This window comes from Ahaetulla prasina, chromosome 10, assembly GCF_028640845.1.
Source record: "Ahaetulla prasina isolate Xishuangbanna chromosome 10, ASM2864084v1, whole genome shotgun sequence".
NCBI classification, from domain to species: domain Eukaryota; kingdom Metazoa; phylum Chordata; class Lepidosauria; order Squamata; family Colubridae; genus Ahaetulla; species Ahaetulla prasina.
This window is the reverse complement of record NC_080548.1, coordinates 5,019,324-5,091,412: the sequence shown is the minus strand read 5'-3', so window position 1 is coordinate 5,091,412 and position 72,089 is coordinate 5,019,324. Positions and strand designations below refer to the sequence as shown.

The 72,089-nt window shown below is 42.1% G+C and overlaps 1 long non-coding RNA gene across 1 annotated transcript; it reads left to right on the top strand.

Moving 5' to 3' along the window:
* Nucleotides 1-40,140: 40,140 nt before the first annotated feature.
* Nucleotides 40,141-66,284, top strand: LOC131204823 (uncharacterized). The gene is made up of 3 exons (XR_009156646.1): nucleotides 40,141-40,386; nucleotides 59,180-59,263; nucleotides 62,360-66,284. It is a non-coding gene; the product is annotated as an uncharacterized LOC131204823 (long non-coding RNA).
* Nucleotides 66,285-72,089: the final 5,805 nt, after the last annotated feature.

Below are 72,089 nucleotides of genomic sequence, written 5' to 3'. Positions count from 1 at the left end.
TATTCGTTGCCACCTGGTCTGCCATTAACATATTAAATTGACTCTGTAATATTTTTATAGCCTCTTTAAGTTTATGATCTTGTGGGTTTTGAATTAATAACTGTTGCTTCCTTTGAATTTCTTCTTCCAAATATCTACGCTGCCTTTGTTTATTATTCCTTTGCCTGTTGTCCAAGTAAATCAATATCCCTCTAATAAACGCTTTGCTCGCTTCCCACACAGTTCCTATAGGTGTATTAAAATCAAAAAATTCTTTTAACTGTTTCTTACAATAAGTTACATTATCCTCATATCTAAACAGATTTTCATTCAACCTCCATGTTCTACCACCTTTTTTCCCTTGTAATAATTCCATCCATACTGGGCTATGGTCAGTTAAACACCTCGGAAATATCTTCGTTTTCTTCACCCTAGAAAGCAAGTCATTAGAAATTAAAATAAAATCAATGCGTGAAAAAGATTGATGCCTATCAGAAAAAAAAGTAAAATCTCTCTCATCTGGATTCCGTAACCTCCATATATCTCTAAACTCAAAGTCTTCCATCATTTCAAAAAAGGATTTTGGTAATTTTGCATGTATAGGTATCTTCTTGGAGGAGGTTCTCTTATCCCTTCTTGTATCAATTACTCCATTCCAGTCTCCTAATAAAATAAACGAACTATAATCCCAGAGGGTCAACCTCTCATGTAACATTTTGTAAAACTTTTCTTGTTGCTGATTAGGTGCAAAAAAGTCTTTTTTGCATCTATCACCAGTTCAATAGCAATAAATCTTCCTTGAATATCTGCCTCAATTAACTTAGCTGGTATATCCTTCCTGATATATACAACAATTCCATGCTTCTTTTCCAAAGCTGATGCAACAAAATGGTTACCCAATTTTGAATTAATTAAATATTTTTGGTCTGATAATTTTATATGTGTCTCTTGCAAACAAATCACATCATTTTTAAATTGTTTCAAGTAGTGAAATATTTTCCTTCTTTTCTGAGCTGAATTCAAGCCATTAACATTCCATGACAAGATTCTATTTGCCATTACTGGCCTCCTGAAGCTTTGAAGCAGACAACGAAGCTCCTCCTCCGGTATCTTCCGTCTAGCTCCTCCCACAGCTTCCATAATGGGATCCTGACTTTTACTTTGAGACTGTTGCTCTTACGCTTAAGGGCTCCTCTTGTCACCCTTTGCTCTTGTGGTTCCTCTAATACTGGCAGCAATAAAGGCTCTTGGATCACCACGCCTTCTTGAGTCTCTTGAAGTTTTTCTATCACTTCTATTTCGACTTTCAAAACTGTAGAAAGAAAATCCTTTGCCTTTAAAACAGTGTCAATTCTATATCTCCTTCCTTGATAGAATAGTGTCAGTCCAACTGGCACCTCCCATCTGAATTGAATCTGATGTTTTTTAAGTTCTTGTGTAAAAAAAGCAAATTCCTTCCTGTCTCTTAACATCTTTGAAGGAATCTCTTTCAACACCTTCAACTCCTGTTCTCCAATTTTTAAAGTTGTCTGATATGAAACTTGCAGAATTTGATTTCTCATAGTCCTTTTCACAAAATAAACCACAATGTCCGAGGAAGCTTTCTCTGTCTTGCAATCCAAGAATTAACTCTATATATTTTATCAATTTGGTAAGCTACCTCTTGGGGTCCACTTCAATAAATTCAGCCAATGCTTCTGATATAATTTTTCTTAAGTCTTCCACGCTCTTCTTGCATACCACAATTCTAAGAGCTCCTTCCATAAGTTTATATTGTAATATCACAACCTGATCTTCATTTTGATCCACTTTTTCTGAACACCTTTCATTTTGTCTTCTAAATGCTTATTTGACTGAGAGATCTGTTGCATTTCCACTTCCAATCCTTCAATTTTTACTCAGTCCTTGAACTGCCATAAGAATATCTTCTCTTATTTTTGCATTAAAATTCTCCATCATCTCTTTTTGCCTATCTTCAGAAAGTTTTAATTGTTCTTTCAATATTTCCTCAAGACTTGGTTCAGATCCCCTTCTTCCAGAAGGCTTTAAAGGTTTAGCTGCCATTCTGTCTTCAAAAGAATCAGGAATTCAAACTTAATAACTCTCCTTCCCTCCTTTCAGTATAAAAAAAACTCCGTTTGTAACAATCCACAAGTAACGCTGCTTCATCGTACTAAAAAATTTTTACTTTCACTTTTAGACGCCATTTTAAAAGTCAATTAATCAAAGACAAAGAAAGGTTTCAAGTTTCAAAAAGGGAGTCGGTACTTGCCGTGCTGATTCTGCATCAAAGTTCGAACGCCAGAAATTCTCCTTGGAATATCAATCAATTTAATAAGTCCTCTAGAGCAGAAGCGACATTCCTCTCCTTTTTCCTGATAAAAACAGGAGCGTGCTGAAGTTGGAGGGAGTGGAATTCGGTGGGGTCATAAATCCAGGAAAATTCGCTCTTGAGAGCAAACCCCCTGTCAGACCTGCCACTCTTCCACAACTCTGATAACCTCTTTCACCCAGAGATTATGCTAAGCTCAGTGAACAGTGATTTATTTTCTGTTTCACTGACTTTTACAATCTTCGAACACGGAGTGCTCTGTTAGAGCACCCAGCAGGAGGGTGACGTCACTGGAGCCTCTCACTTCAGAGGATAATTAGAACTGCAGAAAAAATAATTGCTACCAACTTGCCTTCCATTGAGGACCTGTATACTGCACGAATCAAGAAGAGGGCCATGAAAATATTTGCAGATCCCTCGCATCCTGGACATAAACTGTTTCAACTCCTACTCTCAAAACAACGCTATAGAGCACTGCACACCAGAACAACTAGACACAAGAACAGTTTTTTCCCGAAGGCCATCACTCTGCTAAACAAATAATTCCCTCAACACTGTCAAACTATTTTATTAAATCTGCACTACTATTAATCTTCTCATAGTTCCCATCACCAATCTCTTTCCACTTATGACTGTATGACTATAACTTGTTGCTGGCAATCCTTATGATTTATATTGATATATTGACCATCAATTGTGTTGTAAATGTTGTACCTTGATGAACGTATCTTTTATTTTATGTACACTGAGAGCATATGCACCAAGACAAATTCCTTGTGTGTCCAATCACACTTGGCCAATAAAATTCTATTCTATTCTATTCTATTGATATAAGGGTGGGATTATATTGGTACATATCATCTCATGTTCTTATCACGTTTGCTTGATCCACCCCTGGTGTCCTTTTTCTCTCTACCTTTCACCTGACACCCATATATGCTCATTACCATTCCCTTCACTGGGGTAGACCATCTACTCCAGGTGGAGCTATATTCTTGGCCTAGCATATTCCCTATATGGATACATGTTGCAATAGTGGTTGAGCTGGGCAGCCTTATAAATCAAACAAATTAATAAGCTCTTCTCCTGCACACACACACACACAGAGAGAGAGAGAGCTTGGAAGAAAAATCCAGTCCAGTTCCAAGCTGGGAGAGAGACGCTGGAAATAAAATGGAGGGTGACCGCAAGGAAAGAAAGTCTCTGTTTATTTGGATGCCAGAAATTTTAGTGACAGCAGCATGTTTCTGGGGTGGCTAATAAAATGGGGTTGGGATAGGTGAACTTTTATACGTTCTTTGAGGCTTTTTGATTGAGATGTCTGTTCCTGTGTAAAAATGTATCCTTTAATATTTTAATGGCTATTGCCAGATTCCTATTGGGTCATGTAGGGGTCATGCCTGGCTTTTCAGGGAAAAGGGAAAATGTAAAGCCTACAAAGTTTGTCTGATCTAATCTTCTCAGCTTTGGCTTGTCTAATTGTATTGCTTATTTGGAGACTCTTTGCTTATGAATAGATTGGCCCAGTCTTTCTGAATGGATGCAAAATCTCCATTCCAAAAGACCAGCCTCTTCAAGCGTCTGCTTGAGCCTGTTTTCCTATGGCAGGAAGACTGGGGAAAAGATTTTTTTTCTCCTCTTCTCCTTTAGGGGAAATATATTATTCTGCCTCTTTTAACATTCCCCAAAATATTTCATTCTCTATGAGGGTGGCAGGCTTCCCACACTTGGAAAGCTGCTCCAGACTTCCTTTTCTGGTGTTTCTTTGACCTGTTTTTTGAAACCAGGTGCCTGCTTGCATTCTCTGTATAAGCAGCTTATTCTATCAGAATAAGTTCTCCAAGAAAAGGAGAGAGGGGATCATCTGGAAAAAAGGAAATCTCTGGGGCCAGTCCTATCCAAAGCACCCACTGCAAGTGAATGTTCCCACTAAGAGCAAATCCCAGGCAGAAGATCAAGTTCTACATGACCTTCCTTGGACATTCCAAGCTCTTCTTCTAGGACCATTGAGTCAGGTATTTACATTATTTCCCTGCCAACCAATTGCAAGACTTAAGATCCTGCCAATTCTCCCTTAAGATGTGGCTTTAATCCTATTAATCCAGGCTCTGGGGATGTCACATTAAAGTTGCCTTGCTTTTTTTTTTTAATTTGCATTTATATCCCGCCCTTCTCCGAAGACTCAGGGCGGCTTACACTATGTTAGCAATAGTCTTCATCCTATTTATATATTTATATACAAAGTCAACTTATTGCCCCCAACAATCTGGGTCCTCATTTTATCTACCTTATAAAGGATGGAAGGCTGAGTCAACCTTGGGCCTAGTGGGACTAGAACCTGCAGTAATTGCAGGCAGCTGTGTTAATAACAGACTGTCTTACCAGTCTGAGCCACAGAGGCCCCTGTGTTTCTGTGTTTCTTAACCTCAGCAACTTTAAGATGTGTGGACTTCAGAATTGGGTGGCTGGGAATTCTGGGGGTTGAAATCCACACATCTTAAAGTTCCTGAGGTTGAGAAATACCAGATTATATTAATTAATTATGCAAAGTGCTAAATAGTTGGAGCTAGATATTTCTGTTTGCAAAACTGAACAATAAGTATTTTTATTACACATTTGTTTTCTCTGCCCAAAAGTCAACTCCCATGTGGCTGAAATAAATCTCAAGTGCAGTTAGAATAGAATAGAATAGAATTTTTATTGGCCAAGTGTGATTGGACACACAAGGAATTTGTCTTGGTGCATATGCTCTCAGTGTACATAAAAGAAAAGATATCTTCATCAAGATTTCATTAATATATGTATATATGTAGTTGTTTCTAACCAAAAAGGAATGATATATTTAAATAAAGAATCGCCTTCTAATCACTGCAATTTTTGGGGATGCTATGTTTACACAGAAAAAAATTGACAGAACCAAATTCAGCCATTACAATACCTAACAAAATCCTTTTGTGTTCAGTGTAAAGATTTTAGCCATGCAACTGCATAAACTCTGTGTATGTAAGAATACTCTCCAAGTATCCTAAAAAATTGATGTAGGTTATTGAATCAGACTGCCTGACTCCTTCCCCTTCTGTACATTCATTGTAGGCGCATAAAACCTCAGGAAAGAGCAATCACAGTGAGCAATCACAGTTGGAAAATGAGACTAAAAACAGATGCCTCTTTTATGGAGTGTCAGAAGGAAATCCAGTTCTTTCTGAGCCAGAACAAGAAAAAGAATGCAGAAATAGGCCGTTGCTTTAAGAGGTGAAGTTTATTTCCAAGATCACAATACATGCAGAATATCAGGTCAGCTATCAGAAGTAATCACCCTGAACCTTCTATCACCAAAAGTCCCTTAGATCCGGTCTACTGCCAGAAACCAGGCCGTGCAAACAAGCAAAGCCTCATCTGCAGGTCCACAGAAAAAACTACTCTCCACAGAACCAGACCCTAGTGCCCAAAAGGTTGGGGGCTGTTGCCTTAGATAGGAATATCTTGCCTTTGTTCTCTGAAATTGGCAGAAAGAGCCTCTCCTTAAACATCCTTAGAAAGTGTAATTGACTGCTTCTCCAAAAGGGGGCACTTGAGTCAGGTTGTTTGTTTGTTTGTCATAAGGCAATGTTACATTAACTGGGAGACTACAATGCTAATACAAAGTAGTAGTTTGGCTACGCAGACTGATAGCCCATTCAGTTCACACACACACACACACTCCAAAATCCACCAGAGGAGGTGAGCTAGATTCGAACTGAAAGAAAGACAAACAGTGTCCTGCAGAGTCATCTGGGGCCTTCTCCCTCTATTAAGTTGCTTCACAAACAAGAGTCACATTCGGGAAGGTCCAATGCTGGCAGGGTTCCAATCATCTGCACGAAGCACGGTTCATTTTCCCACTGAAGTGGTAACTGGCTATCTACTTGTATATAACAAGCTTTTGAACTGCTAGGCAGGCAGATGCTAATTCAGGTACCCCATCAATTTTCAGTTGCAGTTTTTCCACTTATTAATAATAATAATAATAACAACAACAACAACAGCAACAACAACAACAGAGTTGGAAGGGACCTTGGAGGCCTTCTAGTCCAACCCCCTGCCCAGGCAGGAAACCCTACATCATCTCAGACAGATGGTTATCCAACATTTTCTTTAAAATTTCCAATGTTGGAGCATTCACAACTTCTGCAGGCAAGTCGTTCCACTTATTAATTGTTCTAACTGTCAGGAAATTTCTCCTTAGTTCTAAGTTGCTTCTTTCCTTGATCAGTTTCCACCCATTGCTTCTTGTTCTACCCTCAGGTACTTTGGAGAACAGCCCAACTCCCACTTCTCTGTGGCAGCCCCTGAGATATTGGAACACTGCTATCATGTCTCCCCTAGTCCTTCTTTTCATTAAACTAGACATACCCAGTTCCTGCAATCGTTCTTCATATGTTTTAGCCTCCAGTCCCCTAATCATCTTTGTTGCTCTTCTCTGCACTCTTTCTAGAGTCTCAGCATCCTTTTTACATCGTGGCGACCAAAACTGAATGCAGTATTCCAAGTGTGGCCTTACCAAAGTGGTATTAACACTTCACGTGATCTTGATTCTATCCCTCTGTTTATGCAGCCCAGAACTGTGTTGGCTTTTTTAACAGCTGCTGCACACTGCTGGCTCATATCTAAATGGTTGTCCACTAGGACTCCAAGATCCCTCTCACAGTTACTATTATTGAGCAAGGTACCACATATACGGTACCTGTGCATTTTTGTTTTTTTGCCTAAATGTAGAACCTTACTTTTTTCACTGTTGAATTTCATTTTGTTAGATAGCGCCCAATGTTCAAGTCTGTCAAGATGTTTCTGTAATTTGAGCCTATCTTCTGGAGTGTTGGCTATTCCTGCCAGCTTGGTGTCATCTGCAAATTTGATGAGTTCCCCATCTATCCCCTCGTCCAAGTCATTGATGAAGATGTTGAAGAGTACTGGGCCTAAAACAGAGCCTTGGGGTACTCCGCTGCATACTTCCCTCCATGTGGATGTAGTTCCGTTGAGGACTACACGTTGAGTGCGGTTGGTCAGCCAGTTACGAATCCATTTGGTGGTGGTGCTGTCTAACCCACATTTTTCTACTTTATCTAGTAGTAGGTTATGATCTACTTTATCAAATGCTTTACTGAAGTCCAAGTAAATTATATTGACAGCATTCCTCTGGTCTACTAATTTTGTCACTTTGTCAAAGAATGCAATAAGATTAGTCTGGCATGATCTGTTTTTGACAAACCCATGTTGGCTTTTGGTCATTACTTTATTTCCTGCTCAATTAACATGATAATTGTAAGTAGCAGTCTCATAGAGGAAAGGATCTTTTGTTTATTGTGGGGTCCTTCAGAGGTGGGTTTCAGCAGGTTCTGACCAGTTCTGGAGAACCGTTAGTGGTATCAGCCTCCGCATGCTACTTTAATTGTTTTATTACTTAGTTAATTGTTTTACTGCTTAGTTAATTGTTATATTGTTTTCTTTGGTGTTAAGTATTGGGAATGGAGTAATGTGCCTTTAAAGCTGCTTTGGCTGCCACAATGGGGGAGAGGAGTTTTATTCAAAGTCCAAGAGCGGGCTTATGCCAACGAACTCTGCATACCAGACAAGCGGAAGCCACCGGAAAAAGAATGCCACATGAAGGCTAGACTAGACTGTTTAACCTTTGGAGGGAGGAGGGATGTATGAGGGATATGTATGTGTAAGTCACTCCTACTATTCAGATCTTGCTTTTCTTTCATTGCACTCAGTTCATACTCAGTAAAAGTATCTTTCTCTATAAACATGGAGTTGGGCGTTTTCTTTCTGGGAAATTTTGGGTAGTTCAGAGAACCAGCAAATACCACCTCTGACTGGCCCCGCCCCCATCTATTCTCTGTCTCCCAAGTCCCAGATGATTGGGAGGAAATGGGATTTTGCAGTATCCTTCCCCTGGAGTGGGAAGGGAATGGAGATTTTACAATATCCTTCCCCTGCCACGCCCACCAAGCCATGCCACGCCCACCAAGCCACACCCACAGAACCTGTAGTAAAAAATTTTGAAACCCACCACTGGTCCTTGGTGCTATCTGAGTTTGGTTGTTTTCTTGCAGATGCTTCATTACCCAACTACGAAATGTCATCAGTGCTACGTTTTGTTTATTAATGAGTCGAATCTCTAGTATTCAGAGAGTAATGTTTACCTGAATGGGTTGCCGCCTTTAGCTAATTTTAACTTCTTTGCCAAGTTTGTACTTTTTCATCCTTTGCCCTGGGAATGGCTGTGAAGTTTGGATGTGAGGAACAAGGGAAGATTGAATGGCATAGAAGGTTTGACTTCCTTTCCACAGGAGGAACAAAACTTAAGAGAACCCACAAAGCAGATTTCAGGAATTCATATTTGCCTCCTATTATTTCCTTGCCATTCCCATTTCATCATTTCTAAGGCTCCCTGTGCTCCTGGTTTCTCCATAAAATGCCTCAGAAATTATTCTTTCTCTGCACTTCTTCTCCTTTTCAAAACAGTCCCAGTTACAGTCTAATACAAGAGATAATAATAATGCACGCTGCATGTGGCAGCCGTGACTTTTGTTCTAGGAAAAAGAGTCAAGGGACATATAGAGATACCACTTTAACAAATTCATTAGCAAATAGGGTGAGAGCTTTGCCGGTTCCCTTTATTTCTTTCCATAACCTGACTAAAGAAATTCCTCATGTCTCTCGCTTCCCTTATCAATTGCTGTTCTTGGGGCTCGGCACCATTACTATGCCAGAAGGGCACACTGTAATTAAATATACTAACAAACACAAAAATTACAAACAAACAAACACAAAACAAACAAACAAACAAACAAAAAAATTACAAAACAAGGTGTACATGTTGTAGAAAGTTAGCATCCACCCCGCTCCCAGAAGAATGAAATGTTTTCGAGGAATAAAAGAGAGAAATAAAAATCCGAAGGAAGACAGAAACTCAGAGGTCCAAGCAGATACTGAGCTGGAGGAGCTTTTAGAAATGCAGATATGGTAATCCATTACTCCTGCAGGCAGATTAGCCCTCACCCAAGAGCCAACATAGGGCAAAGCCATAATAGGAATTATTGCATTACCCTCCAAACTTCAACTGAACTTAGCTCAGACAAACACCTCGTTTCGTACTTTGCCTATAGAACCAGCTATGACTCCTACATAACCATTATATGGCCCCATGGGAGTCTGACAACAGCCAATAGAATACATGTTCTTGCACAGGAACAGGAAGCTCAAGTGTAAAACCCAAGAGAAGGTATAAAAACCCCTTACTCTCAACTCCATGTGGTCAGCTGCCCAGAATCACACGCACTTGGTAGTTCTGTTCATCAATAAATGGACCCTCTTTCCAATTAGCCTCCATTTTGTCTCCAGTGCCTTTCTCCCGGCTTGGAACTCAACCAGATGGATATTTCTTCCAACAGCATTGATGATAATGGTGTCATCCTATTCCTTGGCTATTTCCCAGTTCCAGGCCCTCTCTAGTGAAATCCAGAAGTTTGTACTTATTTAATTTATGTATTTATTTGCTAAATATCTGCCCCATCTTTCATTCAGGAGTTCCTTCCACCAATTTTCTCCAGAAAAACAATGTGTGTGGCAAGTTAGGGCTGAGAGTTGCAGGTCGAATCAACAGCTGTGTTTGAGACAGTCAAATATTCCTGCATCCCCCTTAGGGCTATAAAAATTAAACTGCAAGGGTTTTTTTTTCTCACCCTCCATTACTCTTTTTTTTACTGCATTTTCTTTCTTTTCTTTTCTTTTCTTTTCTTTTTAAATCTGAAGATAAGGTAAAGGTAAAGGTTCCCCTCGCACACACATGCTAGTTGTTGCCGACTCTAGGGGGCGGTGCTCATCTCTGTTTCAAAGCTGAAGCGCCAACGCTGTCTGAAGACGTCTCCGTGGTCATGTGGCTGGCATTACTCAATGCCAAAGGCGCACGGAACGCTGTTACCTTCCCACCAAAGGTGGTCCCTATTTGTTCTACTTGCATTTTTATGTGCTTTCGAAACTGCTAGGTTGGCAGAAGCTGGGACAAGTAATGGGAGGTCACCCTGTTACATGGCAGCACTAGGGGTTACACGCGGCTGGCTTCAGGGAATCATTAATGCTTCTTTGATGGAGGGTGTCTTCCCTGCCGCCCTGAAATAGGCAGTGGTGAGGCCCCTCCTCAAGAAGCCTTCCCTGGATTCAGCCATTTTGGCAAATTATCGTCCTGTCTCCAACCTTCGTTTCATGGCGAAGGTTGTTGAGAGTGTGGTCGCACAACAGTTCCCCCAGTACCTGGATGAAACTGTCTATCTAGAACCGTTCCAGTCCGGTTACAGCACGGAGACGGCCTTGGTCACGTTGATGATCTCTGGAGGGCTCGGGACAGAGGTTGTTCCTCTGTCCTAGTCCTATTAGATCTCTCAGCAGGTTTCGATACCATCGACCATGGTATCTTGCTGCGGCGGCTCGGGGGGCTGGGAGTGGGGGGCAAAGTTTATCAGTGGTTCTCCTCCTATCTCTCCGACTGGTCACAGACGGTGTTGGTAGGGGGCAGAGGTCGACTCCGAGGTGCCTCTTATGTGGGGTGCCACAGGGGTTGGTCCTTTCACCTCTTCTGTTCAACATCTATATGAAGCCGCTGGGTGAGATCATCCGTGGTTTTGGGGTGCGATGTCATCTGTACACTGATGACACCCAGCTGTACATTTCCACCCCAGACCACCCCAACGAGGCCATCGAAGTGATGTCCCGGTGTCTGGAAGCCGTATAGGTCTGGATGGGGAGAAACAGGCTTCGTCTCAACCCCTCCAAGACCGAGTGGCTGTGGATGCCGGCTTCCTGGTACAGCCAGCTTACTCCATTGCTGACTGTTGGGGGCGAGTTGTTGGCCCCCACGGAGAGGGCTTGCAATCTGGGCGTCCTCCTGGATGCACGGCTGTCTCTAGAAGACCATTTGACGGCCATCGCCAGGGGGACTTTTCATCAGGTTCACCTGATTCGCCAGTTGCGTCCCTTTCTAGACCGGGTTTCCCTTTGCACAGTCACTCATGCCCTCGTTACATCCCGCCTAGACTACTGCAATGCTCTCTACATGGGGCTCCCCTTGAAGAGCACCCGGAAGCTCCAACTGGTCCAGAATGCAGCCGCGCGGGTGATAGAGGGAGCACCTCGTGGCTCCCGTGTAACACGTCTCCTGCGCGGACTGCACTGGCTTCCGATGGTCTTTCGGGTGCAATTCAAGGTGTTGGTTACCACCTTTAAAGCGCTCCATGGCTTAGGATCAGGCTATTTACAGGACCACCTACTGCCACCAACAGCCTCCCATCGACCTGTGCGCTCTCACAGGGAGGGCCTCCTCGGGGTACCATCAGTTAAACAATGTCGACTGGCGGCCCCCTAACCCTAACCCTAACCCTGCCCTCTGGAATGAGTTGCCTCCAGGGGTTCACCAACTCCCCGACCTTTGGACCTTCCGCCGTAAGCTGAAGATTCCACCGAGCAGGGCTAGCCTAAAAATGTAGTTTTTAATGGGGTTTTAGTTTTATTATTATTATTGTTAGCTTTTTAATATTTTGGCCACAAATTATATTAATTTTATTGTGTTTTTAATTTGTATTTATTGTGTTTTTTAAACTGGCTGTTAACCGCCCTGAGTCCTTCGGGAGAAGGGCGGTATACAAATTCAATTATAAATAAATTTTATATATATATATAAATATATATATATATATATATATATATATATATATATATATATATATATATATATATATAGGTCTTTGGTTGTTCGGGTTTTCTCTCGTGTAAAATTGGAAGTGTCTTGGCGACGTTTCGACGAAGTCTCATTCGTCATCTTCAGGCTTCAGCTTCGTGCTTCTGGGAGCAATGTGTGATCGCAGCTATTTCTTCCTTTTAACTGCTAGTGGGGGTTTGAACTGATTGGGTGGGAGCTTGGCTGTGCTCTGGTTGGCTGGGGGTTTTTCTGTGCTCTGATTGGCTGGGGGTGTGTCCTGTGTTGGTGGGGGCTTGGTTGTGCTCAGTCTAATCTGAGGCGGTGCATGGGATTTCATATACTCCTTGATTTTCTAACTCAATTTTGTCTTTGGGGTTTCTTAGGATGGTGGATATTTTTTGGTTTGTGCAGAATGCTGTCTTGATGTTATGTTTGTGGAGGATCTTGCTGATTCTGTCTGTGGTGCCTTTTATATATGGGAGGAGGGCTGTGCCATTTTCTTGCTCTCTGTCTTGGGTTTTAGTGGGGGGTTCTTTTTGGATTAGTTTGGTAATTTTATTTCTCTGGAAGCCTGCCCCACCACATACATTGGACAAACCAACAGAAGAATAAGTGCACGCATTGAAGAACACAAGAACTCATTCAAAAAAGAGGAACCAACTTCTTCCCTGGTCCAACACTTTAAAGTCACAGGACACGATATTGACTTTAAAAAGACCAGAACTATCGCCAAAACTGAACACTTTAACAACAGAATAATCAGAGAAGCCATCGAGATAGAAAAACGCCCACACAGCATGAACAAACGAGATGATACCTCCCGCCTAGCAGCCATTTGGAAACCTGCCCTTATTGACAAACGTGTCCCTAACACGAGGAATGACACCAGACCCACACTCACGAGGTCCACACAGGATGTCACCACCACACATCCACCCAGAAAGCAGACCCAAACCCACACTGATCAGGAAGCACGACCAAGGACCAGAAGCCAGACCGCAGCTGCAACATTAGCCATTTCAAACCCCTCCAATCCATACATGCAGCAGACTGACACCCACTATGAAGATGTAGCACGACCACGAACACGAAGCCAAACAGCAGCAGTGCAGCTCACCAGCTCAAATCCCCCTGCAGCACAGACTAGACTGAGCACAACCAAGCCCCCACCAACACAGGACACACCCCAGCCAATCAGAGCACAGAAAAACCCCCAGCCAACCAGAGCACAGCCAAGCTCCCACCCAATCAGTTCAAACCCCCACTAGCAGTTAAAAGGAAGAAATAGCTGCGATCACACATTGCTCCCAGAAGCACGAAGCTGAAGCCTGAAGATGACGAATGAGACTTCGTCGAAACGTCGCCAAGACACTTCCAATTTTACACGGGAGAAAACCCGAACAACCAAAGACCTATATACAAACACCCGTGAAAACCTCAGAAAACAAATATATATATAAGAAAGTCCTTCTCTTGCTGCAATTTGTTGGCCACACATCCAGCAGCCCAGAGTGGGATGGAGGAAGAGTTTGCATTTATTTAATGCATCCTTAATGCATAACATCCGAAGGGTTTATTTTCCTTATTCTAAATCACTTTCCCCTAATTGAAAGAGTACCAGGAAAAATAGGGACGGATGCCAACCTCTTTCAAATGCCAACTTTTAAGGGAGCTGCAATTAAATATATCCTTCACGCAGGGGTGAAATTCAGCAGGTTCTGACAGGTTCCGGAGAACCAGTAGTGGAAATTTTGAGTAGTTTGGAGAACTGGCAAATATCACCTCTGGCTGGCCCCAGAGTGGGAGTGGGCAGGAAATGGAGTTTTTGCAGTATCCTTCCCCGGAGTGGGGTGGGAATGGAGATTTTGCTGTATCCTTCCCCTGGAGTGGGGTGGGAATGGAGATTTTGCAATATCCTTCTCCTGCCACACCCACCAAGACATGCCCATCAAGACACACCACACCCACCAAGACACGCCCACAGAACCAGTCGTAAAAAAAAATGAATTCCACCACTCCCTTCAAGGCTTCTGATTCAGAAAACGATTTATATCTTATTTATTTATTTATTTCGATTTTTATACCACCCTTCTCCCGAAGGATTCAGGACGGTGTACAGCCAAGTAAAAAATTCACTATATACACGTTAAAAGAGATTAAAAAGGAACATATTATAATGTGGCCGAAAATTTAAAACAATTTAAAACCTTAAAATAAAATAACCCCATTAAAATTTTAATCCAGTCCCGCTTGAATAAATAGGTGCGTTTTCAGCTCACGGCGAAAAGTCCGAAGATCAGGCACTTGACGTAAACCAGGGGGAAGTTCATTCCAAAGCGTAGGAGCTCCAACAGAGAAGGCCCTTCCCCTGGGGGCCACCAGCCGACATTGCTTGGCGGACGGCACCCTGAGAAGGCCCTCTCTGTGTGAGCGTACGGGTCGGTGGGAGGCAAAAGGTAACAGCAGGCGGTCCCGTAAGTTCCCGGGTCTTAAGCCATGGAGCGCTTTAAAGGTGGTAACCAGGATCTTGAAGCGCACCCGAAAGACCACAGGAAGCCAGTGCAAACTGCGCAGGATTGGTGTTACATGAGAGCAACGAGTTGCTCCCACTATTACCCGCGCAGCTGCATTCTGGACTAGCTGCAGCCTCCGGGTGCACTTCAAGGGCAGCCCCATGTAGAGAGCATTGCAATAGTCCAAGCGGGAAGTGACAAGGGCATGAGTGACCGTGCATAAGGCATCCCAGTCAAGGATCTTCCCAGTCCTATAAACCTGCAGAATGAAGGCTTGCATATTCAACCTCTTTTAATATTAGCTAATAAAGGACCCACATCCCTCTTGGCATTGCTGCCATTCGCTTCCATCGCTTCTTCATTTAAATTGTTCTGAAGCCATTATCTCTTCATTGAGACACTTGAACTGCCAATCAGCTTGGCAGTTCAAGACAAGGCCAATTCCTACTACATTGGTTTCACCAGAATTTTGGGGTTAGATCAAGCCCAGTCAATTAGTTGTGCTCCTTTGCAAGTTGGAGAAGTTTCGCCAAAGGTACCGTAGTTAGCACTGTCAAAATTAGTACCTCAAAGGCAAAAGCCAAGTGCCAAGGAACAAAATGCATTAGTAGCATGGTTTGAAGGGCTGTAGAAATCCCTGCACTTAATGTCAAATTTGTATTCATTCCATTGGGGACAGGGTAGCTACTTCTGTTCTTTTTTTAAAAAAGCAAATCAAATTGGATCTTAGCATGGCTCTTATTAGTGCCATCTGATTATGGTCCTTCGGCATAAGAGTCCAGGCTCTCTTGCAAATTCTTTTTTTTTTATTAAATATACAATTTAAAAACATTAGACATGGTGCAACTTTTCTGATACATACTTTTCTAACACTTTTTCTTTTGTGTAGATTACAATATAACGTCATGCATATTCCATATATACTTCTTGTACATTCAATCACACTCCAGTTACATACATATTCCCTCTCTTGCAAATTCTTGAGCTTTGTTTGCCAACCGCTTCTGCTGTCCTCAGAGCTCTCCAGCAGAGACTCACAATGATAATTCCTGCATGGGAAAATATATACTGTGTATGTATAAACACACACACACACACACTAGCTGGATACCTGTGCTCTGCTATGAAACTATGTGATCGGGCTTAATAAATTGACCTTTACAGCTTGAAAATTAAAGAGTAGTTATGATTGGCCTCTCCTCTCCCCTTCTCTCCTTCAGGTTTGCCCCACAGAAGCCTCTCTGGGAGAGAAGAGGAAAAGATAGGACAGGCCTCTGTGTGGCAAGCCTAAGGGAGAGAAGGGGATAGGAGAGGATCAATGGGGCCAGCCTGAGGGGATAGGAGAGGAGAGGCTTCTGTGGGGCAAGCCTGAGGGAGAGAAGGGGAGAGGAGAGGCCAATCATAACTACTCATTAATTTTCAAGCTGTAAATGTTGATTTATCAAGCCCCAATCACCTAGTTTCCTACTGGAGCACGGGTATCCAGCTAGTAATAATATAAGAAATACTAATGATCTGATGGTCATTTCGAAAAATCCTTTCTTAGTGAGCATTTAGAAACCAAGAGAAACATACATGCCAAATTTCAGGTTTGTAGGCTTTACGGTTCTGGAGATTTCGTGATGATGTGTGGTATTTTGCATATATATATATAGGTCTTTGGTTGTTCGGGTTTTCTCCCGTGTAAAATTGGAAGTGTCTTGGCGACGTTTCGACGAAGTCTCATTCGTCATCTTCAGGCTTCAGCTTCGTGCTTCTGGGAGCAATGTGTGATCGCAGCTGTTTCTTCCTTTTAACTGCTAGTGGGGGTTTGAACTGATTGGGTGGGAGCTTGGCTGTGCTCTGATTGGATGGGGGTTTTTCTGTGCTCTGATTGGCTGGGGGTGTGTCCTTTGAAACCCAAGCTCTAGAAAAATCTGATCACAAACCCAAACTCTGGCTCAGATATGTAGACGACACCTTCATAATCTGGCCACACGGGAAAGAAAAACTTGACAACTTCCTCACACACCTCAATAGCCTACACCCCAAAATACAGTTCACCATGGAAACAGAAGTTAATAACCAACTTCCCTTCCTGGATGTCTTAGTCTACAGAAAACCCAATGGCTCCCTAGGACACACCATCTACCAGAAGAAAACACACACAAACCGCTATCTGCACGCACTCTCACACCACCACCCAGCACAGATCAACTCCGTAGCCAAGACACTCATCTCCAGAACAAAATGCTTAGCTGATGAACAACACCTAAAACCCGAACTGGACACTCTCACTAACGAACTAACATCCAATGGATTCCAAACAAATAAGATTACCAAGCTAATCCAAAAAGAACCCCCCACTAAAATCCAAGACAGAGAACAAGAAAACGGCACAGCCCTCCTCCCATATATAAAAGGCACCACAGACAGAATCAGCAAGATCCTCCACAAACACAACATCAAGACAGCATTCTGCACAAACAGAAAAATATCCACCATCCTAAGAAACCCCAAAGACAAAATTGAGTTAGAAAATCAAGGAGTATATGAAATCCCATGCACCGCCTGCCCCACCACATACATTGGACAAACCAACAGAAGAATAAGTGCACGATTGAAGAACACAAGAACTCATTCAAAAAGAGGAACTAACTTCTTCCTGGTCCAACACTTTAAAGTCACAGGACATGATATTGACTTTAAAAGACCAGAACTATCGCCAAAACTGAACACTTTAACAACAGAATAATCAGAGAAGCCATTGAGATAGAAAACGCCCACACAGCATGAACAAACAAGATGACACCTCCGCCTACCAGCCATTTGGAAACCCGCCCTTATTGACAAACGAGTCCCTAACAGGAGGAATGACACCAGACCCACACTCACAAGGTCCACACAGGATGTCACCACCGCACATCCACCCAGAAAGCAGACCCAAACCCACACTGATCATGAAGCACGACCAAGGACCAGAAGCCAGACCGCAGCTGCAACATTAGCCATTTCAAACCCCTCCAATCCATTCATGCAGCAGACTGACACCCACTATGAAGATGTAGCACGACCACAAAGCCAAACAACAGCTATGCAGCTCACCAGCTCAAATCCCCCTGCAGCACAGACTAGACTGAGCACAACCAAGCCCCCACCAACACAGGACACACCCCCAGCCAATCAGAGCACAGAAAAACCCCCATCCAATCAGAGCACAGCCAAGCTCCCACCCAATCAGTTCAAACCCCCACTAGCAGTTAAAAGGAAGAAACAGCTGCGATCACACATTGCTCCCAGAAGCACGAAGCTGAAGCCTGAAGATGATGAATGAGACTTCGTCGAAACGTCGCCAAGACACTTCCAATTTTACACGGGAGAAAACCCGAACAACCAAAGACCTATATACAAACACCCGTGAAAACCTCAGAAAACAAATATATATATATATATATATATATTCGTAGGTTTTCATGGGTATAGATATGTAGGTCTTGGCATTTTCGGGTCTTTTCCCGTGTAAGGTTGAGAGTATCTTGGTGACGTTTCGATGAGATCTCATTCATCATCTTCAGGCTGGTGTCTTCGGCTTCGTGCTTCTCGAGCAAAGAGTGGTCAGAGCTGCTGTCTCTCTATAAATACTGGAACAGAATAAATACTGGAGCCGAAACAGAAACCTCCCACAAGATGGACAAACACACACCAACAAACTCCACAGACTAGAAAAACGCCAGAAACCTAACCCCCCTCCACAGCAACTCATGAAACAGTACACAACATATCAGACAGGACCCTCACCATAGCAGAAACCAATGTTCTCTCCAAAGGATTCAACTTTGCAGTCGCCCCCAAACGCATCCCCACTGAAAACATCATATGCGTAGTTGAAGCTAGCCTAACCAAAATCAACCCAGATGAAGCCAATAAAATCAGACTTGAAGTCACTAACATCCTCTGCTCCAGCAACCCACCCAGAAGCAACTTACACAAAGAAGAACAAAAAGCACTCACCAACTTGAGGAAAGACAATAACATAATCATTCTCCCAGCAAACAAAGGCAACGCCACAGTGGTGATGAACATGTTGTGTCTGGCCCGCCCTCAGAGCAGCCGGGGCCTTCTTACCTGCTCCCGAACACTGAGGAATGTATGCCTCCCGGCCCAAGTCCTGGCTCCATGCCCACACAAACTGCAGAAGAAGGAGCATCTCCCTCCCCCAGCCCTGACTCCATGCCCAGGCAAACGGAGCAGTTAGACCCCTCCCCCTCCTCCACAGCAGGTGAGCCTGAGGAGGGTTTACTCCCAACAACAGCTGATTGGAGTGACCTCGATCAGAAGATTGAGAGGCGGAGGCAACAGAAGGAAGGAGGGCAGGCCTTAATGAGTGCTGAGTCATGGAGCCACACCCCATGGCCTATATAAAGGATCTACTTTCTGGCAGTCTCTGAGTCAGGCAAAAGTCGAACTTATCTTGCTGAAGTCACTTACTGGTCTCCTGCCTGCTCTGAGGACTTTGCTAGGACTTTGGGCAGAGCTGCAGAGGCAAGCCTGATTCGGATTTCCCTGACCCAGCCGTCAGCGGAGGAGTGGGACACGACAGAACATGTCTGACTACCAATCCAAACTATCCAACCTACTTCAAGACCCCGCTTACAAACACAGACCCCACCACCTACCTGGAAAAAACCACCAAATCCAAAATAAAAGCCTCCCCCATCAGTGAAGAGATCCAGCAAAGAATCATCCCCAGAGAGAAATCATCCAGATGCTCCAAGCTTTATGGTCTCCCCAAGATACACGAAGGAATACCACTCACACCCATAGGCTCACCTCTACAAAATCTCACCAAATTCCTTGCCAAACAACTTCAGCCCTACGCAGAATCCATCACCTCACATGTACAAAACTCATTCTATTTCATAGAAACAATAAAGAAACAAAACCTACAACCCAGCGACCTATTCGTGAGCTTCGATGTCATATCCCTCTTCACCAAAGTGCTTATTAAAGAAGCTCTGACAGCTATCCAAAACAAATACAACCCCCCCAAACACATCCTAGATCTAACCAGCCACTGCCTAACCAACACATACTTCATCCATAACGGACAAAGATACAAACAGATAGAAGGAGCACCCATGGGATCATCCCTCTCACCTGTCATCGCAAACCTATACATGGAATACTTTGAAACCAACGCTTTAGATAAATCTGAACTCAAACCCAAACTCTGGCTTAGATACGTAGATGACACTTTCGTAATTTGGCCACATGGAAAGGAGAAACTGGACAACTTCCTCACACATCTCAACAGCCTACACCCCAAAATACAATTCACTATGGAAATAGAAGCTAACAACCAACTCCCCTTTCTGGATGTCCTAATCTACAAAAAACCCAATGGCTCCCTAGGACACACCATCTATCAGAAAAAAAACACACACCAACCACTACTTAAACGCACAATCACATCACCACCCTGCACAGATCAGGTCTGTAGCCAAGACTTTCATCTCCAGAACCAAACGCCTAACCGACAAAGACCATCTGACAACTGAATTACACACTCTCACGAACGTATTAATCTCCAACAGATACCAAAGAAGCACAATTACCAGCCTAATCCAAAGGGAGACACTGCCCAAGAACCAAGACACAGAACAAGACAACGGCATTGCCCTCCTCCCGTACATCAAAGGCACCATAAAATCAGCAAAATTCTCCATAAACACAACATCAAGGCAGCCTTCTGCACAAATCAAAAAATAGCCAACATCTTAAGAAACCCCAAAGACAAGATCCATCTAGAAAACCAAGGAGTCTATGAAATACCATGCAAAATCTGCCCAGCCACATACATTGGACAAACTAATAGAAGAATAAATGCATGCATCACAGAACACAAAAACGCAGTCAGAAAAGAAGAAAAAACCTCCTTGTCAGGCCTGAAAACCATATTAGACTTTAGGTTTCCAGATGCTGCCACATTTTTCCCCTGAGGGGAAGAAGGGGGGCTGAGGGGTATGGTAACATTCTTTAGACGGTCAAGGTCGGATGGGGTTCACATCTGCAGGAAGAGTGGCAAGAAGATATTCGAATGGACTGGGAGAACGTGGGACCATGTGACCATCAAAGGGGTCAGGGGGGTGGGACTCTTGGGGTTTGTATAACTGGGGAAAAGAATCCGGAACTTCAGTTTTGGAATTGCATTCATCGTGTGCCACTCTCCTCATGCTAGTAAAGAACTCTGGAAAAGAAATGTCTCTGAGTTTCTTTTACGCAGAAGAGGTATTTCTGGAACCTTGACATTATTCCAAAACTCATAACTTTCTTTTGCTAACGGTACCCTCTCCTCCTCTCAGAGGGGGCCCGTTAGAGGGGTGCTGGGCCCCAGTCTCCGCAACCTCCACAGCGGTGCAAAGACCCAGTGAAGATGGAAGAGCAGCAAGTTGAGAGCGTAGAAGGAGCGGTGAAACATGATCCTGACGATTTAGTTGAAGTCACCTATTTCCCATCTGACGAGAGGACCCGAAGCCCCGAAGTGGTAGAGCCTGCTTGTCAGCTTGGAGCACAACTCCCCTCCAATTGATCTTTCCCGCCAACAAAGGCCTACGCTGCCTCCAGCAGTTTCTATTCCTCCTGGCTGGGCGTTTTATCCTGGACAAGGGTGGGTCCAATGCCTGAACTCCCCGTGCAACCCCCCACTTCGGTTTCCCTAACGGACTGGATGAATTCGTTGAACAAAGGTTGGGAAAACACAAAAAAGGCCTTAGCTGTGACAGCTCGAAATTACAAAGCCCAAGCTGACAAACACCGTTCCCTTCAACCCCCTTTTCGCATTGGAGATAAAGTCTTTTTGTCTACTAAGTATCTAAGACTAAGGATACCCAGCAGAAAATTCGGTCCAAAATTTTTGGGTCCTTTCCCCATTGTAAAAATTATTAATCCCGTTACCGTCCAACTCAAGCTCCCTCGAATGTTGGGAAAATACACCGTATTCCATACCAGCTTATTAAAACCTGCTAGACAGTCTGGTCTGAGACCTCAACCTGCCGCTCCCCCACCACCCTTGATAATCCAAGGTGAAACCCACTATGAAATCAAGAAAATCCTTGACTCTAGACTATATAGAGGTCAATTACAATATTTAGTCCACTGGAAGGGATATCCATTATCTGAATCTACTTGGGTCAAAAGTTGGAAAGTAAATGCGGACAATTTGATTAACCAATTTCACGACACTTTCCCTGACAAACCTAAAAAACCTCTTGGAGAGGGGGGGGGGTAGAAGGGAAGTGTGGACCACTGACACTCTTCTTTATCGACTCTTTGTTTTCTTTCCTAGGATATAGCTTCTTTTCCAAGAGGGGACGCCTGTCAGGCCTGGAAACCATATTAGACTTTAGGTTTCCAGACGCTGCCACATTTTTCCCCTGAGGGGAAGAAGGGGGCTGAGGGGTATGGTAACATTCTTTAGACGATCAAGGTCGGATGGGGTTCACATCTGCAGGAAGAGTGGCAAGAAGATATTCGAATGGACTGGGAGAACGTGGGACCATGTGACCATCAAAGGGGTCAGGGGGGTGGGACTCTTGGGGTTTGTATAACTGGGGAAAAGAACTGAACTTCAGTTTTGGAATTGCACTCATCGTGTGCCAGTCTCCTCATGCTAGTAAAGAACTCTGGAAAAGAAATGTCTCTGAGTTTCTTTTACGCAGAAGAGGTATTTCTGGAACCTTGACACTCCTCCCTTTTCCAGCACCTTAAAACCACAGGACACGAAATTGATTTTGAAGGAACCAAATTAATCTCCAAAACTGATCACTATAACAAGAGAATAATTATGGAAGCCATTGAAATAGAGAAACACCCCCACAATATGAACAAACGGGACGACACCTCCCGCCTACCAGACATCTGGAAACCAGCCTTGGTCAACGAACGAGTCCCAGCCACGAAAATTGACCCCGGACCCAGGACAACACACAACATCACCACCAATCATCCTCACCAGATTCAAACCCAAACGCATCCCATAGACGAAACACAACCACCATCCAGAAGCCAGACCATGCTGACACCACTGGCTGCTCCGCCCCCCTCCGTTCCCCACACAAAGCAGGCTGACACACACCAGGAACACATGCCAGGACCTCGGACTCAGAGCCAAACCAGGGCCCGGGATGCTGCATCACAGCCATCTGCTCAAGACATCACATCATAGAACTTCAGAGGCCACAACACCAAAATTCAGGAACAAAAGACCAGGACCACACCCACACAGGATACTATGAAACAGACGACCAATCTGCAAACACCCACTCCATCTACCAATCAAGATGCAACCACAGAGCCAGCCAACCGGCAGCTCCGACCACTCTTTGCTCAAGAAGCACGAAGTTGAAGACACCAGCCTGAAGATGATGAGTCCTTGTCAAAAGGTCGCCAAGATACTCTCAACCTTACACAGGAAAAGACCCGAAAATGCCAAGACCTACGTGTGTATGTGTGTGTGTGTGTGTGTGTGTGTGTATACACACATATGTGTGTGTAGTGTATATGTACATATCCTTAAAATATTGAGTTCAGCAGCTATTTGAAAGTTTATTAGCTGATTGTAGCATCACTTGGCAAATGAATCCATGTCTATATATTAAAAAAGTAAATATGTCTATGTCTAATCCATGTCTAATAATGTCTATTATTATAAAATAATAATGGGTCCTTGATGCTCTCTGAGCTTGCTTGTTTTCTTGCAGACATTTCATTACCCAACTAGGTAACATCATCAGTGCTAATAAGGAGTGCAGTTTGCTCTCCATTTATATTATGGTGTCTCTCTCTGTCAGTGTTTCTGGGGGATGGTCTTAGAGGTTCTTTGGTTGGGCTGTTTGATGTTGGCTTCTTTGGCCATTTTTTTTTTGAGAATTTATTTTTATTTTTTACACAAAAACAATATACAATATATCTTTTCTGAACAAAATATCAGCCAGGTACATGATTACATTCAGTTCAGTTTTTTCCAACACCTCTTATATGCTTTTATCAATATTTTCTTCCCCCTTTTTTAAAATTTCCCTATTTGCATTTCTCTTGGAAATTCTACTCTAACCCTCAGTCTCCCATTTTAATTTTTAATCGAATCTATCCCTTCCCCCCACCTTTGTTTTTTCCCATTTATGTTAAAACCCTGTATTCCCATTTACTAATTTCTTTCTTTTCAGTCTCTATAGCATCAGCATCAATCATCTCTTTACATTTCAATAAACATTTTAAAATTGTTATTCATAATCTTAGAACGAAAATAGAAAACAAGCAGGCATTTCCATTATTTCAAAAAGTCTAGTATTTATATATTCCCATCTCATTAATATTTCAACCTTAATTTATTTCAATTCCCCCCCTTTTTTTCATAAAATTCTTTGATTTCTTTGCTTGTCCTATATTTCTATCCATTCTCCTTTTTTCCTCTTCCCCCATTTGTTGTTTCTATTAGTCCCTATGTAGTCCTTTGACTTTGTATTTTTCTCTTCCCTTCTTTCTTCCCTTGTTCCTTCCTTCCCACCTTGTTAGTTTTTTTCCCCCTTTTTGTTTTCAGTATTTTTCCATTTACGTTCATCAGGTTCTTTGTGCTATTTCCCTTTTTATTTTCCCCCTTTCCAATGATACTTTTGCCTCTCCCCTTAAACTGTTTTAGAATTACATAATCACTTAATAGTTCATCATCATTTTTTCTTCCTCTTCCAACGCCCTTTCTTGCCCTTTCATGGATTCTTTGTTTGCTGTCAGTTCCAGAGCAGCTCTTGTTTCTTCTGGATCCTGTTTTCCATATGGTCTTGTGATTAGTTCTTTTATTTCTTGCTTAAAAGTCATATGCATCTTTTTCATCATTTCAATTATTCTCTGTGCCATTTTTTAAAGTTATAGTTCTTATTGTTATCAGAGTCAAACAGTTTATTGACAAAATCCTCCCTTTCGGTTCTCACCAGCCTTATCACTGCCGTAGAAAAATTTTCCACAATAGCCGCTAGTCCCTGTAATATTCTCTTCCGTCTTTGGGTGTCACTTTAAAATCCACAGTTCTAATCCACAATTAGCGAAGGTATCCATTTTGTTTCCTTTACTTAGAGCCACGCCTTGTTTTGCTTTAACTTTTTATTTTTTCCAATTAGTCCCGTTTAAAATCCATATCCAAATTTACTAAGTTCCAATTCATAGAGGAAAAAGAAAATCAGAGATTTCAACCACGTTGCGGTTTTAAATCCTCTGGGGTTTTTTTCCTTTTTGCAATCTATAAACTGTTTTAAAAGTTTCCAAATTGTCCAGATTTCCAACTTTAATTAGGGGTTCCGGGTTTTTTTGTTTGTTTGTTTGAGGGGTCTCTACTTCAATTTTAAAAATCAAATTTCTCTCGGGTCTTTGGGTACTGCTTCCGTTTCTTTTGTTTTGCTATGTTTTCAGTCCTTCTCAATTTAGCCATTATTCTACCGCCAAATATTTTTTTTTGCAAATGTCAAGTTTAGAGTGCTTTTTGCCCCTTCTTCTTCACAGTTCTTCATGACAGTTCCGGTCCGAAGACCCCTCAAACGGCGGTTCGTCAGCCCGAGGATTCGCAGAGCTCTGTGGAGCTCGCTTTTCCCCCATCCATCTCGCCGCGACGCTTCCGGTATCTCCCTTCTTTGGTCATTTCTTGATTGGAGTATTGTTTATTTGATTGTTGGTCTGATATTAACCTTGGAATTAATCTATGCTGATTTGGATGCTAATTGCTGGTGGAGAGGTGCTTTTTGTTCCTTTATGGGCTTTTGCATAGCCTATAGATATTGTTATGCAAAAGCCCATAAACAGCGTTCCGTGCGCCTTTGGTGTTAAGTCATCCCGGCCACAAGACCACGGAGACGTCTTCGGACAGCACTGGCTCTTCGGCTTTGAAACGGAGATGAGCACCACCCCCTAGAGTCGGCAACGACTAGCACGTATGTGCGAGGGGAACCTTTACCTTTACCTTTATAGATATTGTTAATGTCTATGTGTTTATTTGTCAGAGAGCCAGGCTTCTAGAAATTCCCTAGCATTTTTGGACTTGACCTGGTTTAGGATGGTCACATTTTCCCAATTGAAACTACAGTTAAATTTGTCTATATGTTGTGGAATTAAAGAATTTCCATCACATCTTCTGACTGCTGGTTGCTAATAAAATAATGAATTCTACAAAGGTTAAAGAGCAAGAACGTAAGAATGAGCCATATGAGAAGAAGAAAAGTTGGAAGAATCAGAGCAAGCTAAAAATAACAAGCTGGTTGACTGCCAAGAACTGGATTAGATCCAAGGTCAATAAACAAGGAGAAGAAAAAAACTATTTTGAATTTCCCTTATCTGAAAGGTAAACAAACTTTGATTTGCTATAGAAAAAAATATTTTCAGGAGCTGCCTCACTTAGATCAGGTAGATTTGATTGGTGCTTTTCATATGCCCTCAAGGGATAACTCTTCTCAGATTCCCAATCCAGAAATTGTGAATTTTGGGGAGGTCTCATTAGGATAAAATATTATAAGTAGCCAGAAATGAAACAGTGCTGGAATATGAGGGAGGGAGTACATATTATCTCCAGAGTTGCCTTTAAGAATAGTAAAGTGAATTACTTCATCAGGCTGAATTTATCTCATGAAAAAATACGAACAAATACAAGAAAGGAAGAAGGAAAAAAAATCATAAATATCATCTGAGCAGTAAATAGTTACAGTTCTATATATAGTTGTCTAATACAATTGTCCTTTTTTATCATTACTTTAAAAGCAATAAACGAATAAATATTTCTAAGAAATCAGAACATATGACCAAGCAGCTAGGGAAGGGGGAAGAGAGGCAGGCAGGCAGGCAGGCAGACAGACTTATACACACACACACACGCACGCACACACACACACACACACACGCGCGCACGCACACAAGGACTGACAGAGAGTCCTGCAACTTTTGGTTTTTCCCTGGATATTGAAATGAGAAAATTCTATTGTCCTGATGTAACTGTTAATTATCCCAAGAAGTGATGGATGCCAAGATAGTGGGAATATTACAATAGTTCCACTGGGAAATTATTTATTTAAACAAAGGTTTTAAAACATCATATTTTATGCACATATTCTATGCTGGAGAGAGGCTTAGTCTTACACATACACATACACACAAAGCATTTTTGCTACCTGATGGAAACATAATCCAAGGTTATAACAAGTCTGGACATTTTTATTGCTGCATTTTAAATCTTCTGACAGTAATCAGTGATGAAACAAGTACAGGTAGTCCTTCACTTACAACAGTTCACTTAGTGATCTTTGAAAGATACAACGGCATGTAAAAAGTAACTTATGACTGATTTTCACACTTATAACTATTACAGCTTCCCCATGGTCATGTAATCAAAATGCAGATGCTTGGCAACTGACTCATATTTTGACAATGTCCCAGATTCATATGATCACTTTTTACGACCTTCTGAAAAGCAAAGTCAATGGGAATACCAGATTCACTTAACAACTGTCTTACTAATTTAACAGCTGCAGTGATCCACTTCACAACTGTGGCAAGAAAGTTCATTAAATGAGGTAAAATTCACAATAAATATCTGTTAGCAACAGAAATTTCAGGCTCAATTGTTGTCATAAGTCAAGGACAACCTGTATGTGCAATTAAGGTTTAGTGAGTTCAAATACATACAGGTTGTCCTTGACTTATCACATCCTTGTAACCTTTTGGGCTCAGTGTGACAAAAATTCAGAAAATGCCTACTTCAACTTTGCTGGCATGTCACATATAAACACACAAATACTGTTGTGGTCCGCCAGCAGCCTGCAGACCTGGCAGCGGAATCGAACAGTGAGGAAGCTGGGGAGGACAATGGGCCAGTCCTGGAGTCACGGGAAGGCCCAAATGAGGGCTCTGCGTAGGAGGCAGAGATGGAGCCAGGGCCATCTGTGAGCGATGCACGGACTCCGGAGCCTCCAGAGGCGGACAGCAGAGAGACAGAAGAACAGGAGGAGCCTGTTCCTAGTGCACACATGACAAGAGCTGCCAGAAGGCAAGAGCAGCTGAAGCAAAAAGGGTGAGTCGGGACTAAGGCCAGAAGATGATTGGCCACGCTCATAAAGCTTAAAAGAGCAGCAATGAGCATTTGAGTTCTTTGTGGAAAAGCAACATTGATTCCATTGCTTCTTCTCTTGAACTTTGTGGGGTTTTTGCCAAGAAAAGCCTTTGGCAGGTTGCAAAAACAACAAAGGTTGGTGATAAGGTTGCAGGACTGTTTATGAAGAATTTGTTTTGGACTAAGCTGAGAATGGATTAATTCTCAGCTGTTTTAATAAAATAAGTTTGTTCAGGCCTGAATTGTGTTTGGTAATCACTACTTGGGCCTCGGTCACACACCCATGGGGCTCGTGTGATTTTCAGATGCCTCGGAGGCTGGGAGAGAGCAAGGCCTTCACTCAGAACTTCTACAGGATGTGAAGAGCTGGTGTGTCACCAAAACCAGCATGGCATGCCACCTGCAACACATGTGTCATAGTTGTCCCAAAGGTGCTTTTTTGGGAGGAAACTGAACTTCCTTGTTTTTTCTTTGAAGATGTTTTGCTTCTCATCCAAAAAGCTTCTTCAGCTCTGACTGGTTGATGGGGAATGGAAGGATTTATATTCCTTGCAGACAGCTGGTCATTTGCACCAGTTGGTTGGGCCAGAGGGTTGCTGGCTTTAGTTAAATATACTTTTGGTAAACAATGGGCCAGGAGTCTTTCTTTCCTAATTGACCAAGTTGGGACAGTTGACAGTCACTTTCAATAACTGCAAGTGAGTCTAAGAGAATCAGACACAGTTGAATGGAAGAAAAAATATTAGGAAGCACTATTGATTTAATAGCAGTTATTACCACTAGGAACTGATCTGATGTTTTCATTAAACAAAATTTTAATGCCGGTTCATTTGAGATTAGCTCACTGGAGGCAGCAGAGCATCAGGAGATCACTTTTTCGCTTTCTCATTGAAGTGTGATTTATTGGGACTAGTTCAAAAGTGGTGCAGTTGACTGCTGGTGAGCCAAATCTATTTAAAAAATTATAAATGGAATTGATTCTACTTTGGTTCTGAAATGTTTTGTATATTCATCCAGCAAACTTCAAGTCTAAGTGTCAGGTTCCGGAATGGTGCTTTGAAAGGGACTCAAGGCAATTGGGTTCCTACTTGTAGAGATCTTTATAAGGCCCTCCGGCACATTCCCACAATCACCGACTTTCAAAGTAAGATATTGTCAGCGCTTTCACACAGTGCTCCCCACCACCATTTTAAAGGCTCCATCCATGACTCCATCCCTTGGCCCTGCCCCCATCTCGCAATTCTTCTACAGTTAACCCACATCTGACCAAGCAAGCCAACCTACACCAAACCTAGCCTGCTTTAACTCGGCTTTTCCTCTCAGCTCATCAGACCAGCCAAAGCTTGGCTTGGCTCTGTGCAGGTGCGGCCCCAAACTTCAGCTGCCTCTCAGGTGTGCAGCAGCCATGCAGGCTTTGGTGGCAATCACAGTGGTGGCAGCAGGCTTCTGACACCTAGGCTGGGCGACCGGACATACGTCACCTGGTCAGCTCCCTGGTCCTGCCTGAATGACAGCCCCAAGCCACGAGGCGTGGTGTAGGGGGCTGACACTAAGGTGAAGAAAAGGTCATTCAGAAGGAAAGGAGAATATAAAAAAAGAAGAGAGAAAACAGAAATATAATAGAAAAGATTAGCAACTGGTTCTCCTGAATGTGACTCCGATAAAAATTCAAGGAAAATCTTGGTGAGTTGCTTTAGAGACAGATTAAAGTAGTTTGTGAAGGTCTTTTTCCAGGATTTTCTTTCTACATTTTTTTAACATCACATGGAAGTCTCCAAACTGGGTTTTCCTAGTCTCTCCCGTGCAAATGATACAAGTATGAGCCTTCTCTGCTTAAAAAGAAAACAAATTACAGATAGGTCTCAATTTATGACAATAACTGGGCCCAAAATTTCCATTGCTAAACTTAGTTGTTAAGTGAGTTTTGCCCCATTTTACCACCTTTCTTGCCAGTGTTGTTATGTGAATCACTGCAGTTATTAAATTAGTAACACATGAATAACAGAATAACAGAGTTGGAAGGGCACATGGAGGTTTTCTAGTCCAACACCCTGCTTAGGCAGGAAACCCTATACCATTTCAGACAAATAGTTTTCCAATATCTTATTTAAAACTTCCAGGATTGGAGCACCCAAAACTTCTGGAGGCAAGCCATTAATTGCTCTAACTGTCAGAAAATGCCTCCTTATTTCTAGGTTGGTTCTCTCCTTGATTAGTTTCCATCCATTGCTTCTTGTCCTGCCTTCAGGGGCTTTGGAGAATAGGTTGCCGCCCACTTCCTTGTGCAGCCTCGTCAGTGATGGGATTCAAGTAATTTAACAACCGGTTCTCTGCCCTAATGATTTCTTCCAACAACCAGTTTGCGAAACTGCTCAGAAATTTAACAATCGGTTCTCCCGAAGTGATGCGAACTGGCTGAATCCCACCACTGCGCCTCGTATATATTGGAACACTGCTATCCTGTCACCCCAGTCCTTCTTTTCATTAAACTAGACATACCCAGTTCCTGCAACCATTCTTCATATGTTTTAGCCTCCAGTCCCCTAATCATCTTTGTTGCTCTTCTGTGTACTCTTTCCTAGAGTCTCTATATTTTTTTTATATCTTGGAGATATAAAATATACATGGACATATAAGATATACATGGGCAGTAAGTTTTTTATTATGAGTTCATTTCCTTTGTCCAAAAGTCCTCTCCCAGATGATTAAGATGGACTATAAACATCTGAAAATATAAAAATCTCAAGATTGAGTTAATACATGTAATTACTTCACCCTTCTTTGCTTTCTTTAGTTCAGCCTGTTGCCCAGATCAAATCCAGCTCAAGGGCTCTTTCCTAAACTCAAAGATTTTTAACTCTGATATTTTTTATTCTCACCAGGTTATTGAACCATTTGTCATGAAAAGGCATTATTATTACTCTTCATCCACCTAATCTGAGATGTTACAATTAATCAGAATTTTATTTACTATACTACCGTGTTTCCCAAAAAATAAGACTGGGTCTTATATTAATTTTTGCTCCAACAGACACATTAGGGTTTATTTTCCAATTAGGTCTTATTTTGGGGGAAATATGGCACTAAATGTATCTGTCTCTCTGACTATCTTAACTGGGGCTTATTTTTGGGTAGGGTTTATATTATGAGAATCCTGAAAAATCATGTTAGGGTTTATTTTCCAGTTGGGGCTTATTTTGGGGAAAACATGGTAGTTACGACCTTTTTATCATTCCTCCTGCCTAGTTAGGGTTGTTATAAAAGGCAAACATGTACTAGATTCCCCCTTTCTGCCAACCCTTTTTAATTTTCCTATTTCTGTTGCTATTGACTCTCTCTAACATATGCATTTAAATGCATTAATTATACAAGTTTTTAAAAACAAAAACAAATGTTTTTACGCTTATTGTAAACTACTGTGGTATATTGATAGGAGGAATGGTATTCTATACTAAGAAACAATAGAGAAGAATTTTAAATAAATAAATAAATAAATATACTCATTGGTATTACAACAATGGATGTGTGCAAATGCACAATGAAGCAATTATTATGATGATGGAGACAGCATTATCAGCCATTTGGGTCAGCAGAATTCACCCTAAAGCTGATTTGGGCATTTCTGCTCTCTCTCCTTGGGTGGGAATCAGTTTTCAGATAAATGGAATCGATTATATCAATTTGATATATAGAGAGGGAAGACCACGGTTTGTTATCTTACTGGAACAATCCATGGGAATTATCATGGGAATTGCTTTGCCATGGGAAATGTTTTTCTTTGGGTATCTGGCATTGCCAAGCTGCCCCCTCCTCTTGATTTATGGCAGGGGTCCTCAAACTTGGCAGCTTTAAGACTTTTGGACTTTGTGAGATATAAGACCCAAATATTTTAATCCTTACAATTCATAAACAAGTCCGGTTCACAAAATCAAAGATTTATTGGAGATAAAATGAAGACAAATAAAAAGCGGTTGCAAGCGCAGCCTCCTAGACCCTTCCCAAATGGATTGAGTTCAAAGAGCGCAAGAAGCAGTTTTCAAGCTACACATTTTATACTCCTACACAATGCACCCCACACCTAAGAAACTCCCCCCTATGCCCCTTATTCTCCTAAGTCATTTCTTTAAGTCATTTCATCTTCTAAAGCATCATCATGACAATTTCTCTGGAGGAACAGATATCTTATCTTGTTTACTAGTAGCTTTGTCCTGGGCGGATGTTCTTATCTAACTGAATTGTGGCCTTGCCTTGGACGTCTTCCAAGAAAGATTTTTAGCAAGTCAATTTGTGGTCATTTTACGACAGTAAGAACATCATAGCTTTTTAATACATTACACTTTATAAAAGAGTAACTTATTATTCATTTTCTTCAACTTCAACTCCCAGAATTCTCCAGCCAGCTTAAACATATATTTTCTTTTATGTACACTGAAAGCATATGCATCAAGACAAATTCCTTGTGTGTCCAATCAAAATTTGCCAATAAAAAATTCTATTCTATTCTAAAGCTGCCAAGTTTGAAGACCTCTGATTTATGTGAAAGTTTTCCCTCCCTGCTTTATTACTTTATTTCCTCTGCATACCTCTTTTTTTGGGGGGGGGCGGGGGGTCTGAAGGAAAACAGACACGGGATGTAACCTGAATTCCATTACCTATAGTGAAGGATTTGGTATCCTTTACCTATGAACATGTATGATTACATCATTTGTTGCTTATGCATTAGTCTCTCCCACTTTTCTGAGAAGTATAAATATGAGTAGATCCCTTTGTTGGGTAGTGTCTCTCTCAATATTATTTGGAGGGAGTCCCACCAGCATATGTTGTCTCATAAACACTGCATTGATTGATTGATTCATTTATTTTTAACCCTTTGTTACTTTATAAGTAACTCAAGGAGATAAACATACCTAATACTGTTTCCTCATCCTATTTTGCCCACAACAACCCTGTAATTTGGAGGTTGGACTGAAAAGAGTGATTGGCTTAAGGTGACCCAGGCAGCTTTTATACCTAAGGCAGGACTGGAACTCACCAATTCCTAATGATTGGCCCAAAGTCATATAGCTGGCCTTCATCCGTAAGGCAAGATTAGAACTCACTGTCTCCTGGTGACTGGTCCAAAGTTATACAGCTTGCTCCTCCCCTAAGGCAAAACAGGGAGGACGGGTGAGGAGGAATGGAATGGACTGTATAATGAAGTTTCTGTTTCCAGTTTCCATTTCCTGCATTACTGTGTTAATCTCTCTATGAAGTCTCTGTTTCTGTTTCCCTTCAATGATGTAGTGTGGGAGGGGTTTGGTTAGCATTGCTTTAAATAGCTGGTTTTAAATGAGAAGCTTCAGTTCTTGCCTAGATCTCTTGTTATCACAAACCTTCCAATAAAAACTCCTTTTAGAACCACTGCAGTTTCCTGATTTCTTGGGAAGATTGGAGAGGCAAGACCTTACACTACAATAGAATTCACATCTCCTGATAATTGGCTCAAAGTTATCCAGCCAGCACCTTCACCACTACACCAAATTCTCCCCAGAATCAACTATTGCAAAAAAGTTTTCATTGTGAAATGGCAGAGCTGAACTCATGTTGCCTAAGGATGGTCCAGGAACCCTACAAATCTTGCCCTTTTTCAACTAACCTGGTAGTTACTACTCCCATTGCCTCTCCTTCTGGGGCATACCTTTGCCTGGTATTCTTTCCCCTTAACCCCAGCACATGAGATGTATAGGGTCCACATAGCCTGTGTACCTCCCTGGCAAATTAACAGTAAGTCTGATTAAAAATGAAATATGTTCTATTGCACCACTTCTTGGCACCAATATTAAAACATGCAACTAGGAAAAATAACCCTCACGTACACCTCCGTTGGGAGATAGATCAGTCTCACAAGATATAAATAAAATCAACCTTTATTTGAAAAGAAAAGAAGTAAAGAAAAGAAGAGATAAACATTTCTTTTTAATGTTAAGTAGTCACATGCAAGATATTCATCAGTGGAGGAGGTAAAAATATAGACCTACTAAAATTACAGGCAGTAGCTTAAAAGAGAAAAATCTAGAGGAAAAGATAAGGTTATGATTGTTGTGGTTCGTCAACAGCCCGTAGAGCTGGCAGTGGAGTCAGACAGTGAGGAGGCTGGGGAGGAACATGGGCCAGTCCTGGAGTCTGGAGAAGGCTCAGACAAGGGCTTTGCATCAGAGGCAGAGATGGGACCAGGGCCATCTGGGAGTTATGCACAGACTCCGGAGCCTCCAGAGTCAGATATCAGAGAAGCAGAGGAACAGAAGGAGCCTGTTCCTAGTGTGCACATGCGCAGAGCTGCCAGAAGGCAAGAACAGTTAAAACAAAAGGGACGACTCGGGAGTAAGGCCTGAGATGATTGGCCCCTCCCATAAAGCTTAAAAGAGGAGTAAAGGCACGTGGGTCCTTTGCAGGAAAGCAACATTGTTAATTTTGTTCCCAGACAGCATCTCTGTTTGATTCTGGACTCTGTGTGGCTTTGCCAAGTAGGTCTTTGGCAGCGTGTCAAGGGAGATAACAGTTGGTGATTATCCCGAAGGACTTCTCCCGAAGGACTTTTTGCAACTAATTGGGACTCAGCTGTGAATGAAAGTAATTCACAGCCGTTACAATAAAAGAGTTTTTGGGACTACTCATGTGATTTAACGACTCAGGAAGCCTAGGTCATAACAATGATAGATCACAGGATGATGTTGGCCTGCTTTTGATGAGAGGCTACTCTGATGTTCAGATGTTCTGAGATGCACAAACAAAAAGTGGAACTGAGTTTGTATAAACAATAATTATCAAAGATGGGAGATTTAAATACCCAAAGTCAAAAATGTTTTATGGAATATTTGTAACTAAATGTTTTTCCCTCTGTTTAAAGACAACCATTGTGCCTGAAACAAATCTTTCTTTCTCTCAAGTCTTCTCATCCCATCCCCCTTCCCAGATCCCTGAGGATTTGAGTCAGTTAATTTTGGAGATTGCCCTGTTTCTCTTCTCAGCCTCGGTTTTCCAACTCTTGATTTTAAAGTACAAAGTTTTTTTTCTCTCTAGCAAAAAAGGCAGAGCAAGATTTGAGTTCTTGGATTCTACGGTCAAATACAGGCAAGTCCATCAAAGACAATATTCATTGAGGAAATGTCCTTCATGTGTAGAAAACACCACAAATATTCTCTTAGATCACCAACTATGTGCCTTGGCCAGGGTGCAGCATTTAGAGCCACTAATCAATAGGACACCACATTGGCAACCATCAAAAGGCCCTCAAAGTACTAAAGTTTGCCAGGCTTATAAATAAACCATCCAGATGAGTATTTCCTACCTAGATCATACTTGGGTCAATTGCCAAAGTGATGACCTTATTTGAATATTTTACTGAACACTTTCTCATATCCTGATATGTTGCATCTATTTTAGTCAGAGGTGAAATCTACTTACCTTCCCAACCAGTTTGGAAGTGCCTGCATCATGCGTCACTTGCGCGCACCGACCCTCTGCGTATGCACAAACTCTTCTGCGCATGCTCATAGGGTAAAAACCAGGTTACTTCCTGGTAACCAAGAAGTAAGGACGACTGGGTGGGTGGGTGGAGCCTTGCACCGCCATCACTACCGGTTCTCCGAACCACTGGCTGCCATCGCTACCGGTTCAGCTGAACCAATCCAAACTGGTCTGAACTGGGAGCATTTCACCTCTGATTTTAATCTATTTTAACATGCAGATGCTAGTTTATGATTGGATATGGTTGATTGACCAATCAATAAACAATAAACATTTAGTACAAAAATGCAAAAGGAAAAGAGGGCTTGGGTAATCTGACTTTGCATATGACCCTTGACGTGCAACTGTCCTTCCTGAAGATGAGGATTTTAGGACTGAGAAGAGTGAGTATAGACTGAAAGTCAGGTGCATCTGCTGTTATGTAAGTGTAGGTTGCTTGCCCATTCTATCCCTGCTTATCTGGCAGTGCAGAACAACAGCTGGTGTGCTCCAGTGGCTCATCCTTGCCAGTTTGTGCCTCCAGAAAATAGGTTTGCCTGCAAGTCTTATATAATAACTCATTTTAAAAAACCTGTCTGGTCTGGAGAAGATCTTATATTTGATCCTCTGCATCCTCAGATATGACAGAAAAATCAGAAAGCAGCTATCAGTTGATGGTGCCAATACAATATCCCAGTGGAAGAGCCGTAGTAGCACAGTAGTTAGAATGCAAACTAACTCTGCTAACTGCCAGCTGTTCAATCCTGACCAATTCAAGGTTGACTCAGCCCGGGAAGAGGGGCGTGGCCAACATTGCAGTGGGATGGCAGTCCCTGGGGCTCCAGAGGAAACGCTGATATCCCGGCCATTTGGGGGTTCTTTATGGACCATAGCTGTCTTGTAGAGACAGCAAAGAAGGGAGGCACGGATTGGCATGAACAGGGAAGTTGCAAATTCCCTGGAGTGCCGGCATTAGCCTTCAACTCAACGGCATGGGAAGACAGCCATTAGAGCTGTCAAAAGCTGGGGTGGTCACACAAAGAAATTTGAGCAGGAGCGGTGATTGAATGGAGTATTGTTACCAGGTGAGTGATTGGACAACTCACAGGTAAGAAGAAAATTTATTAAAGCTTAAAAGGAGTTTTCAACTTGAAATTAGCGGCTAATTGGCACGCGGAAGTATAAAGCAAAGAAAGCAAAAAGCAAAGCGGAACTTTGTGATTAAAGCCCCAAAAAGGAAACTTTCCGTCTGAATTTAAAATCGGCTTTGGAAGAAACCAAAAATAATAAAGGGGAAAAAAAATTGAAAGAAAACATCGTTTGCTAACCAAAGGGTTGAGACAGGAAGTTCCTTAAATTGAGAATATGGAGAATTGGGAGGGTGAACAAGAATGCTGAAAAGGAAATAATTGAAGATAATTATATAGATGAAGACAAACATAGATGGTTATAATGGCATTGACAGTGAAAAAGTAGACAAGTGAAAGTATATTTTAAAAAAGGAGAGAAAAGAAGGCAATGGGGAAAATTGTGGGGGGAAATTAAAAGAATGAAAAAAAAATAAATGATTACACTGGGATTAACAGTGACAGAGTTAGGGGAGAGTATCTCTCAAGGAAGAAGAGAAGAGGAGGAAATGGGGAAAGACTGAGGGGAAAAATCAAAAAAGTAAAAGGTAGAGAAAGAATGTGGAAAGGGAGATATAAGAAAAAGAAGAAAAAGAAAATAAAAGAATGGGAGAAAGGAAGGAAAATTTTAAAAAATGGAAGCTTGGAGAGTTTGAAGGAAAATGGTTAAAAAGGGAAGAAAAATGAATAGTAAAAAAGAAGTTAAAATAGATGTAGAAAGTGTATGGAAGAAGTAAATTAGAAGAAAGATATAGATTATTGTAAAGAAAGTAGATGAAATGTGAAAGATAATGGGATATATGTCATTGTTTGAGGATGCAGGGAATTGGAAAGAATTATAGTGAATGGTGAAGAAATAAATTTTAAATATAGAAAAGAATAAAGAAATTAATTGATATTAAGATATAAAATTGGAAAAAAGTAAAAAAGGGGGAAATATATTGTTTAAGAAAAATATACCAGCAGATAAAATTTATTTATTTTATTTTATTTATTTTATTAAATTTCTATACCGCCCTTCTCCCAAAGGGCAGTTTACAGCCAAATATAAAACAATATTCATAATAAAAATTAAAAACACTATAAAAATCTAATTAAATTTTGGCTCACATTAAAACTATTAAAAATGATAATAAAACCCCAATTAAAAACCATAACACAATTAGGCCAACCCTGCATGATGAAACAAGAGGGTCTTGAGCTCGCGTCGGAAGGCCCAGAGGTCGGGGAATGATCGTAACCCCGGAGGAAGCTCATTCCAGAGGGTAGGAGCCCCCACAGAGAAAGCTCTCCCTCTGGGGGTCGCCAGCCGACATTGTTTGGCTGACGGCACCCTAAGGAGACCCTCCCTGTGGGAGTGCACAGGTCGATGGGAGGCTATTGGTGGCAGCAGGCGGTCCCGTAAATAACCCGGTCCTAAGCCATGGAGCGCTTTGAAGGTGGTCACCAGCACCTTGAATTGCAGTTCAGAAGACCACCGGCAACCAGTGCAGCCTGCGCAGGAGAGGTGTTATATGGAGCCATGAGTGGCTCCCTCTATCACCTGCACAGCCACATTCTGGACCAGTTGGAGCCTCCGGGTGCTCTTCAAGGAGAGCCCCATGTAGAGAGCATTACAGTAGTCCAGGCGGGAAGTGACGAGAGCATGAGTGACCGTGCACAAGGAGTTCCGGTCTATGAAGGGGCACAACTGGAGGATCAGGCGTACCTGATAAAAGGCTCCCCTGGCGACGGCCGTCATATGATCTTCTAACGACAGCCGGGCATCCAGGAGAACACCCAAGTTGTGAACCCTCTCCATAGGGGCCATGACTCGGCTCCAACAGCCAGCGATGGAACCAGCTGGCTGTACCGGGACGCCGGCATCCACAGCCACTCAGTCTTGGAGGGATTGTGTCGGAGCCCGTTCCTCCCCATCCAGACCCGCACAGCCTCTAGACACCGGGACATCACTTTAACGGCTTCATTGGGGTGGTCAGGGCTGGAGATGTACAGCTGAGTATCATCAGCGTACTGGTGATACTGCACCCCAAAACCACGGATGATCTCACCCAGCGGCTTCATATAGATGTTGAACAGGAGAGGCAAGAGAATCGACCCCTGTGGCACCCCACACGTGAGGTGCCTCGCGGTCGACCTCTGCTCCCCTGCCAACACCGTCTGCGACTGATCAGCGAGATAGGAGGAGAACCACCGACAAACGGTGCCCCCCACTCCCAATCTCTCCAATCATTGCAGCAGGATACCATGGTCGATGGTATCAAAAAATGTGAAAGATACAATGGTTTATAAGTGAAAATAATTGAAAATGAGATGTAAAATGAAATAAAATTGAAATGTTAGTAAATGATGTACCTTAATGTAAGAGAAAAATAATTATTGTTGAAATGGATGTAAGAAGTTAAAGAAAATAAGAGATGGAAGGTTGGGATTACTGAAGAGTGGTAAAGCAAAGATAGTACAAGATGAAAATGTTAATAACTAAAATATATGAGGGGAATTCTGGAAAACAGATTCAATAAATGGGAAAATTGGGGTTGTTTGGACATCATAACGGAAAAATCAAAATGAATACAGCAACAGAGAGAGATAAGAAGGAGGAGAGAGGTAAGAAAGGGAGAAGGAGAGAGACAGAGAAAGAAGAAAGGGAGAGGAGAGGAAGAAAGGGAGGGGAAATAAGAGCAGGAGAGAAGGTCAGAGTGGAAGGGAGGATGGAGGAGGGGGAAAGGAAAGGGATGTAGAGAAGGAGTAGGAGAGGAGAGAAGAAAATAGGAAGGTTAAAAGAAGGAAGGGAGAGGATAAGAAAGGGAAGAAAGTGCTGTAAAATGGGAAAGATGAAATGGAAGAAAGACAACCCTGAACATATTTGAATACATTAGGATAAAAATTGAATTAGCCAAAAAATAATTTAAAAAGAATATATGTTAATTATAATGCAGAAACTTGAATTTGAGAGTGAAAGAAGATGTGGTTTATATAAATGAGCACAGAAATATTGAGATTGTGATTAAAATATGGTAAAATAATATTTTGGCAGAAATTGTAACTGAATAAAATATATTTGGATATGTTAAATTAAGGTGTATAAGAGATGATACGGTCAATACTCTGTTCATAAACATTGTGTGTGTGTGGGGGGGGAATTAATAAAAATTGATTTTTTTAAAAAAAAGGTTGACTCAACCTTCCATCCTTCCAAGGTCCCAAATTAGGATCCAGATTGTTGGGGGCAAGATGCTGACTTGGTGAATCACTTAGAGAGGGATGTAAAAAAACTATAAAGTGGTATAAAAGTCTAAGTATTAAGAGTTTCTTAGAAGGCTCTTTGTTCTTCATGTACTTCTTGAGTCCAATAAACGGGGGAAATAGCAAAGCATCACTTGACATCTAGCTTACCTACTTGGTTCTCCTCTAATTATCCCATATTGATTTGAGTTCAGTGACAATAACAGTCTGCCATTGGATGCTGTCCAAGGTGCTGGCAGGAGGCATCGCTGTGGACTTGGAGCTCTGGAAGGTCTCCAAAGAAGGTCTCCAAAGGGAACTTTGTCTACAGCTGGAAATCTAGTAAGAAGCCTTTGGTGTGGCAACAATTATGCCTGGCAAATAAGAGGTGTTGGACACTCTCATCCATCCCATCCTGCCAGCATCCTCCTCCCTTGGCTAAAAAGAGGAGCAGTTTATAACAAGTAAGGGAGAAGGCTTTAGCTGCTGGATTTCTGTAGGGCAGACTAGTATTAAAAGCCCTGGAATAGAGCCAATTTTAAAAGAGGACAATGTTATCATGCTTCCTGCTACAAGACAGAGCAAAAGAAGGGGGGGGGAATATCTGGACAGCAGAAGAAAAGGAAGAGCCATGCTGAGCATGAAAGATCAACTGGAATTGAACACTGGAAACTGTTTCTTTCCATCCTGGGAAAAAGAAAACTGCACTTCACCATCAACCTGGTTGCATTCATGGCTATGGCTTCCTGCTCTGCTAGAGTCTTCTGCCATCTACAGAAGGAGAAGCAATATTTGGAAGGCTGCTTATGAATCCTATGGACATTTGACCAGTTGTGTCAAAGCCCAGAAAGTCTGCCTACATCTTTGAGGTAGGGAAATTTGTTTAATTATTGCTTTTCTTCCCATTGGTTTTTTTTTCTGCTCTAGCTGTTCCTGCTACTTGCTGGATGTAAAAGCTCTAAAACCAGCTGGGGCTGTTCCTTTGCTTTGGGGTGAAAATAAATAACAAGGCAACAGAGAAGGTGAATCAGCAAGACTTACTGGCCTATAAAGATTAAGAAGTAAACAATTTACAGTAGGACAGAGCTCCAATGCCTCTACAACAATCTTCTCCAACCCTTGACTTCCCCCACCCGGCTTAGTTCAGTGCAGTGCCAAAACGTATTGGTCTTAGATGGACAACAATTAAGGTAGTCCTCAAACTTTGAGGGTTGATGGCCTAGCAGTTAAGACGCTGGGCTTGTCAGTCAGAAAGCTGGCAATTTGAGACTCAAGTATTGCATGACAGGGTGAGGTCCCATTCTTGCCCCAACTCCTGCTCACCTGGCAGTTCGAAAGCATGCAAATGCGAGTAGATAAATATGTAAAAGTGTTGGTCCATACCAGTGTTTGTATTCAGTCGGTTCTATTAGGTTCGAGCAAACCACTAAGAGCGACTGCAGGCTGCCCTGCCCACTCACACGGACATCATGGTGTCCCATTTTTCCACGTTTTCGAGGCATATGCGGGCACATTTGTGAACCAGTAGGAAGGTAAGTGAATACCACCCCTGGGTAGGTTACAGCATTCCATGCGCCTCAGCATATAGCCATGCTGGCCACACGAGCACAGAAGCTTCTTTGGACAATGCTGACTCCCTCACCTAAGAAACAGAGATGGGTACCACCCCATAGACTCTGACACAACTGGACTGGAGAAGCCTTTACCTTTTTTTTAATCTCAACCTTTGATCACAATTGGATCAGAATTTCCATTGATAAGCAAGGTAAAGGTAAAGGTTCCCCTCGCACATATGTGCTAGTTGTTCCTGTCTCTAGGGAGCGGTGCTCATCTCTGTTTCAAAGCTGAAGAGCCAGCGCTGTCCGAAGACGTCTCCGTGGTCATGTGGCCAGCATGACTAAACACCAAAGGTGCACGGAACACTGTGACCTTCCTACCAAAGATGGTCCCTATTTTTCTATTTGCATTTTTATGTGCTTTCGAACTGCTAGGTTGGCAGAAGCTGGGACAAGTAACAGGAGCTCACCCCGTTACACAGCGCTAGAGATTTGAACCACTGAACTGCCGACCTTTCGATCGACAAGCTCAGCATTTTAGCCACTTCATCCCATTTGATAAGCAAGGTAGTTATTGTACCCAGTTTTACTATCAGTTTCACCCCCATTATTGACTCACCACAGTTGTTAAATGAAACATGAGGTATTAAGTGAACCTGACTTCCCCTATTGATTTTGCTCGTGGGAAGTGGACTTCCTAGCCTAGGTGTCAGGCCTGGAAGCCATATTACCTTTGTGCCTTCAGGATCCAGGCCTGCCACAATCCTACCGTGGGAAGTTGGGAGGGGGGATTGCATGAGTGAAGTAGAATTAGCCATAACAAAACTTTGCAGAGAAGTTCCAGGCCATGGTGTCCAACAGCTGTGCTGAGAAGAAAGTGGAGGTTGTCTTCTGTACGTGAAGGAACTGATGGGAGCAGGGGTGGACATGTGGGAGAAGTGGACAAGGTCTTGAACTTTCTTTTGGATGAGGAAAACCCAGAAGTTCTCAGATGCGGGTTTTCCCAGATGTGCCTATGTGACATCTCTAATAAAAGTTAGCTTTGAGGAATTGCAAGCCTCAGTGTTTGATTTCGTTGGGGGTGTTACTTGGAACCCTGACACTAGGTTGTAGATGGTAATCACTTGACCCCAGGAAACTGCAGCCATTTTAAGTATATATGCCACCCAGAATCACATGATAGTGAGATGGGCTGCATATAAATAAATAAATGCCCAAATTTTTTTTTATTTTTTTTTTATTCAAAAAGTTTTACAGAAAAAAAATTTCCCCCTTTCCCCCACCTCCCCTCCCCCCTCCCTTCACAACCCCCCTCCCCCCCCCGACTTCCCAGAACGAGCACAAGGGATAGTTAAAAATAAAACAAACATATGCTAAAAAATGTTCGTCCCAACTTAATTATACCCTACAATCATCAATTCCTAACTTCCCCAAAACAATCAAAATAATACATCATAATCATTCAAAACAGTCTGATAACTCTTAGTCTGATATCTACTTTGAATATAGTCAATCCATTTTTCCATTCCTTTAAGTATGTTTCTTGCGTATTGTCTTTCAAAAAGGCTGATATCTTCGCCATCTCAGCCAAATTGGCAACTTTCAATATCCATTGTTCTATTGTAGGTACTTCTTTTTTCTTCCAGTATTGTGCTATTAGTAATCTTCCTGCTGTTATTAGATTTAAAATCAATTTAGTCTCAATTACTGTACACTCCGTAATAATTCCCAACAAAAAAAATTGCGGCAGGAACTTTATCTTCTTTTTCAAAACATTTTGTAAAATCCACCAAATTTTTATCCAAAAGGCCTTTATATCCTTACAAGTCCACCAAATATGAAAATATGTAGCATCATCACAATTACATCTCCAACATTTTGCTTGCATATCTGGGTACATACACGATAATTTTTTAGGATCTAGATGCCATCTATAAAACATTTTATAAAAATTTTCCCTCAGATTCTGTGCCTGCGTGAATTTAACATTTCTAACCCAAATTTTTTCCCAAGTTTCCAATAATATTGGCTCCTGAAAATTTTGTGCTCACTTTATCATACAGTCCTTTACCAAGTCCCTTTCAGAATCTATTTCAAGTAACATGCTATACAATCTCTTTATATGCTCCTGAGAATGATTTCTAATTTGCTTTACCAAATTTCCCTCGTTCTGCTCTATACCAATTTTCTGATCTTCCTTCCATCTAGCACGTAGTTGCTCATATTGAAACCAAGTATAATTTTTCCCTTCTTCTTTTAGTACGTGGCCTTATCCACTTTTTTGTCATAAATTAAATATGCATGCCATCCATATAGCAAGTCATAACCTTCTATATTCAAAATTCTTTCCTCCATTAAATTAAACCAATCACTTATTGCAGAGAGAGCAGCTGTTTCATAGTATAATTTAAAATTGGGCATTTTTAAACCTCCCCTTTCCCGGGAATCTTGAATTATTTTCATTTTAACCCTAGCTTTTTTACCTTCCCATATAAATTTATTAATTCCCTTCTGCCATTCCTCAAGATTCTTATCTTTCTTAATTATTGGTATCATCTGAAAGAGGAATAAAAATCTAGGTAAAACATTCATTTTAATAGCAGCTATTCTCCCCAGCAAGGATAATTGCAATTTTTTCCAAACAATCAACTCCTTCTAAACTTTTTGCCGTAAAACCTCATAGTTATTCTTATACAATTTCACATTTGAAGATGTAATATAGACCCCTAAGTATTTAACCTTCTTTACAATTTCAAATCCTGTTATTTCCTCTAGTTTTTCTTTCTGTTGTCTGGCCATATTTTTTATTATCACTTTTGTCTTTTTCTGATTTACCTTAAACCCTGAAACCCTGAACCCTGAAAAAATATTGATCAATTATTTCCAACAAAGATTTACTAGAGTTTATAGGGTTTGTTAAGGTAATCACCAGGTCATCTGCAAAAGCTCTCAGCTTATATTCATGTTGTCTAACTTTAATTCCCTCTATCTCCTTTACTTCTCTATTTTATCCAATAATGGTTCTAGAGTTAGAATAAACAATAATGGTGATAAAGGACATCCCTGTCTTGTTCCTTTCGCAATCTTAAAAGGTTCTGTTAAGCTACCATTAATTATAATCTGTGCTGTTTGCTCTCCATAAATTGCCCTAATTATTCTTGTAAAACCATCTCCAAATTGCATCTTTTCTATTAATTTAAATAAAAAATCCCAATGCAATCGATCAAAAGCTTTCTCTGCATCAAGAAAAATAAATGCTGCTGGAATAAAATTTTTCTTTTCTAAATACTCCAGTAAATTAACAATCTGCCTAACATTATTCCTCATCTGTCTCCCTTTTATAAATCCAGATTGATCATTATGAATTCTTCACTGCAAAATCAACATTAATCTATTAGCTATTATTTTAACAAAAATCTTATAATCATTATTTAAAAGTGAGATTGGCCTATAGTTCCCAGGTTTGGAACAATCCTGTTCCTCTTTTGGTATCAATGAAATAAAAGAGGTTCTCCATGAGGGGGGAATTCCCCCTCCTAATTGTATCTGATTAAATAATTCCTTAAGTGGACCTAACATCTCATCCTGTAAATTCCTATAATAACTAACTGTAAGCCCATCCGTACCAGGAGTTTTCCCCATTTTTAATTGTTTAATTACCAAAATAATTTCTTCAGAAGTTATAGGCCGATTCAGTTCATCCGTTTGTTCTAAAGTTAAATTTTTAACCTTATATTCCTTCAAATAATTATCAATATCCCTGTTCAATATATTATCTTTAAGATATAAATTTGTATAATATTCTAAAAAAGCTTTTTTAATTTTATCCTGTTGATATCTCTCTTTACCTTTATATTCTATTTTTTCTATAGTATGTTGTTTTGTCTTTTCCTTAAGCTATATGGTAACCACCTACCAGGTCTATTTGCATTACAAAAGTATTATGTTTGGCATATTGTATATTTGTTGCCACCTGATCAGCCATTATCATATTAAATTGATTCTGTAATAACTTTATTGCATCTTTAAGTTTTTGATCATGGGTTATGTATTAATAATTGTTGTTTCTTATAAATTTCCTCTTCTAAATACCTACGCTGTCTTTGTTGCTTATTTCTCTGTCTATTATTAATATATATTAATACACCTCTCATAAAAGCTTTACTGGCATCCCAAACCATTTCTATCGATGTTTCGTTATTCAAATTATAATCAAAAAATTCTTTCATCTGCTTTTTACATTGATTTACATTATCCTGATATCTAAACAAATTTTCATTTAATCTCCAAGTTCTTCTACCTTCTTTTCCATATTGCAATTCCATCCAAACAGGACTATGATCAGACAAACATCTTGGAAATATCTTAGTTTTCTTCACCTTAAAAGCAAATCATTAGAAATTAAAATAAAATCAGTACGTGAGAAGGATTGATGCCTATCAGAGAAAAAGTATAGTCTCTTTCCTCCAAATTCCAGTCTCCATACATCTCTCAACTCAAAATCTTCTATCATGTCAAAAAAGGATTTAGGCAGCTTTGCATGTGCAGGTATCTTCTTGGAAGAAATTCTCTTGTCCTTTCGTGTATCTATTACTCCATTCCAATCTCCCAATATAATACACGATTTATAATCCCATAGAATCAACTTATCATACAACATTCTATAAAATTTTCTTGTTGCTGATTGGGTGCATATATACCAAACAAGAGGGTCCTTTTTGTTTCTATTGTAAGTTCAATAGCAATATATCTTCCGTGAATATCTGCCTCTATTAACTTGGCTGGTATATCTTTTCTCAAATAAACCACTATGCCATGTTTTTTGTCCAAAGCAGAGGCAATAAAATGTTTACCTAACTTTGAGTTTATTAAGTACTTTTGATCTGATAGTTTAATATGCGTTTCTTGTAAGCAAATTACATCATTTCTAAATTGTTTCAAATAATGAAATATTTTTCTTCTCTTCTGAGCTGAATTCAAACCATTGACATTCCAAGTCAAGATTTTATTTGCCATTACTGGCCTGCTGAAGCTTTTGAGCGATCAGCTGAAGATCGTCCTCCCGTATCTTCGGCCGTGCTCCTCCCACCGCTTCTGTAGCAGAATCCTGAATTTTATTTTGAGTTTGTTGCTCCTTTTCTTTACGCTTAAGAGCTCCCCTCATCAGTCTTTGTTCTTGTGGTTGTTCCTCAGATGGTAACATCACTGGAATCACCTCAGCTTCCACACCCATTTGAGTCTCTTGAATTCTTTTCTCTATTATTTCTACTTCAAGTTTCAGCACGGTGGAAAGAAAATCTTTGGCCTTAAGCACTGTATCAATACGATATCTCCTTCCTTGATAATACACTGTCAAACCAACTGGAACCTCCCATCTAAATTGAATCTGGTATTTCTTAAGCTCTTGTGTAAAAAATGTAAAGTCCTTTCTATCCCTTAACATCTTGGGAGGAATCTCTTTCAAAACCTTCAGCTCCTGTTCTCCTATTTTCAAGTTTTTCTGAAATGCAACTTGCAAAATTTGATTTCTCACTGTTCTTTTCAAAAAATAAACCACAATGTCTCTAGGAAGTTTCTTCTGCCTAGCAATCCAGGAATTAACTCTATAAATTTTGTCAATTTGATAAGCAACCTCTTGTGGATCAAGTTCAATAAATTCAGCCAGAGCTTCTGATAATTTTTTAAAAAAATCTTCCCCTTTCTCCTCATTCAAGCCCCTAATTCTCAGAGCTCCTTCCATCATTCTATACTGCATCACCACCACTTGATCTTCATTTTGTCCAATTTGATTTGCATTCCCCATTCTATTTTCTATTTGCTGATTTGACTGAGCAATTTCTTGCACCTCCTCCTCCACCACCTCCAGTCTTTTTGCCAAACCTTGGAAAGCCATCAGAATATCTTCTCTTATTTTTTTATTATTCTCTTTTATTTCTTCTCTTATTTTCTCATTATTATCCATTATCTCCTTAAACTTTTCTTCAAAAACTTTCCCTTGTTCTTTAATCAAATCTTCTAAAGCTGGTTCAGAACCCCTTCTACCCCCAGTCTTAGGTGGTTTAGTAGCCATTTCAGTTTTTAAGATTCACAAAATATAAGTCTAGAAATATAAAATATAAGTCTTCTCTTTTCCCCTTTAAGTATAGGAGAGCTCACTTCACTTCATTAAAATCCACAGATAACATTTCTTAGCTTCTTAGTTACACAGGCTGTTTAGAATTCCATTCTTCACTTTCACTCCCTTTCAGGCGCCATCTTAAAGAGTCAGTTGAAACAAAGAAAAAAAAGTTTCTCTTTTTAAAAGGGTAGAAGTCAGGAAATCAAAAATACTTGCAATCCAGTAATTGTTCACTCGTACTCATTCCGTCTGCTTATAGAAATCCATAAAGATAAGACAAGTAGCAGAGATGGACACTTTCTTCTTTTCCTGCTTTTGCAGGTGCGCACTGAAGGACGGAGCTTGGCAGGATGATTTATGGGACTCGACCCTCAGGGCTCTGCTTAATAAAAAACAAAGCCCCTGGGGAGGTCTACCACACCCCCGCAGCTCTTATCTTTCCCTTTCATCCAGGGAAAAAGATTAAAGCCGGCATTTTCCTGGCTTTTACGAAGTTCAATACGGAGCTCCTTAATTAGGAACTCATCGAAGAAGGTGGCGCCACCAGAAGTTCTATTGTGCCCAAATTTTGATCCCATGACCGGGGGAATGTTACAACAGTCATAAGTGCACGGACGAGTTGAAAGTCATTTTTTTCAATGCCTTTGTAATTCCAAATGGTTGCTAAATGAATGGTTGTAAGTGGAGGACTCAAGCAATCTGGTGTTTTGGAAGGCAATTTTCTTTTTGCTTCTTAACTGCCACATATTTTAGCTGGAGAAGTTGGGAAGGGTTGTTGTTGGAGCGGTAGAAAGTTAGTCATAACAACATTCCATATTCAAGGACTTTTGCCTGCGTCTGATGTAGACTGCCTGAAGATTGTATCCAGTTGAGCATGAAGAGTTGATTGGATAATGTGATGAACTTGTGAGTTTGGGGCAGGACTGTGAACTGTCAACTGTGTGGGGAAAACCTGGAAGCTTTCAGTTTCGGGTTTTCCCAGCTGTGCCAACATGACAGCTCTAATAAATTGGAACTTTGAGGAACCTCAAGCCTCAGAGCTTTATTTCGTTGGGAGTGTTCCTTGGAACCCTGACATTAACCTAAAACTCCTAAATAACTAAGCAGCACCCCAAAAGGGGGCTGAATGGGGTGCTGAGCCCCAGCACCAACCTAAAGCTTGGGTGGTGTGAAGATTCAGTGAAGATGGAAGAGAGAGAGAAAATTGCAGAGGGAGTCATGGGAGCACATACTGGAAAGTTTATTGAGACCCAGTATTCTCCTTCTGAAGGCATGGTACAAGGCCTTGAAGCTGCAGAGACGATGCAAAGCCTGGGCACTCGGTCCAGGGAGATGGATTCCAGGAAAAATTGCCAGCATGATCCAACTCTAGAGATGAGACTGAAAGAGCGATTGCCTGGATGTCGTCCCGTATCCAGCCCTTGTCAAACTGACTTCATGCTACCCCCTGCGGAATTTATCCCCCAGGCTGAGAATTCTATCCTGGCCAGAGGTGGGTCCAGTGCCAGTGGATGCCAGCGCCATCTGCTCCCCCACTTACAGGATCACTATGGGCACATTTTGTCCCAATGATCCCAGCAATGCCATGGGGTCTGATCTAGCAGCCAGCAGTGCCACCACTGCAGGTTCCAGTTCAGCCACCGGCATTCACCCTGCCGACCACCGCAGCACCCCAATAGGTCCCTGCCTCACCTCCAGTTGCTGTGGCAATTCCACCAGCAAGGGTCCCGCCACCACAGATTAGACGGCAAGCCTACCGAACTTGCCTATTTCCTCAGCTGAATATGGGCTCATATAGATCAGTATGGAAAGCAGTACGAAACAGATCGCGACTTAGTATCTGCGATCTCAGAGGGGATGAATGAGGGAGATGCTGCTGACTGGATAGCCCAGCTGCATAATGAGGGGGTTGCTAAATTAAATGATGCTGAAAGTTTTGTTGAGCTGCTCCGGGCCAGATTTGAAGACCAAGACCGAATCAACAAGAGTGAAGCCAAGATAAAGATGATGAGGCAAGGAAATTGACTCATAAAGGACTTCGTATGGGACTTTAGACGGGTTGTGGGGAACCTTGGACATTGGCTGGACAGAATACTTCTGCATTATTTTAAAGAAGCCATTGGTCAAGAAGTCAGGACTGCCTGTGGAATCCGGGGGGGTGCTAGAGCGACTGCAAGACTGGTATATTATGTCAATAGCTCTTGATAGAGAAGTTCACCCATGCCATAACCCCTCAGCTGAGAGGTCCCCAGGGAAAACTTTTGCTAGACATCCTCCAACAAACCCTACTGAAACCCCTCCTGCTCAAACTACAGGGGTGATCAAATGCTACCATTGTAGAAAAGTGAGTCATCGAGCTGCGGAGTGTCTGGCACCTGTGCCAGTTCCACAACCATGCCCCACCATGTCAGCCCAAGGCAGAAGGGACCCATGAAAGCCCTTGAATGCCCACAGAATTGCCCGGCATGCAGTCAAGACTTCCCCTCCCCCTGGAGAGAGTGAAGAGACCTCGATCAAAGACCTGCTGCCTGTGCCGGCCAGCAGTAGCAGCGGCAAAGACAACCTGATGGTAAGGTCAAGGTCAAGCTGACAGTGCCAGAGACAGGGATGCATGGAGAGGTCGCAGCAATAATAGACACCGGCTGCACCCGTTGCTTGATTAGCATCCCCATTGTTCAGCAGCTAGGCATAAAGACACGCCTCTTAAGCCGCCCCATACACTTTCAGCAAGTAGACGGGTCTTTAATAGGGGGCACCCCTGCTACACGGGTCACTGAGCTTGTCAGATTGGAACTGGGGATCCACACAGAACTCATTCGATTCATAGTAGCCCCAAAAATGGCAGAGTCAATCATCCTGGGACTCGCCTGGCTAGTGGGCCCTTACAAATGGGTCCTTACAATCAAATGAGAGAATGGCTACCGAAAAGTAAGGATAGGGGTGGGCCCCTTGCTGCCCGTCCCTCCTGAAGCCGAACCCACTGAGATGAGCCCTCAGGGGCCCCACCAACAAGAGGCAGCCACAGTGGCCATCGAAGCCCTACCTGGGACTCCCCAGGTCCCCAAGGAATACAGGGACCTGGCTGAAGTAGGCAGTGCAATATCCTTCTCCCCTTATCGCCACACTGACTGCGCGATCGAGATCGAGCCCGGAGCCAAACTCCGTAAACCAAAGATGTACTCAATGACCCCAAAAGAGATGGCTGAGCTGAGGAAGAACATCAATACTAACCTAGCCCGAGGAGTCATCCAACCTGCAAAATCCAGAGTAGCCACCCCAATGCTGTTTAAAGAAAAGAAAGATGGAGGGATGATACTCTGCATGGATTTTTGTGGAATAAATGTGGTATGCATGGAAAACACCTACCCCCTTCCCCTCATGAAAGACCTACTGAACTACCTTTCAAAAGGCAAAGTGTTTACTAAACTTGACTTGAGAGAAGCCTACTACAGGGTGCACATAAAGGAAGGGGATGAATGGAAGACTGCTTTCAACTGCCCATTAGGTAGCATCCAATTCAAAGTCATGCCCTTTGGTCTCCTAGGAGCCCCTGTAGTATTCATGCGATTGATTAATAAAATGCTGCATGAACATTTATACAAGGGGGTTCCTGTCTACTTAGACGACATTCTCATATTCAGTAAGACATTAGAACATGTGAAACTAGTCCGACAAGTGCTAAAGAAACTGTTAGCTGCAAAACTTTATCCGAAGCTGTCCAAATGTGAGTTTCACAAAAGTTCTCTGGACTACCTGGGCTACCTAATGTCGAACAAAGGTATAGAGATGGATCCCAGGAAAGTGCGAGCCGTACTTGATTGGCAGCCCCCTTGCACCAGGAAACAGTTGCAAAGTTTCCTGGGGTTTACTAACTTCTACCGGCAATTCATCGCAGCCTTCACGGAAGTGGATCTGCTGCTTACTGAACTGCTAAAGACAGGACCCTCCCCCGCAAATCCACAGCCGACACAGCCACTAGCCTGGACGCTAAGCTGTCAAAAAGCGTTTGAAAGCTTGAAACAGTGGTTTGCAGAGGAGCCCATCCTTCACCACCCAGACCCAGATACACACTTCAGTGTCCAGGCTGACACCAGCGACGTTGCAGTGGCAGCAGTGCTCCTCCAGGAAGACCCTCAAGGATGGCTGCTTCCCTGTGCATATGTGTCCAAAAAACTTACAGACACTGAGTGGAGATGGGCAGTATGGGAGAAGGAAGCCTTTGCTGTTCGTTGGGCTCTTCTATCATGGCGACACTTCCTAAAGGGAGCCAAGATCCCCTTTGAGGTATGGTCAGACCATAGAAACCTCGAAGCCTTAAAGATCCCACGAAGGCTCTCCCCCAAACAGGTCCACTGGGTGCAATACTTCAAGCGGTTTGATTTCAAACTGAAATACATCCCAGGGAGGAAGAACCTGCTTGCAGATACCCTGTCAAGGAAACCCCAGTATGACAGCCAGAGGGAGGACGTTGTCCATGCCATCATCCCAGACACACAGAGTGCGGCGCAAGTCACTACTCGGAGTCAGGCCAGCAGGCAGACTGACCCCATCAATGGGAAGTTAACTGCCAACTTGAAGGCAGCACTATCTACTGATCCATGGCTAGCCAACAATCGAGACACGTTGACAACCCATGATGGAAAGGTTCGAAAATTTACATCCCCAACAGCATGAGACTCCTGGTGCTCCAGTGTAGCCATGATTCTCTATTGGCTAGTCAATTTGGATTTCTAAAGACCCTTCATGTGATTAGATGGCAGTTTTGGTGGCCAAAGATGAAAGCTGATGTGGAGGACTATGTAAAAAGTTGTGCCACATGTGCCAGCAATAAGACAAGACCAGGGAAGCTTCCCGGCTTGTTTCAACCGCCCATGGGAAGAAATAGCTATGGACTTTCTAGTAGAGCTTCTGGAAAGTGGTGGAAATACGTAATATGGACTGTGATAGACCTGTTCTCCAAACAGGCCCATTTTATTCCTTGTTCTGGATTTCCCTCGGCTAAGAGATTAGCCAAGATGTTTGTCAAACAGATCTACCGGCTGCATGGAGTTCCACGACGGGTGATCTCAGATCGAGGAGTTCAGTTCTTCGCTAAGTTCTGGAGAGAGTTCCTGAGGTCCATTGGGTCATCTCAGGGGCTTAGCTCAGCTTTCCATCCAAGTACAAATGGAGCCGCAGAATGTACTGATTCCATGGTGAAACAATACCTAGGATGTTATGTGTATTACCAGCAAGATAATTGGGCTGATTTGCTTCCTTTCGCAGAAGTGGCGTACAATAATGCGGTGCATAGTAGCACAGGACTGAGGCCTTTTCAGTTTAGAGTGGCATGGAATTTGTCCCTATGCCAGAACTGCCAGAACTGCCGAGAGAACAGCCTTCTTTCATGACTCTGGATGGAGTCATTAAAGAAAGGCTGGGAGAATACTGAAAGAGCCCTGAATGAAGCGGCCAAAGCATACAAAAAGCAAGCAGACAAACACCAATCTCTCCAACCCTGCTTTTGGGTGGGAGATCGCATATAACTTTCCACCAAATACATACATTTGAGTTTGAAGAGTAAGAAGTTGGGACTGAAATATTTAGGCCCTTTCCCCATAGTGAAAGTGATTAATCCAGTGACTGTACAGTTAAATCTTCTCCGCATGCTGGGAAAAATTCATCCTGTTTTCCATTGCAGCCTGTTAAAGCCTGCTGTGGGATCTAAACTGAGACCTCAACCTGCTGCTCCCCCAAGGCCAATTGTGGTGCAGGGTGAGACTCGTTATGAGGTAAAGAAGATTTTGGGCTCCAGATTGCAGAGGGGACGTTTACAATATTTGGTTCATTGGAAGGGATACCCCTTGTCTGAAGCCACGTGGGTGAAGAGTTGGGATGTTCAGGCAGACACCTTAGTTAGGCAGTTTCATGATAAATTCTCTGATAAGCCTAAGGGTCCTCATGGGGGAGGAGAGGTGGTTAATGTGCTAATTGTATTAACCCCTGACTTCAGTCTTGTTCCAGGATTCGTTCCTTTCCTGAGGGGGGGAAGCCTGTCAGTTTTGGAAGGCAATTTTCTTTTTGCTTCTTAACTGCCACATATTTTAGCTGGGGAAGTTGGGAGAGGGTTGTTGTTGGAGCGGTAGAAAGTTAGTCATAACAACATTCCATATTCAAGGACATCCTGCATCTGATGGAGACTGCCTGAAGATTGTATCCAATTGAGCGTGAAGAGTTGATTGGACAATGTGATGAACTTGTGGGTGTGGGGCAGGGCTGTGAACTGTCAACTGAGTGTAGAAAACCTGGAAGCTTTCAGTTTCGGGTTTTCCCAGCTGTGCCAACATGACATCTCTAATAAATTGGAACTTTGAGGAACCTCAAGCCTCAGAACTTTATTTCGTTAGGGGTGTTCCTTGGAACCCTGACATCTGGATTTGCACTATACACTAAGAATAGGATAGAATAGGAAACTTTATTCTCACTTTAAATGTACACTAATTAGCATACATTAAAATGAAATTTCATTGCATTCAGCTATCAAAAGATAGCCATTATGCATATGTCCAGATACACACATGTATATATGATACAGAGAAACATCACAGTCTAATTCAAATGTATACCTATACATGGCGAAATAAAAGAATCCTGTAAGTTTACAAGAAGGATAGCATAAGGAACAAAGTTGTTACAGAGTCTGGTAGTCCTGCTATAGATACTTTGAAATCTCTTGCAAGAGGGGAGCAATAGAAACAAACCATGAAGTGGATGTGTGGGGTCTCTAACTATGCTTTGAGTTTGAACAGAAACAAGATTAAAAGTAATTAAGCCCAATGTGTGCAGGAAGCCACAAAGTCATTAACCGGCCAACTGTAGCTGATACAAAGCATCAAAATGAATCAGCAGGACAGGGGAGGTCCATGGAGGCATTTTGCTGGGGTGGGAAGGAATCACTCTGTGGGAATAGCAGCAGGACACCTAGCAGCTTTCTAGTCAGTTTTCAGCTACCCTGGCCAATGTTTCTCGACTGGCCAGGAAGAGTATTCTGGTCACATCCACAGTGGCCAAGAGATTTATTGACTGCTCTCTTCTCCATCACAACCCAGCAGATTTTTTCCCCAAGATTCACAGCACAAAACTGGCAAGAAAAAGGACAGGAGTGGAAAGAAGAGAACAAGAGGAAGACAATCTCAATTGTGCGGTCAATTAACTGTTTCAAATTGTCCAGGGTACAGTGTGGCAGAAAAACACATTAAATAGAATATAATAGAATTTTTTATTGGCCAAGTATGATTGGACACACAAGGAATTTGTCTTGGTGCATATGCTCTCAGTGTACATAAAAGAAAAGATACCTTCATCAAGGTACAACACTTACAACACTTAATGATAGTCATAGGGTACAAATTTAACACTTAATGATACAACACAATGATAGTCATAGGCTACAATTAAGCAATCAGGAAACAATCAATATAAGTATAAATCGTAAGGATACAAGCAACAAAGTTACAGTGATACAGTCATAAGTGGAAGGAGATGGGTGATGGGATAGCTCAGGCAGTAGAGAAGCCTGTTATTAGAACACAGAGCCTGCAATTACTGCAGGTTCGAGCCCGGCCCAAGGTTGACTCAGCCTTCCACCCTTTATAAGGTAGGTAAAATGAGGACCCAGATTGTTGGGGGGGCAATAAGTTGACTTTGTAAAAAAATATACAAATAGAATGAGACTATTGCCTTATACATTGTAAGCCGCCCTGAGTCTTCGGAGAAGGGCGGGGTATAAATGTAAACAAACAAAAAAATGATGGGAAGATTAATAGTAGTGTAGATTTAGTAAATAGTTTGACAGTGTTGAGGGAATTATTTGTTTAGCAGAGTGATGGCGTTCGGGAAGAAACTGTTCTGGTGTCTAGTTGTTCTGGTGTACAGTGCTCTATAGCGTCGTTTTGAGGGTAGGAGTTGAAACAGTTTATGTCCAGGATGTGAGGTATCTGTAAGTATTTTCACAGCCCTCTTTTTGATTCGTGCAGTATACAGGTCCTCAATGGAAGGCAGGTTGGTAGCAATTATTTTTTCTGCAGTTCTAATTATCCTTTGAAGTCTGTTTCTGTCTTGTTGGGTTGCAGAACCAAACCAGACAGTTATAGAAGTGCAGATGACAGACTCAATAATTCCTCTGTAGAACTGGATCAGCAGCTCCTTGGGCAGTTTGAGCTTTCTGAGTTGGCGCAGAAAAACGCATTGGAGGTCAGACTAACAGGAATGAATGATTGGTTGTTGGGGGGGGAAGATTTTTGTCAGGGCAAATCAGGCTGAAGACAACCTATGATGTTTGGAGAGAGAAGGGGCTTTGACTGCACAAGCGCAGTAGCCATCTTGACTTTTTTTTGACTCTCAAACACCCCTAGAATGAATTCTCCTGCCATGTAGACCATATTATGACACATCCAGTCTCTTAACAGCAAGCATAATCAAAATATTTATCCTTTTGCTAGATTTCAGTATGTATTCTACTTCTTAACATATTCAATTCCACAAAGATATAGTTTAATTAAATAATAATAAAGTAAAAAGGTACTGACCTCAACCTCAACCTTTCCTCCCCAATCTGATGCTCTCTAGAGGTATTTGAACTTCAGCTTCCATAATTCCCAGAGGGCAAGTTCAACTTATTTGGAAGCACCAAGATTAGGAGGGACTGATTCAGCCCATGACAGTCTATTTGATTCCTACATAGAAACTCCTAAGTAGAAGCAGCCTTTCCATCTAGTTTCTTGCATTCTGTCAAATGTCAATGCAGGTGCCAAGCTTGAAGCATGCTTATGCTATTATCACTTCTCAGGTTGCCAAAGAACCAGGGGAGATGAAATGTAGGTTCCAGACATCAAGCAGATGAGCTGTGAGAGCCAAGGTCACTTCAGCAGGTGTTTGCCAAACCCAAAGAATTTTTCTCATAACAATACAATGACATTCAATTGGACAAAGTGACCTGCAGGAGGGTTAATCCTATAACTTAATTATGTGGGAATTAGCTAGATCTAGTTTTGTCCTCATCAGTGCCAAAATGATGTACTCAATAAAATTTTGCATTCAGAGCAGGGGTGAAATGCTCCCAGTTCAGACAGGATCAGCTGATCCGGTAGTGATGGTGGCAGGTGGTTCGTAGAACTGGTAGCAATAATCCCTAGCCCCTCCATCCATGCCCAGCTGAGCCACGCGATCGTCAGAGCCTCTTTTTTTAAAAAAACATTTTTTTACAACCTATTTGGCCAAAGAGGCAAAGGTTGTATAGAGTGTGGTGGCATGTCAACTACCCCAATACCTGGATGAAACTGTCTATCTGGACCCGTTCCAGTCCGGCTTTCGGCCCGCATACAGTACGGAGACTGCTTTGGTCGCGTTGGTTGATGATCTCTGGAGGGCCAGGGACAGGGGTTATTCCTCTGCCCTGGTCCTATTAGACCTCTCAGCAGCTTTTGATACCATCAACCATGGTATCCTGCTGCACCGGTTGGAGAGTTTGGGAGTGGGAGGCACCGTTTATCGGTGGTTCTCCTCCTATCTCTCTGACCGGATGCAGACGGTGTTGGCAGGGGGGCAGAGGTCGACCCCAAGGCGCCTCACTTGTGGGGTGCTGCAGGGGTCGATTCTCTCGCCTCTTCTGTTCAACATCTATATGAAGCCGCTGGGTGAGATCATCAGTGGTTTTGGGGTGAGATACCAACTGTACGCTGATGATACGCAGCTGTACTTTTCCACCCCAGGCCACCCCAACAAAGCTATCGAAGTACTGTCCCGGTGTCTGGAAGCCGTACGGGTCTGGATGGGGAGAAACAGGCTCAAGCTCAATCCCTCCAAGACGGAGTGGCTGTGGATGCTGGCACCCCAGTACAGTCAGCTGCAGACGCGGCTGACCGTTGGGGGCGAATCACTGGCCCCGATGGAAAGGGTGCGCAACTTGGGCATTTCCTGGATGGGCGGCTGTCTTTTGAAGATCACCTGACGGCCGTCACCAGGAGAGCTTTTCATCAGGTTCGCCTGATTCGCCAGTTGCGCCCCTTCCTTGACCGGGATGCCCTATGCACGGTCACTCATGCTCTCGTTACCTCTCGCTTGGATTACTGTGATGCTCTCTACATGGGGCTCCCCTTGAAGAGCACCTGGAGGCTCCAGTTGGTCCAGAATGCAGCTGCGCGGGTGATAGAGGGAGCCGCTCGTGGCTCTCATGTGACACCACTCCTGCGCAGGCTGCACTCGCTACCTGTGGTCTTTCGGGTGTGCTTCAAGGTGCTGGTTACTACCTTTAAAGCACTCCATGGCATAGGGCCGGGCTATTTACGGGACCGCCTACTGCCACTGACTGCCTCCCACCGACCCGTGCATTCTCACAGAGAGGGACTCCTTGGGATGCAGTCCGCCAGGCAATATTGGCTGGCGACCCCCAGGGGAAGAGCCTTCTCTGTGGGGGCTCCCACCCTCTGGAATGAGCTTCCCCCAGGACTCCGCCAACTTCCTGACCTTCGAACCTTTCACCGCGAGCTTAAGACATATCTATTTATTTGTGCAGGACTGGAGTAGGAGTTTAGTTTTTAAATTGAGGTTTTATTGTTTTAATGATATTTTAATTTGGGCCAATTTAATAAGTTTTTTAAATATGATTTTTATCTTGTATTTATTTTTGTTCTATTTTACCTGGCTGTAAACCGCCCTGAGTCCTTCGGGAGAAGGGCGGTATAAAAATCCAATTAAATAAATAAATAAATAAATAAACATTATGATCATTAAGCAAACACTGTGGTTATTAAACAAGTCAGTTTTCCTCAATGGGCATTTTTAAATGGAAACCAGAAGGAATTGTTGGAAACTAGTAAAAAACATAGAAAAACTCAGTCACATGACTATGTTGCATGTTGTAACTGGTCATAAGTGTGTGTGCATGGCTGTCGAAACTCCAAAAATAGGTCAAATACCTCTGGGGAGGTCAGTTGTAAATTTGAAACTTGCTAAGCAACCGGTCATTAAGCAAGGACCATTTGTATTTGGTTCGCCTTAAGGGTTCAGAGCTGTAGGAATCTGGTTTATCTGGTTTATCTCTATGACCCTTTCGGGTCCGGATGCAGGAATCCTAGTATGGGAAACTAGGATCGTGACCACCTAGCCATGCCCACTCAGTCACATGACCACCAAGCCATACCCACCAAAAAAGCCACACCCACAGAACTGGTAGTAAAAAAATTTGAATACCAGCACTGTTGCAAACGATTCTGCAGAGAATCGAGCCATCACTGTTCTTGAACTCAGGACCGTCATGGAAAATGTTGATGATTTCATCTGGAGAGATGGTTGATGCTTGAAAGTTGCTGATGATATTGCAGACCTTTGTGATGTCATTGGATTCATTGGTGTCCTTAAGTCCAAATAAGATAGCATTGGGACACTTCTGTTCATGTTCAATCGTGTCATAGTTGACGTTGGAAATATTACTTGCAGGGTTGATAGTTTTTTGCTGTTGTGGTTGTTGGCTTGGGATAAGATTTCGCATGTTGGAGCTTCACTTATCTGAGTTATATATTTTTTTCCACGGGATGCTAATCGTGCTTCAAATCACGCTTCAATGGTGTCAAACCTTTCAAGTAGGACAAAAAAATTGTCCAGTCTGGGTCTGCATGAGGTGCAGAATATTCATCAGGATCACTGTTACAAGGCTCAAGCAAGTTATAAGAAACCTGAAAATTTACTGCTTCACACCCAATTCATGAGCTGCTTCTCCCAAAAAAACTCTGCTACAAGTTCTCCAAATGCTACTTTCTGTTTTGGGCCAGGAACCCCTGCTCCAGTTGTGTTAAAGTGCTGCCACCAGGCCGTTCAACAGGACTTTGCTGCCCCCTGCTGGTTTAAACCAGAAGCAAGATGTGGTTTTCCAGGCCAAGTAACTATTAGAAATGGTTAATTCTGATCTTTATCGCTCCAAGAGTTTTACAGCTGTTTCTTGCATTTGCCTAGATGATTTCTGGTTATTCCTCCCAGATGTGGAAAAATATGGGCGCTCAAACTTCCATCTATCAAGTCATTGGATAAACACAGCAGGTAAGGAACAAGGAGTAAATTTTTCTGCATGAAACTGGATGGGATCTAAACCAGAATCCTAGAACTGGGGAGATATAGGCAGTCCTTGACTTATGACCTTAATTGGGACCAGAATTTATGTTGCTAAGCAAGGTAGTTGTTAAGTGAGTCATGCTCCATTTCCTGGCTTTCTTTACCATGGTTGTTAAGTGAATCACTACAGTTGTTAAGCAAATCCAGCTTTCCCCCATTGGCTGGGAAGGTCACTGCAATGCTCCTAAGTACCTGCCAGTTGATGAGTGCCTGAATTTTGATCATGTGACTCTGGAGATGCTGCAGTAGTCATGAGTGCAAGGATGGTTGTAAGTAGTTTTTTTTCAATGCCATTGAAATTTTGAATGGTCACTAAACAAATGGTTGAAAGTCAAGGACTGCTTGTATTTGAGGCCATCAAGTCAAGTCCTGTAGAGGGCAGGAATCAAAATTCAAATCCAAGCATCCACATTTACATTTTTAAAAAAACAGGCAGAATTTCAATATCACCACCACCACCGTAAGTCACATCTTGACTTTTCTGACCATGGCCTTCAACACTCATTTTCTACTGTTCTGTAACTCAGGTTTGTTATTCTACATCTCTTGCTCTGGAACAAGAGAGATGAGCTTTTGATCTTCTGTGCGACCTCCTTTCAGGTGTTGAAGAGAGTCAACCTATCCCCTTTGTCATCCTTTCTCAAGGCCGCATGGCCTTCATTCTCTTTTGATCAAACTCGGCCTCGGAGTCCTCGTAATGTCTTTTCCTCCAGGCCTTAAGTCAGCAGGAAAGGATGCCAGCATAATTCTGCTGACCTGGTGGCCAAGATCTAATTGGGAGCAGCACTTATTTATTCATCCTATGCAAAAGAGCATCGATTTGGAAGAATAATATAAGTAAGTAAATAGAGCCTCTTTGGTGTAATGGGTAAGGCACCAGGCTAGAAACCAGAAGACTGTGAATTTTTCTCCCATCTTTGGTATGAAAGCCAGCTGGGTAACTTTGGGCTAATCACTCTCTCTTAGACCCAACCCACTTCACAGGGGAAAGTAAGGGAAAGCTGTGGGGAAAGCAGTAAGAGGAAGGAGTATTATGTAAGTTTATATGAAAAAATAGGTGGAATAAAATTCTAAAAACTAATAGGGTTAAGTAAAATAAACTGTGCCAGAAACCAAACACCTACTTTCCTACACAGGTAGTCCTTCATTTGCAACCATTTGCTTAGTGTCTGAAGTTACAATAACACTGGAAAAAATAGACCTTGCAGTGACAATCACTGTAGCAGCCCCACAATCACGTGACCCAAATGCAGGCAATTCTGGCAACCACCCTATATTTTTACAATAGTTACAGGGTCCCAGGGTCACATGATCACATTTGCGACCTTCCCAGCTAGCTTCTGGCAAGCAAAGTCAACAGTGGAAGCCAGATTTGCTTAACCACTGTGTGATTCACTTAACAACTGCAGTGTTTCACTTCACAACCATTGCAAAGAAGGTTGTAAAATCAGGTGTGACTCAGTTAACAATCACCTTGCCTGGCAAAGAAAATTCTGGTCTCAATTGTGACTGTAAGGCAGTGGTGAAATCCAATTTTTTTTACTACTGGTTCTGTGGGCATGGCTTGGTAGGTGTGGCTTGGTGGGTGTGGCAGGAGGAGGATACTGCAAAATCTCCATTTCCACCCCACTCTGGGGCCAGCCAGAGGTGGTATTTGCTGGTTCTCCAAACTACTCAAAATTTCCGCTACTGGTTCTCCAGAATCTGTCAGAACCTGCTGGATTTCATCCCTGCTGTAAGGACTAACTGTAACTTGTAGTCATAAGGTTTAATACAGAACACGTGACCTAAGCCATGGCCAGGCTCCTTCCTCTCTTCTTCTTGCTCACACAGCAAATACTGTTTCATTTTCCAAACAGCCCTCTGATGCTAAAGAGTTGTACTCCCCCTCCCCACCTGAAAAGAAATCAGTTCCAAATGCAAAACACAAGCAGAGGAGAGGAGTTTCACTTTCAGATTTACTTTCACTGCAGCAACTGGGAATAGGATTGGGGAGGCTTCTGTGGGGCAAGCCTGAGGGAGTGAAGGGGATAGGAGAGGCCGATTGTAACTACTCATTAATTTTCAAACTGTAAGCGTCAATTTATCACATAGTTTCATAGTGTAGCACAGGTATCCAGCTAGTTAACTCTAAATGATGGTCTGGGGCATAGGAGAAAGCCAACATCATAAGGACAGGATTTCTAAAAACAATTAGCCAAGTTGTCCTTGTAGTATTGGTAGTCCTTAACTGACAATCATTCATTTAGTGACTGATTGCAGTCTGCACTGTGTTGCAATTGCACTGAAAAAAGTGACTTATAACTGTTTTTCAGACTTACGACCATTGCAACATCCCCGTGGTCATGTGATCAAAATTTGGACACTTGGTAACTGGCATATATTTATGACAGCCAAAGGGTCCCAGAGTCATGTGACTCTTCTGCCACCTTCTGAAAAGCAAAGTCAAGGGGGAAGCCAGATTCACTTAATAACGTTTTTACTAACTTAACAATTGCAGTGATTCACTTAACCAGAAAGATTACAACATGTGGTAAACCTTATTTAACAACTGTCTTGCTTAACGATGGAAATTTTGGGCTCATCTGCGGTCATAAGTCAATAGTTAATGGGATGTAAGAATGACTCCTTGGTGTTTTCTCCTTGGGGAAGAATTGATCTCCCTCCAACCCCGTTTTCTGGAAAGGCACTCACAAAATCCATCATGTCTTTCCTTTCTTTTATTTGTCTGGGCTTCAAAGAATGGAGAAAAATGGGAAAACCATATAAAAGTCTTGGGAAAGTTTCTCTGAAATGTTGATGGCTTCTGTATGAGTCAAATACAAGAGGAGCGCTTCAGTTTGAGCCCCTGGTTAGGAAAACTGTCCCTCTCTGATAGAGTTAATCAGCAGTGTTTTTCCCTTTATGGCAGCTTCCAGCTGTATGAACATAATTAATTATATTAGGGGGCCGATAGATTAGCCAATTATGAAAGTGCCGATGTTCTGATTTTCCTTTAATTAATTTGTTTTGTTTACAATACAGCAACATCTGTCAAGGCCCCAATGGACTAGAGCCGGAATAAGACAAAACACATCTCTCTGGGATACAGAATTCCTCCAGAAAATGACACTGTCTTTTAAAGTAATATTTTATTTATTATTATTTTATTATTATTTATTTTATTAAATTTCTATACCGCCCTTCTCCCGAAAGACTCAGGGCGGTGTACAGCCAAAATAAAACACAGAATATATACAATTAAAAGAATTTAAAATGAACTATTACTATGCGGCCGATAATTAAAACATTTAAAAAATTTAAAATATTATTAAAACCCCAATTTAAAAACAACTATTTATGCCAGTTCTGCTTGAATGAATAAATACGTTTTAAGCTCACAACGAAAGGTCCGAAGATCAGACACTTGACGTAAGCCAGGGGGGAGTTCGTTCCAGAGTGTTGGTGCTCCCACAGAGAAGGCCCTACTCCTGGGGGCCGCCAGCCGACATTGTTTGGCGGACGGCACCTTGAGAAGGCCCTCTCTGTGAGAGCGTACGGGTCGGTGGGAGGCATAAGGTAGCAGCAGGCGGTCTTTCTAGGATGTTTCTAGGATGTTGTTTAAATACAGATTTTCAGCAGCTTGGTTCTCCTCACCTAGAACATTTTTTTTTCTTTTCATAAACATTAGCCACATGTTGGCCCAAAATGTTTTAAATCACTACGGGTGAAATCCATTGATAGGGCTGAGAAGTTTGAATGCTTTGGTGGCTTTAAAAAAAATGATCTATTTCAAAATCATTTTAGTTCATTCACTAAATCTGAAGATCTTATTTTCAACTTTTTTAAAAAAAAAACTGAAGATAGTTTGAACAGAGATCAGGGTTTTTCTATAGCTGGTTAAACCAGCTTTGTGACTTTTATTTATTTATTTTATTTATTTATTTATTAAATTTTTATACCGCCCTTCTCCCGAAGGACTCAGGGCGGTGTACAGCCAGAATAAAAACAAAATATATACAATTTAAAACAACATTTAAAAGAGCAAATTTTAAAGGCTGATTATTAAAATTTAGATTTAAAAATTTGAAAATTTTTTGCTATTGTTTCAACCATTTGCCCACTCTGTCTAAAGAACACAAGAAATCTTGATGAAAAAACAGTGAAATATGACTTCTTTTTAAAATCACTTTGAATGTGGATTCCTCTGCCTCTGGCCTGCATTTTAATGACAGTCATTAAAGCAATTAATGCTGGCATAAGAGAAAGCTTTTTTGAAAATTCACTGCTGCTTTAGGTCAAGTCAATTGTTAGGTTGATGAAATTAACATTAAAACTTCCTTTATCAAAAATGAAGGTGGGTGTACTGAGACAGGACTCTTAGTGAATCTCCTTCCAAAAAACATTTCACTCTCCAAGGATGTGTCAAAGAAAAAAGGGGTACTTCCAGACAAAATTAATGGCTTTGAAGATATTTGCATATATTTGAAAACATTTATCTTAAAATCTGACTTTTATTGAGCACCAAGAAATTCTGGGTTCCATCTGGAAAACATGAATGGCCAAGAAATTCAGCAAATTTGTCCAAGTCATTCATACCATCAGCCCAAGTGATGTCACAATGCAATGCTTGCTCACATTAGTCCTTGAGATTAGGGACAAATGCCAATATTGGAGGCACAGTTTAATATACTATTAAAATTCTTTGTGTCTATGACTTCTAACTGGATGAAACTAAGCATCACAGGGCAACAGATGATTTGAACCAAGGTACCTCAAATGGGCTAATGTACAGAATGCATCCAAAATCTGGGATCCAAGATTTCTGTGGAACTAACATTTGGCAAATTTCATAAAACATTTTATGATACAGTACAAAATGCCATAAAATATTTCCTGTGGTCAACTGCTAACGTTTGACTTTGTTATACAGTACAACATGGGTTACTTGCAAGATGTACTCTGAATATCTCCCTGAATTTTTAAGAATTTTTCTAATACATTAGAAGCTCTGCCCTCGTTGAAGATATGTAGGAATCCAGTAAAGGAAATATATTTGAAACAGTGACCCAGCATGTCATGGGTTGCATAGTTTTCACTCATGCCAAGAACATCTCTTAGTGGAGAACTTTGAATGGATGCATGAGAAGTCATGCAGGAGACCAGAGGGATATTCACATGGCCACCTCATCACTGCAAGAATTCTACATTTCATCAGGATAATTTTCTTCCCCTTTGAAAGGACTTTAAAAGCAAATTATTGTTAACCAGTTGAACATTGTTTAGTTTAGGGCACACTTTCATGCATTAGATGCAACTTGGCTTTTTCAGAAAGTTCTGGGCACTAACAAAAGCTGTTGATTGCTGTTATGCTTGTTTTGTTCTTTTCTATTGTTTTGTGATCTTTCCTTTGTTCTTTCTTTGACCTACAACTGCTGCAATTAGCCACTTTAGATTGATTCCAACAAGAACTGTTAGCTGCACATCTTTAAAACATGTAGCTAGATAAAATAGAGTAGAGGAACACATAGTCTGTCAGTGCAACCACTATCCCTATCTGACACTTATATTTCCATATGTTTTACACAGGACTGCATTAGACAATAAAAGAGTCTATTTGGCCTTGTGGTTAAAGGTACCAAGCTAGAAATTGAGACCCTGATTTCCAGCCCTCCCTTAGAATGGAAGCTGGTGGTGGTTTGGGGCCAACTGTGCTCTCTCTGAACCAACCCAGCTCACAGTTTGATGTCCTGAGCAACATAGGATGTGGAAATATACATACGCCACTCTGAATGGTACAAATAAAAGTGGGATGTATACATCTAATTATAAACAAACCGTATTAAAGAATTGTAGAACTGATTGATGCTTAATTAGAGGAGAAAAGAACCTGAGAAACTCTGTGCTCGATCGCGTCAACATTTCTTCCCATCCATCATCTTGTTTCCACAATGGCCCAATCACATGCCATTTGGAAGGCCACCAACAAATTAGTACAATGGCATTCACAAACACCTGTGTTCCTCAGTGATTAACAGGAGAATTATTGGACTCTCTCAGATTCCAAACAAACCTGTCGCCAGGAGTAGAATGCTTTCTTCATTCCTAACTTAAAACATGTTTTGTTAACTATTGTCACACAGTTTCTCAAAGGTCAAATCTTGGCTCTTTGTAGAAAAGTCAGACCAGTGGTGAAATCTGAACCGGTTTACTATCGGTTTGCTGGCTGCCTTCACGTACTACCAGGTACAAAGTGCAGGCGCGCATGCGCACAGTGCATGCCAAAAGGAGGCATGGGGTAAGTAGAACAGTGTGCATAGGGGGATAATCAGCTGTGGCGCGCGATCTTTTTTTTTACTTTTAAAAGCATTTTTTTACAACCTATTCAGCTGAACAGGTTGTAAAAAATGCTTTAAAAGTTAAAAAAAGGCTCTGATGATCAAGCAGGTTATGAATGGCATGAAGATGTAAAAGGTTGTGAGAGGCTGGAAAAAGCAATAAATCTAACAATCAAGACATAGATGGCAAATCAACAGACAACTTATAAATGGCAACTCAGTCCATGTCAGCCAAGATCTCCAGCATGGGTTTTCCCTTTGATGCTTGCTTGCTATTGGCTGCCATAGTAACGGGGGCATGGCATTGGGGTTGGGGAAGTGAGCTGGTGTGAAGACAGCCCACGTGAATAAAAAGTGAGGTTTGCTTTCATGAATTATTGCGCAGCTGAATGGGGATTGGACATTCAGCCTGGCTCCCTGGGGGAGGGGGGGATTTGGGGAAACTTTCAATATGTAACATTCATGCCTGTTCACTCAAATCTTGATTTTCTTTTGCTGATATCATTTCAAACTCAGTAAAAGTACCTCTTCTCTACTTCAATGGAGTTGGAGGTTTTCTTTCTTGGGATTTGAACAGAGGCAAACATGAAAGTCTAGGTCAGCGATGGCTAACCTTTTTGCCAACATGTGCCAGGAGGGGTGGGGAGGGTTGCGCGTGTGTGTGCCCACACCCATAATTTTATGTGCCCCACCCCCATGCATGCTTACGACCCCCCCCCCCCCGTGATCCCTGCTCCTAGCACATGATGGCCTGGTAGGCCCATTTTTCTCTCTCACCTGGCTCCAGAGCCTTTCTAGGAGTCTGGGGAGGGCGAAAACAGCCTTCCCACCCCTCTGAAGGCCCTCCGGAGGCCAGAAATGGCCCATTTGCCAACTTTCAGTCCTACCGGAAGTCGGCATATGAGCTGTTTCTGGCCTCCGGAGGCCCTCCGAGGGGGGTGGTGAAGGCCATTTTGGCCCCCCCCAGACTCCTAGAGAGGCTCTGGAGGCTGGGGACAGCAAAAAAACGGGCCTTCCCCACCAGCCCTGAGGCCCTCTGGAGGCAGGAAACAGCCTATTTCCCTGCTTCTGGTGGGCCCAGAAGGTCTAAAAATTAGCTGGCCAGCGCACATGCCCACTGAAATAGCTACGCGTGCCACCTGTGGCATGTGTGCTGTAAGTTCACCATCACAAGTCTAGATGGTTAAAAAACAGGGAAGAAACATTTCAGAGCATTAACTCCGATTAACTTGCTATCAGTAAAGGTTGCTAATTCCTCTTGCAGTTTCCAAGAATTTCCCCCAAGACTAGCATGAAAGAGACCTGCCTGAAGTTTATATAATTCTTTTTTCAATCTTGCTCGACTTCAACCAACTTGACAGCAGAGTTTGAGTGTATTCACTTTCATAGAATTCAGAAAAAGGAAGACAGATTTTTTAGATTACATTCAAGCTCTTTCTGGCCTGGTTGATTGTATTACAGTATCTCACTCAGCAGAACCATAAAAAGTAGATTGTAAAGTTGTTTATTCCAGTTATTGCTGGAAATACATTTTGGGAAGCTTGGCAATGCTTTAGTTCTACAGTCAAGGATAGCTTGTAAGTCAGCTCCTCACACATCCATTGTCCTCTAGCAAAAGATCCAAGAGCCAAACTACACACATGTGTTTTTCTTATCCTTTTCAAAATATTGATGCTCTCCCAAGAAAGATTTGGAGAATTTATGCAATTGGAATGACTCTGGTGAATGAAGCTATATAAGCCCTAATGGCGCAGTGGTTAAAGTGGAGTATTTCAGGCAAACTTTGCCCACAACCTGGAGCTCGATCCTGACAGGACTCAAGGTTGACTCAGCCTTCCATCCTTCTGAGGTTGGTAAAATGAGGACCCAGATTGTTGGGGGCAATATGCAAATAATGCATACATTGTAAACCTCCCATAGAGTGCTGTAAAGCCTTAGGGGATAGTATATAAGCCTAAAAGGTTAATAATACTAGGTATGCTAGGGCACATTTGACATTCTTAGAACATGGGTGAAAACAAAAAGTGTGAGATGCTACTAAATTGCCACTCCCAGTTGTCCCATCCAACTGTACTTTGCAATTCAGCTATAACTAGAGAACTTCTATGTCTTAGAGGAACATCCCAACCATGCATTGTGATGCCAGCAGTTCAATAAAGCCAAGCAAATAAAGTCAACTCTGCACCCAAATGGGCTCTGATAAGTTATTGGAATTCACCATACTTTCTTTAATCCCTGTTTCATTGCTGCACAGGCTGTATGTTAAAAATAATTCATTAAGTACTTGCTCTTGCAACTATCAATCTAGCAAAGGATTATAAAAGTCTGCCTTTTGTTGCCATATAAATAAAGTCCTATGCTGTAAAATACACACTCATTTTAAAAAAGTTTTGCAACATTATTTAACTGTTATTTCCAGAAAATCAAAGGAAATTTCTGACTGAAATAGGTGTTATGATGTCAAAATAGCTCACTTAATGGCATGGTGGGTGGGAGACAGGAGTGAAATCTAAAAATTTTTGCCACCGGTTCTGTGGGTGTGGCCTGGTGGGTGTGGCCTGGGCATGGCCAACATGACGTCACTCATGTCTTTCTTTCTTTCTTTCTTTTCTTTCTTTCTTTCTTTTTTTCTTCCTTCCTTCCTTCCTTCTTTCCTTCCTTCTTTCTTTCAGTCTCTCTCACACACACAAACACATGTACACAGGGCTAAAATGCTACCGGATCAGACCGGACCGGGCGAGTAGGTAGCGAAGACTGGGGCTGGTTTGCCAAACCGGGAGCATTGGCTGGCTGGCCACGCCCCCGAACCGATCCACAGCCTGCAGTCCTGCCATGCTTGCCTGCCTTCAACCCTGCCTTCCCGGTGTCCCACTGGCCAGCTTGCGAAGGCAGAAAAGCGGAAGCCCCCGTGGAAGGCAGTCAAGTATGGCAGGCCTTCGGGGAAGGGAGTAAGCTGCCCCCCCACCGCTTTACCACTCTTCCTCCTCGCCAGCAGCATCCACTCGGCCAATCTCCCTGCAAACTCAGCCGACGCTTCCATACCTCTGCATGCTTCCTTTCCTTCCTCCCTCCCCGCACGACCGCTCTCTTTTCTCATCTCCCCAAGAACTGAATGTTATTTCAGCTGACTCAGAGCTCCCAGGCCTGCAATGAGGTGGATCCTGGCTAATGCCATTGCGATCCTGACCATAGCCTGGATCCTAGGCACTTTCTAGTAAAAGTAGCTGGACAGCAAGCCTCATTCGGCCGCGTCCAGCCGGTTTTCCACCAGCATCGCCGTCAGCGGCGTTACGAGTGGGCAGAGAAGAGATGAGTTCAGCAAAGTCGAGCTCCATAAAGAAGAGAGGACCATCCCCTTTCTCGTAAGTGCGGCTTTCCCCTCTTGGGTTCTCGGTGCCCACCGATGGATTGGCGATTCCCGCAGCTGCGTTATTGCAGAACCAGATGCTGCGCAGGCATGGAGAAGTTGTGAGGGGGGGAGAGGAAGGAAAGGAAGCATGCGGAGGTGTGGAAGCGTCGGCCGAGTTTGCAGGGAGATTGGCCGAGTGGATGCTGCTGGCGAGGAGGAAGAGATGGAATGGTAAAGCGGTGGGGGGGGCAGCTTACTCCCTTCCCCGAAGCCCTGCCATGCTTGACTGCCTTCCATGGGGCTTCCACTTTCCTGCCTTCGCAAGCTGGCCACTGGGATGCCGGGAAGGCAGCGTGGAAGGCAGGCAACCATGGCAGGACTGCAGGCCATGGATCAGTTCGGGGGCGTGGCCAGCCAGCCAATGCTCCCAGTTTGGCGAACTAGCCCCACTCTTCGCTACCTACTCACCTGATCCGGCATTTCAGTAGCATTTCAGTAGCATTTCAGCCCTGGTGGGAGAGAGAAATAGGTGAGACAACAGTTATCAGATACCCCTTACACATTTGAAAGCGCTGGTAATTAATTACACTGGCATAGAATATAAAACTGGAAGACAAGTTCTGATGTCAGCGTTCCAGAAAACCCCTCCTGCAAAAAAGACTCCGAAACCAACATCTTTCAAAATTCTTTTACTAGCATAGGTAAACTGGCACAGTTGGAGGAAAACCAAAACTGGGGATTCCGGTTCCTCCCTCAGTAATACAAATCCCAAAATCTCCACCCTCATGACCCGTCTGCCGGTCACATGCTCCAATCCTCAACCGTCCCATGTCGAAGCATCACTCCAACCACTCCTTCTCCAGATGTGAACCCAGCCTGATCTTGACCGGCAGAAAATGTTATTATGTCTAATCATCCCTTGCACTACCACCCTCCTCCCCTCCTTTCCCACAGAGGACAATTGTGGCAGTGCATGGAAGCCTTTGTCCTAGTATGGCTTCCAAAGCTGACATCTGATCTGGTTTCATGGAAGGATGCCCTAGATCTTTGCACTGCGTTGAGAATACCATATAAGGTCAGGTCAGCCAAGAATAAGGACTTGAGTGCTCTGGACCTCTGACGGGGATTCTTCAGATGAAGAAGATGGTCATCCAATCTCTTGTGAACCAGATGTATCTGGCACTGGTCTAAGACTTGGACCAGAACCTTTGCTTGCTAATGTAAAATCCTTAGCTCATGATTTAGGTCCAGTCTCATCAGTAGAGCCATTGGATCAAATATAGGTAGCCCTCCACTTACGATGGGTCACTTACCAACGATTTGAAGTTATGACAGACTCTGCAAAAGGTACTTGCAATCTGATTTCAAAGTTAAGACCACTGCAGTGCCCCTGCCATTGTTTATCCCATTATTGTCTGCAGGGATGCTACAGTACACACACCCACACACACCACACACACACACAATCTCCCCCATCCCACCAGTTCTCCTCAGGCCTCAGCCTCCTCACAATCATCCAGACAAGGGAATTAAAGTCAGTCAGCAGAAGTTACCAGCACACAGAAGACAGTTACAGCTTGAAGGCTACTTCCCATCCAACCACCCAAGGGACTTGCAGGACTCAGAAAGTCTTCTTGAGATAGGGAAATCCTTTAACTACATAAAACCACTCCACATCACAAAATGCTCACCCCAAATTGCAAGACCTCAAGCACACAAAATATTAAGAGTTAAACACACCCCATAGAGTGTACTCTTTCTACTGTGGAAAGTACAAAGAGTCATGGTGGCTAGAACTGGACAGTTTTCCAAGTGAAATCTCACCAAGGCAGTATCTCTATCTCAAATATCTTATCAAAAATGTTTTGTTCTTTGGACTTAAAGGATTACAATGAAACTATTTAAACGGGACTGAAAAAGGGAAACAAATTAATACAGAAAAAAAAAGGTGCGGCTCTATCTTTCAGACAAAATGGATACTTTGTTAATTGTGGATTGCAATTGTAGACTAAAGACTGACACCTAAAGGCAGAAGAAGAAATACAGGAGGGAAATGTCTTTGTGATTTCAGGCCAATTTCAAAGGAGGATTTTAGCAACCAGATGGCTGACCTTTAAGATTTTTGTTAATTGTGGATTGCAACTGTAGGCTAAAGACTGACACCTAAAGGCAGAAGAAGAAATACGGGAGGGAAATGTTTTTGTGATTTCAGGACAATTTCAAAGGAGGATAAGGAGATAAGTCTTATAACAGCAAACAACAAAGCAGAAAACAATGGAAAACAAGAGAAGTATACAAATTACATCTAAGCAAGAAATACAAGAAATGACTACAGAACTGGAATATTAAAGACAAGAGCTGCTTGCAGCAATTATAGTCAAGAATACAAAAAGCATGATATAATAATGTAAAGCTAAAATTTGTATTAAAGATCATCAGAGGATTATAAAAATGTTGAGAAAAGGAGGAATAGGGTATTAAGAAATTTAATAAGATAAAAATATGAAATTTTTAAGCATATGTAATGAAATTGAAATAATTTGAGATAAAACTTTCAAGAGAATATTTGAATATAAGCATCGAATTATGTGAGAAATGAGACATGTTCGCTCCTTTTCACTTTGCTCTTTTCATTTTATTATTTTTTTCTTTTATTTGGAATGGGATTATGAAATAAGTGATGGGAGACCTTTTTGAAACTAAAAGGTGAGATTTAATGTGTGAGAGATGTTTATAGATATCACCTTGTTCTTATTTTCTTTTTTAGTTACTGATCTGTCTTTGATAAAATTAGAGATAATTATGGTTGTATTTTGTTTAATAAAGAAGGGGGGGAAAAAGGGGGCAAAAATATGGGAACTAGACTTGATTTAACATCAAGCTCAGGATAGAGGGGTGGAACAGATGTTTTGATAGAAATGTACAAATAATTAAATTTAAAGAGGGGAAGGGAAAAATACTGGATAAACAATACAATGAGGGGGTGAAATTTGAAATGTGTTTAATTATGTACCTGACTGATATTTTGTTCAAAAAGACTTGTATGTGGTTTGTTTTTTAAAAAAACAAAAATAAAAAAACACTTTTT